The sequence below is a fragment of the Aristolochia californica genome, unplaced genomic scaffold (genome assembly GCF_029961685.1).
Source record: "Aristolochia californica isolate CCGP_79_NKW_82.1479 unplaced genomic scaffold, dmAriCali1.0.hap1 SCAF_2, whole genome shotgun sequence".
Lineage (NCBI taxonomy): Eukaryota > Viridiplantae > Streptophyta > Magnoliopsida > Piperales > Aristolochiaceae > Aristolochia > Aristolochia californica.
The window spans coordinates 8,758,841-8,819,898 of NW_027181881.1; the positions used below are offsets into that span (position 1 = coordinate 8,758,841).

A 61,058-nucleotide genomic window follows, 5' to 3' on the forward strand; every position below is an offset into this window, starting at 1 on the left:
AGCACTAAGGGGATTTTTAGGTTTAGCAGGCCACTATCCAAAATTCATTCAGAATTATGCACAATTAGCTGCTCCTTTATCAAAGCTTCTCAAACGCAATTCCTTTCAGTGGAATGATGTCATCGATCAATCATTCAATGCACTCAAGCAAGCATTAGCCTCTGCTCCAGTACTGCAATTACCAGATTTTGAGGTCGTACTTGTTGTAGAATGTGATGCTTCAGGAGGAGGGTATTGGGGCGGTGATGTAGAATTTTAGTTACATCGACTTTTATACCTCGCAAGCGTACGAATCGTTCATGTAATCTAGCAGTAAGCGAGGGTCATATCCACAGGGAGGATTTGAATTTCGTGTATTCCTCAATCAACTAGCCTAACCAGATATGATGAATTAATATGAAATAAACACTAATTATATCTTAAATTATCAAGTAATAATTTAATTAACTACTTGCACAACAGGAAACGTCAACTCTGGATTTTACCGTGATTCGTGCCTCTCTCGAGCGCCACGTAACCACGAATCCGGATTTCTCAATCCTTGCGTCTAGCCCCTCTCGGGCGCCTAGAGTTAAAGACAGAAATCGGATTAAAATACCAAAATCTAACCTCAATTATAATCTTACCCTAATTAACTAATTTAATCAAATATCAAGAAAACAAATCTTAAATAAACCTTAATTATCAAATCAGATTCAATTAACATTCAAAACCTAAGTTCAAACCATATAAAAAATCAAATTCAATAATGACGAATTACTCCCCTTCTTCTTCCTCTCGCTCGGGCAGCAACTCGTTCTCACGGGTGCTGCGATTTCCGGAAATTGGTGGTGTCGGGTAGCAATAGTCAGTGGCCGGAGGTAGAGACGACACCGGCGACGACGGTTAGAAGCCGACGGACGGAGGTAACGTCCGGCGAAGAGCGAAACAGAGCTGACGTTCTCTAACCGGCTCTCTCGAGTCTCGGTTAGAGTCGGAATGGCTCCGGGACTGGTCGGAATATGTAAACGACGCCGGAGGATGGTCTGAAAACGGAAGTGGCGCCGGAGAAGCCCTCTCGGATCCCCTCCCGGCCTGGCGAGCAAAGAATGGCAGCGTCGAACTCGCCGCGACGGAGACTCTCTCGAGCTCTCCTCGGGTCTGTTCTCGGTTGCCTGATGGTGGTGGACGACGGTGGCGAAAGGTCTTGGCCGGCGAACAGCGGTGGGGGAACTCCTCTCGGGTCCTCCCCTGTTTCCGGTCAAAGTCCTCCCTTTTGGTCTCTACTCCTCTTCTCTTTTCCCTCTCCTCGCTTCACGCCCTTCCTCTTCTTTAAATATGATTTTCTTATTTTAAAACGATTTGCCCTAGAAATTACCTCCATTTCACTAAGGGCATTTTGGTAAATATCTTCTTCTCCACCCAAATTCTCCTGAAATTCCATAATTGAATCTATAAAAAGCATTTCAGGAAGAAATAAGACTAAAAAATAATGAAATATAATTCAGGAGAGAGAAATATGCAATATCAACAGTGATTAATGCCAAATTCAATAAATGCTCATTTCATTTGAAAACCGATAAGTAACTACCTATAATACAATTATAAAGGTTATTCTATTATAATTAACCTAGTTCTCATGTCAAAATATGGCATCTATCACACCCCCAAACCTAAATCTTTGCTAGTCCCTAGCAAAACAACAATCGAACCAAAATTAAGCCTAGGAAAACAAAATGCCACTTTCGTAGGGAGCACGATTGCATTTAGCGTATGCAACAAGCCGTTAAACCCCTACTCTGTAGTAGTGGACGAGTTATGTCTCGTGAGGGTTTGCATGGAATTTACCCATAAAATTCATCTAAATCAATAATATAAAAAGAAAAAAAACTGAAGAAAATTTACTCCTCATTAGCATATGACTAACACTTAGTATCGTAAAATATCTGAAATTCATATGAGATCTTGCGAAATATTAAAACCTGTGTAAAAGATAGCCTATTATCAATCCAAATACACTCATTGTTAGTCCACCTGAACCAATGTGACCCATAAGCTATTACTTCAACAGAACAAAGAGGCAGCAAATAACAATAAAATCCTGGTCACATCACAATTAACAGAAAATAGTAAAGTAAGCCTGTTGTCTTACAATCTCACCAAAGAAATATACCAATTTCAATCTTGACTTGTAACTTCTTTCAAATTACAATTCATCATCAAAGTTAAGGAAACTCATTGCTTCCAGATTTAAAACCATTTTTCGCTATTACCAGCGTAATTTTTGTTTTTTTTTGTTTTCTTCACTGAATACTTTTGGTATTACCACCATTTTGTATTCGTCTTCACTGCACATGCACTTATTTTTAAGTAACCCACTGTTCCGGTGCAGGTCCCTGGGTTTGCCCAGGCTGTTTCTGAAGTTATCTGTCTTTTGCAAGCAAGAGCATTTCCATTTGCATTTATACATTACAACAAGGAATTTTACTGAGGTATGAGTTCAAACAGGCATACAAGACTATTCAGACTAACATAGATCAACACTAGATTTACATGTTCTCTTTTGCAACTAAGTTCCAAGTCTAATGCAATAGGAAGCTATCCCACTGAATTCTCATGAATCACAACAAATGATATCGGATTTCTAATAGGCATATTCTACACAAATTTACGAAAATTTTTGAAAAACATTTGAGCAACTTATTTTAACTCTACTAATGTTAACCACATACTAAGAGGAGTAATTTGAAAACCACGAACAAAAATCGAATGAAAATTATTGCTCAGACATAAAAGAGTCGTTCCCCCCCCCCCCCCAAACCTAAACCTGACATTGTCCTCAATGGGGAAAAGTTAAAACACTATAACGACTATAAAAAAAAGAATAATAAAGACCCCCAGGAATGATACATAGTCTCCCTCGAAGAAGGTTTACTCGTATCAGCCGTACCCGTAGGTAATCATCCGTAGATGAAACCGCTATCCCACATCACACTTTGAAGAAATCTCCGTGTGACTGGCCACTGAAGGCAGCAGGAATCACGCGCTGAACACAAGTCCTTAAGTTACTCACCATAAGGTTTTCATTCAATACTTCAAGATTGAACTGGTCAATCCCAGAACGGTTGTTTGAGTACAGACCTCTCAAACTAGGGACCAAAAGTCTGGTCATCGACTACCGGAACCATTTATGCTCTCCGCTGGTAAGAGAGTATGAATAAACCAAAAAATAAAATAAAAATAAAAATAAAAATAAAACTGTAATGTACAAAGGGATAGAAACGTGGGGATTGCCCACAATGTGCTAAGTTTATAGTCGTAAGCAAGACTCTGACGCATTCAAGATGAAATGACAGGTTCCTCCAAGAAAATCACCATCACCTCCTCTGGTGTGGGGACATTCTCAAGATACGGTTTGAGCCTCTGACCGTTAACTTTGAAGATCGACCCGTCTCCGTGATTGCGGATCTCAATAGCGCCATGAGGAAACACCTGTGTAACTTCAAATGGACCGGACCACCTGGATCTTAGCTTCCCTGGAAACAAATGCAATCGTGAGTTATAAAGTAAAACATTCTGCCCAACAGTAAAAGACTTGCGAAAAATAGATTTATCATGTAAAAGCTTTGTTCACTCCTTATACAGTTTGGCATTCTCATAAGCATCATGACGTATCTCTTCCAACTCATTCAATTGCAACTTTCTCTCCTCACCCGCTTGAATTAAATCAAAATTTAAAGCCTTAATGGCCCAATAAGCTCTATGCTCAAGCTCAACAGGTAGATGACATGCTTTGCCGAATACTAGGCGAAATGGAGACATCCCAATAGGAGTCTTATAAGCGGTTCGATAGGCCCATAAGGCATCGTCCAATCGAGTGGACCAATCTTTCCTATCAAAGCGAACCGTCTTCTCCAAAATCCGTTTGATCTCTCTATTAGAGATTTCCACTTGACCACAAGTTTGCGGGTGGTACGGAGTGGACACCCGAGAAGTGATGGAATATTTCTTCAATAAGGTCTCAAATGCTCTGTTACAAAAATGAGATCCCCCATCACTGATGATCGCTCTCGGGGTACCAAATCGATTAAAGATATTTTCTTTTAAAAACTTGACCACCACTTTGTGATCGTTTGTCTTACATGATATAGCTTCAATCCATTTAGAGACATATTCAACAGCAACAAGGATGTATTGATAGCCGAACGAGACATGAAAAGGACCCACGAAGTCAATACCCCACACATCAAACAATTCAACAATAAGAATGGGGTTAAGAGGCATCATGTTCTTCCTAGACAAACAACCGGTTCGTTGGCATTTATCACACACCTGACAAAACTCATGGGCATCTCTAAATAATGAAGGCCAATAGAAACCACATTGCAAGACTTTAGCCGCGGTCTTTCTAGCACCAAAATGTCCACCACATGCGTGGGAATGACAAAATTCAAGAATGTTGGCAAAGTCTTGCTCATGTACACAACGCCTAATGACTTGGTCAGAACACACCTTGAACAAATAAGGGTCATCCCAAAAAAAATGTTTGACTTGGGAAAAGAATTTCAATCTATCTTGTTTACTCCAATAATCAGGAGTCTTATGAGTTACAAGATAGTTGACTATATCAGCAAACCAAGGCAACTGGGATACTTGGAGAAGTTGTTCATCAGGGAAGGAATCATTTAAAGGAAGGAATCCTTCCTGAGGTACTACACATATCCTAGATAGATGATCAGCAACAACATTCTCACAACCCTTCTTATCTCGAATCTCAAGGTCAAATTCTTGCAATTGCAAGATCCATCTAATCAAGCGAAGTTTAGTGTCCTTGATGGATAATAAGTACTTCAAAGCAGAATGATCAGTGAACACTATAACCTTTGACCCTAACAGATATGATCTGAATTTGTTCAAGGCAAACACAACAGCTAGCAACTCCTTCTCAGTGGTAGTATAATTCAATTGAGCATCATGAAGAGTTCGGCTAGCATATTGAATGACACAGGGCATTCTATCTGTCTTTTGCCCCAAAACAGCCCCCAATGCATAGTCAGAGGCATCACACATCAACTCAAAAGGCAAAGACCTCAGGCTCGGATGAAAGAATATTATGACCAGGGGCACCGGGATGTTCAATACAATACAGGTGATGTTGTGTGGCTCCGTCTCCAACCTTACCATCAAAACTCAATTGTGGGCCGGCCCCACAAGCTCTCTCCTAAATATTTTGGGCCCTTGACTATTCTGTAGTGAGTTGGCCAGGTGGCCTATAGGCTACAGCTTCCTCCAGATTCCAAGTTTCACAATGTTTTTCATTTCTCCTTTCTCAAACCGTTCAAGGGGCCAACACCACTTCCAACACCGATTTTGCCTCCAGTTGAAGACGGACACGTTCTTCTCACTCTAGCCATTATTTTGAGTACTAGACAGAACATTTCGGAAGTCCTTGTTCAGTGAAACCACATCGATGCAACGAAGGCCACATGGGAGGACGTGGAAGTGTTTCAACAAGTTTATCATACCTTCGAGCTTGAGGACAAACTCTTTCTCCAAGGGGGGAGTGATGTTGTGGACTCAATAGCGGGACTAGTCATACAAATACAACGCGGATGAGTTGGTAACTCAGTGGGGAGAGGCACATCCAAGTACTTTAGAATTTATAATTTTTCCTTGTTTATTTAAGTTGTAAGAGGTTAAGCCAGCGATGGCATTTTTTTAAAACTTCCATTCGGATTTCCTTGGCGTGGTTGCCTCTAAAAGGAATCATGGGAAGTAATGAAGTAAGTCTCATTTCAATCAGAAAAGGATCGGCGTTCTCCTTCATTGAACCCTAGGATCGATGTTCTCCTTGACGAACCCAAGGGTACATGTCTCCCCTCGACGAGCCTGATCATCTCTTCTCGTTCATTCCCTTCTTCCATCTCCTTCTCGCCAACATAGGGCGCCCAGGTAAATTAGGTCGCCCTGGATTAACTCCTTCTCCTCTCAACGATCCCTCTCTTCGCCGAGTCAAGAGGTCCATGACCCGGGACCATAACATACTGTATTATATTAGTGATTTAATAGAGGTAATTAAAACGTTATTAAATCAAGCATTTGATCAATATTTTTGGATTAATTAACCTATTTTTATTTTAGTTTAATAAAACCTATTTTCCGGCCATTAACCCCCCTGAGTTGATATTTTAATATTAAAGGCATGAACTCATTGTTATATTCTAAGGCATAAATATTTGCTTTTATGCTGTGTATTGTGGACTATTATGAGTAACTCTGTTCATTTTCAAGAATATTTTTTAATTTTTAATTATATATATGTGTTATTAATAATCTATCCTAGGTTGTTAATAAAATAATATATTTATTTATTTATTATATTCATTAAATTTATTACTATATTAAATTAGAAATTTAAGAATGATAATTAAAATATTGTTAAAGAAGCATTTGATCAATTATTTTGGTTTAATAATTCCATTTTTATAATTAATTAAAATAATCATTTTTTATTTTTTTAAAATATACTATTAATTAATAGTACATGAAAAATCCATCTTCTGTTATTTTTTATAATTTATTATAGTCACACATAATTATTATATTATTTTATAATAAATTGTAATCATTAATTAATATAATATAGTAGTTACTATATTAATATATTTTAATACTACATTAAATCACTTATTAGTGTAGTAACCATGTTTATTTTGGTTAATTATCTGTTTAGGTATATGTTCTACTTAAGTATATTATAAAAAATTACTCATTCTCTTGTTTACATCATATTTTTTATTTTGGGGCACTAACATTGGAATCTGTTTTCCAGTGCAGTTGAACTTTGTTTTTATTTTGGGGCTCTAACACCCAATTTGAAGTTAAAGTTGAATTAAATCATTGCCTTGAATTTGAAGTCTAACTTCAACTTCAACTTCAATGTTGACTAAGCCTCCCTGAATCTTTACTTTGTAGGATCTTCCAACAATTTTACCAAATACCAAGCTGATTGCATCAGTGATTGATTAAGGATGTTTGTCAGTGAGATCATTTGGCCAACTCTCTTTGATGTACCATTTCAGCTCGTCCTTCGGTGTCTATAAGAACTCATTAAGCTCACTTGTGGTCAAGGAGATATAGACCATTTGCACATATAAGTTGGGCTACAAATCTCTATTCCCTACCTTTTCTACTTCAAGATTAGTGTAGAATACCTTCACCAAGTTTTGGTATATGCTCTGATTCCCTTCAACAATGGTGGCATGTGGCCAAAATACCACATTGAAAGAGGGAATCTCTCTCCTACTAAACCCAAGGTCTAGTCTTGTAGGTTCTACCATACTTCTATCCAAGGACTTCACATATCGGCTTCATGGTGCTTTGGTCCATAAGTGACTGTGACAATTTGGCATTTCGGTGTATTTCTCATTAGGTTGAGGAGCCCTTTCATTGTGGGAAGTTCTCTTAGTGAGAATTGTGGTGGAAGATGCAAAACTAAGCTTGAAAGAGATGGGAAAGTTTCTATCCAAGGTGAAGGTGGAGAGCAATGGGGCACACAAGGCAATGAGTGCACTTTTTCAATGGATATAGTTCTTGATCCAAGAAAAATGTGCACAATATGCATTGAAAATGAAAGATGAGGGTTTGGAAAGGTATTTCAGAGCTTCAGGTAGTTTTAGGAGTGAGAATGGTCTTTTTAAAATGAAGCTCATACCCTTTTTTAAGAAGGAGTTTTTCGTGGATGATCGATCATTTGAGGTACAATAATCAATCGGTTAAGTTGATCGATTGTGCACTTATGCATTGATCTATCATGCCATATAAAACATGTCTGAATTGATGTTTTCCTTCTAGATCTATGAATTTCTAGCTATTTCGACAAATGTGGGTTTCTCATGTCTACTTTACCTTTTAGCTCAGAGAATCAATCAATTCCTATGACTTTACGAAAATATCCACTAATTGATTCTCAGGACGAACAAGTTCAACTTTGACTACATTGGTTTAAACCAGCTCTAGTATGAAATGATGTTTAATCTCAATGTGTTTTGACCGAGAGTTTGACCAAGAGTGGTGAATCGGGTTCCTACTTAGGCCTATCACACTCATGTTGTGTAGGCTTTTCACTTTGCTCTAAACCATAGTCCTCTAATTGTTGTTTCATCCATTGCCTCTAAGCCACATGAGAATAAGTTTCTTCAATATCTATTCATTCTTCTTGTTTATATAACTTGGCGACTAACCTAGCTTTGTTTCTCATGATTTTATTTTCTTCATTAGATTTGTTCCTAAAAACCCATTGAGTTCCTATACCTTGTTGATTTCGGGGTCTATGTACTAGACTCCAGACTTGCTTCATTTCAAATTGATTAATGCATTGCTATAATCCAAAAATCATCTTTTTCAGCCTCAATAAAATATTTGGGCTCTAATTGAGAAACAAATGCACAATATGCCATGTATTCAGGAGTTTCTTTTCTAGTTATAATTTTTCCTTTGGGGGTCACTAATTATTTAATCCAAGGGTGATCAGCCAAGAAACTATAGTTCTTTGGTTCTAAAGGAGGTTCCTCTTGGTCATTCAGGTCTTGTGAGCTCTTATTGAGATTTTGGTATTGAGGATGAGAACTTGTTGATGATTCAAGAGGGTTTCCTCTTCATAATAAAAAAAAAATTGGAGTCAGTATTGTACGTAATGGATCTGACTAATGAAATTCAACATGTACAGACTCTAGGACTTATATGGATATTTTGTTATAGATTCTATATGTTTTGCTATGAGATGAATAACATAGAAATATTTTCATATCGGTCCTTGAGTCAAAGTTCCCTAATTTTTTCTTTGTTTTCCTTGAGTAAGAATACCTTACACCCAAAGGTTCTAAAGTAGGCTATGATGGAAAGGGTGCCCGTGTACAACTCATAAAGAGTTTTGTTGAGAAGGGGCTTAATAATTGCTCAATTACAATGTAACAGGTTGTATTTACTGTTTGGCCCAAAATTATGAGGCAAATCATATGCATGTAGCATAGGCCTTGTCATTTCAAATTAAGTTCTATTCTTTCTCTCAACAACACCATTTTGTTGAGTTCAAGGAGCTGAAAATGTGTCGCCTATACCTTGAGTACAATAGTCCTCAAAGTGAGAGTTTTCAAATTCTCCTCCATGGTCACTCCTAATCTAGATAGTGCTACAATCTTATTCCCTTTACATGTTTTTACATAATTTTGAACGATAGGAAATGCATCATCCTTATTTGTTAGAAAATTTACCCATATGAACCAAGAATAGTCATCTACAACCACTAGACGTTTTTTTGCTTAAACTTAAAGTACAGGTAGGTCCTACTAAGTGCATGTGGATTAGTTGAAGAGGTATAGGGTTTTTGAGAACTTATTTTCGGATTGGAAAGATGATTTGTGTTGTTTTCTAAGTTGGCAAGCATGATAAGGTTTTTCCTTTATAAATTTATGATTTGGTAGTCTTCTCACTAAATTTTTTCTTGTTAATTTGTTCAGATCAATTCTTGTATGTCCTAACCTTTTGTGTCATAACTAAAACTCATCTATGTTTGCACTCAAACAAACAACACTGGTAAAGGGTAAGTCAATGATGTTAACAACATAGAGATTTTTACACCTATGACCCTCTAGCAGAACTTCATCATTTTCATTCTTTACTATACATTTGTCCTTTTCAAATGAATTATATTACCTTTAGGGGCGGGCATCAAGTTGGCTATTACAGGCAACCCCACTTGACCCAACCCAAAAAAACTCACAAGTTGGGGAGAGGGTAGGGAAAACACCATTGGGGTAAATTTCAACAAAACCTTGAGAAGAGGGGGAGGGGTAAATAGGTTAATAAATTTCAATAACCACTATGAATTTATTATCATATCCAAGCCGTTGAAATATCAATCAAAATAATTATCAACAAAAACGTAATTATTTTTATTGTGGTTTACAACCCACTCAAGGGATTGCTACATCCACTTTCTAGGTATATGGTACCTCTGAGTTTCGTTCACTAAATAAAAAGGTCAAACGAGATCTAAGGTAGTCGATGCAATGAGTCTAAGGTACAACACCTGCCCAATATTTGAGACTTATTGGCAATAGCTACTAGGTACAAGCACCTAAACCCTAGAAGGGATTTCAACAACCAATCAAATTATCCAAGTCTTGATTGGTTTAAAAATATAAGGGTTCCTATTTTTGCATTAAATTCCATTTTTGTAACTAAACATGGTGGTAGCTCACTTATAGATCTACAACTTTGAAATCTGGACTTGACATTATGACATTATGTTAATTTGAATTTATGTAGAGAGGGATCGACTCTTTTTTGAATTTTTGACCTCCTTTAATGGGATGCATGTAGTTGACTCCTCTTATGTAGTCAACTCCTTTTTTTTTTGTTTATTAGCTCTTCAACTTCCACAAAAGGGGTTGACTTCTTTCTAATTCAAAACTCACTAATTTTTTTTGTCTTTGATTCTTACGTGAAATGCTTTCACAAAGGGTTGGACTCCTTTGATTTTCGAAACTTATTGCTTTGAGTGGTTGATTCCTTTTGTTACTGTCTCTACTACCAAGGTGTTGGCTCTTTTTCACAACTCGTTAACTGCATGTGCTCGACTCCTTTTAGTATTTATACTTCAAATCATTGTCTTCTAAAATGGTTGACACAGTTATCTCCTTTGTATAGATTATTTGTTGATAATGAAAAGAAAAGTTGTGGGAGTATGTAGAGAATAACTTATGTATTTTTTATTTTTTTGAAATTAATAATTTATTATTATTTTTTTGAAATTAATAATTTATTATTATTTTTTTTAAATATGGGTTCTTCTTTCATAGATGCTTATATTTAAAAACGTCTTTACTATATTTTATATTGATTAACTCAATGATTTGTTGTTATTAATGATATTTACTTGGAACTAATTAAATAGTTAAGGTTTTTATGTGTATATTAGATTATTATATTTACTCTTTTATATCAAATTTTTATATATGTTTATATCATATATATTATTCATCACTATCTCTTATTTTTTAGAATTAAAATTTAAGTACTTTTATCTATTACAGTCAATGTTATTAAAACCGAAATAACCATCAAACGGGTAGGATGACCGGTTTTGGTCCAATCGGGTTAGACCGGATTCAAACTTTGGTTGGATCGGATCCAATTGGGGCCACTATCTTATTTTCTGTGTAGATATTATTTTGTTGAAGTTGGAGATGATCAACCTTTGATTGGTTGATACTAGCTTTGAATCCTCTCTAGTAAAAAAATTCTTCATAAGAAGACGGTTAAACAAGATTGAATCAATCGATCCGGTTCAAGTTCAGACCAACTAGTTAGGTATTCATGTTTAGAAGAGATTGAATCAATCGCCTGTTACCTGAACCATAAAATCTATATGTAAAATAAAAATTATAAATTAATCCTTTCCCCATAAATTTTTTTAAATTTGACCGGAATGAATCACATATACATCGTACTGAACTGACCAATATGCACCGTCCAAGTGTCATCGTCACTGAGCGACGTGCCGGTATTAGTCCGTGGACGTCGGTGCTTTTTGGCTCCGAGTTGGCGAGGGACGTTGAAATCCACTTCACGCTGTCACTCGTCTTTGCCAACACCAAACGAGCCCGATGTGTTGAGATAGAAGAACCTGGGTCCTGGGCTATAGTTGGGTCCACATGAAAAGGTTGTGGGTCACATTTTCTCAAAGTGGTAATATGGGCCCGGTCGAGGAGAATTTTTCTTCTTTCGCGGAAATAAAAGCAAGATCTGATGATATGATGGCCGGCCCTTTGAATATTGTGATTATTTTCATTTAAAACCTCTTTCCATTTTATTTTTCGTCTGAAAAAAGGCACAGGAATCGTAGATTACAGCCTATATTTTGAACAGTGGGCCCGTCTCCCCTTTGGCTGTCCCTGCCATCCCTATGGCCGGTGTGTCGCTGACCGGATCTTTGCCTTACATTTCTCGAGCTTTGTCACTCGAACCAAATTATTTCTATTATTAAGAGGAAATCAACCATTTGAAAACAATTAATATGAGACGCACGCGAGAAGCTTCCTCGTAACCTGATAACCGGAGGGTTGATTAGGGACATTCAGGCAAAGAAATGCTTTTCAAATCATTAATATATTTCTTGTCCGAAGGGTTCTCTACTCCGTTTTTCATTAATTAGGCCAGAAGGGATCTGAAGTGATTCTCATCGTAAGTTCCTCTCAGGGTATATTTTCACATGAGCCTATCAATAGAAATATGGTTTTTCTTACCTCTTTATCTTTTTTCTCCTCTATCACCCAAAAAAAAAAAAAAAAAAAAAAGTAATCGAGAAAGTGTCCGGAGTGCCAGAGGGAGAAAGAGCGCAATCATCAGTTTCCTTTAAGTAATTGTATTCGATATACCCTTTCTCTCGTTCTTGCAGACTCTCAATTCCTTTCTCCGGTTCATCAGATCAATTGATTCGATCGATCGACTGCAGGTGCGTTCTCTACATTCTAACTTCTCATTTCGCACTTTTGATCTCCATGATCAAGCCTATGATCAGCAGCTCGCTATCTATCCTTCTGGACAATTGATCACAGCTCGAATTCTGCGGTTATTATAGATTTTCCCTTCCGATTGATTAGATGGTTTTGCAGACATGAAATTGTGTATTGATTGATCTGAATCGTGCACGAGTTTTAGTAGGCTGCGATTTCCTTCATTTATCCTCACTTGTTTCTGTTTTAAATCTTTCTTTAGGCATTCCAGTACGTTTATAAGAGAACGATCGCATCGACGGTAATACCCTCTGATCCTTAAACAGGAATATTGCTTTCTCGAGTCTCTGAGCAGATCAGCTTTTAAGTCTTCCTTGAGCTAGAAAAGACAAGTGCGTGTGGTGGACTGTTATTTTGTAGAAGCTGAGCAGAGGCTTATTTTATCACTTGCATTCTATGGCGGTCCACCATAAATTAGTTCTTACAAATTGATAGTAACCACAAAAAGAACTCTAGCAAATAGTGACCAAGAAAAAACCGCAGTCCTGTCAGAACTTTGTACTTTTTTCCAATATAAGATGGACAATCTTTAAAAGATTGGAAATAATGCAATTAAACTGATATATTCATTGTTGTGATTGTTTTGAAAAATTACAAATAATATGCTGTACAAACCATTAAAAACATGTGGCAATGAAGAGAAAATATCCTGAAAATGGTCGTCATTTTTCCTTATTGTTTATCATGGCTTCTAGGTCATAGTTCTAAAAACCTGGAAAATGCCTGCTACAAGACTGTGCTCTAGAAGCAATTGAGAGTTATTTTTCCTTTTTTAAATATAAATTTCAGGTATGTCTGTTTTGCTTGTTTGATTACCAGCATTCGCTAAACTTGCAGAAGAGATGGGGTTTCAAACTTAAATTGGAGTTTATGAAACCTCAAAAAAGTTCAAAATAGTGAACCACCATTCAGAAGCTTGCTAGAACATTCCTATTTGTTATTACGTCATCCAATTTTCTAAAAGTTCTTGCAGTTCAAAACAAACATACTATTAGAGTTGGCCATGTTTTCGCAAAATGGTCTTGTTAATATCAAATGGAAACAGGGACACTTTTGTTCTCCTTTAAGGGAGTGGAAAGTTGGGAAGGTTTTCTAAGTTTTGTGAATATAGTGTCACTTAACCTGTTAAAACTTAGGTAATCTGCATCAATTTTGTTGAGATTTCTTCAAGTGAATATTAGCATTCAGTTTATACTTCGCTCAGTGCTCAAGGTGTTGGGGTCCTAGGACGAGTGGCATAAAATATAGTTGGTTGTAGCTAGTGCTTATCTATTAAAATTGGAATAGAATGCTTTCAGATGCAAAACCCTAGTAATCATGTGAATTTTTTAATATATGACAATGGCTGCTAAATTGTCCAAATTTCTAGACTGACATTCATTTCACTTTACTAAGCACTTTTTCCTGTGTTGAATGAAACAATTTAACTTCCTTTTATCTCTCCATCATGTTTGAAGCAGGCTCATTTGAAGCGCTGAATGTGCTCCTTCCACTTATGGAAGTTTTCTGATTCACAGTGTTTCATTTTTTTTTTAATTAAAAGTGCAATTGTTTACTAAAAATCATGTTGTTCTTCACTCTTTCAAAGTTTAAGAGCGAGTGCAATCTCTAGTCAGGACAAATCTGGTGGAATGTGTACAAATTTTGCATGCTGATGTGAGAATTTTGTTGTGTGACTAGGATCTCTTGAACTAGTTTATAGGACCAATATCCCGAGTATGAAAGTGGCCTAATTGGCATCAGATTGTGGAAACCTTGCACGATAGCACAGACCAACACTTGTGATCAACTTTATGGTTAATTTGGTAGTCCATTGAAGTGATTTTGGTCTCATATGCTTTTCTTTATCTATCAAGTTTATACAAGCAAGATTGAGATTTGTGAATTGTGTGTACCAGAAACAAGAAAGATAAGGGCCTCATCTTCAGTTTGGATTTTAACCAAGGAGATCTCTAAGGAAGGTGTTAGTCAATGGCCAGTTCTGGCAAATCTGTGGATCCTGCTTTTCAAGGAGCAGGACAAAGAGTGTATCCTGTCATAGTGCTTCAAATGCATAAATATGGAACTTCAATGATTACTTAACTTGTATTTGTGTAATAGATATTTTTCTTCTCTTGCATACATGTCTTTTTCCTTTTTTACTTAACATGTCTTAGAGGCACTGAGATATGGCGTATAGAGAATTTCCAACCAGTTCCCTTGCCCAAGCCCGACTATGGTAAATTCTATTCAGGTGATTCTTACATCATTTTACAGGTGAGTCTTTTCTCTTTGTATATCTTACGGCAGTGTTTCAATCCTTTGTATCATTATCTCTGTTTCCATTGTGATTCAGAGTAGTTCAAGTTGTTGGTTGATCATTAATAAAATATTTGCAGACAATGTCTGGCAAAGGTGGCGCTTATCTATATGACATTCACTTCTGGATTGGGAAGGACACAAGTCAGGTGCTTCTATTATTTGCCAGTCTGGAAAAAAAAAGCTTATTGTGCAACAAGCTATGCTATCTTGTCAATTTGACTTTTGAATTTATAATAGGATGAAGCAGGAACTGCAGCAATCAAGACAGTTGAACTTGATGCAGCCCTTGGAGGCCGTGCAGTTCAGCACAGAGAACTTCAAGGCCATGAATCTGACAAGTTCTTGTCATATTTCAAACCTTGCATAATGCCATTGGAAGGGGGTGTTGCTTCTGGATTCAAGAAATATGAGGAGGAAAAGTTTGAAACACGACTCTATGTTTGTCGGGGAAAAAGGGTTGTTAAATTGAAGCAGGTAGAGAACTATCATTCTGAATTCTGTCATCTCATGACAAGTCAAATGAAGAGTTAATTGTTGGTTATTTCTGGTCATGCAGGTTCCATTTGCTCGTTCTTCCCTGAATCATGATGATGTGTTTATCCTTGATTCCGAGAACAAGATCTTTCAGTTTAATGGTGCAAACTCCAACATTCAAGAGAGGGCCAAAGCGTTGGAAGTCATTCAATATCTCAAGGACTCATACCATGAAGGAAAGTGCGATGTCGCAATTGTTGGTGAGGATAGATCTTTACAATTGTGGTGCATACTTTTCACCTTTCAAATTTTAATTGTCCGAAAATATAATGTAATGTAACTGTTCGTTTGTACCAGATGATGGAAAACTCCAGGCAGAGTCAGACTCTGGTGAATTTTGGGTTCTCTTAGGAGGTTTTGCCCCCATTGGGAAAAAGAACGCCAGTGAGGATGAAGCTTCTCTGGAATATACCTCTGGGAAACTCTATAGGTATTTTAGCCACATCATGAGTCATTGTTCTTGAAATTCAGTTGTGTGAGAGATTGAGTGCTTGTTTGAGCTTTCACTTAGTGAGGGCATCAATTTTTTATAATTTTTAAAAAGAACAAAAATATGGACAGGTTTCTACCATAGTGCAATTTCTAACAGAATGGGGGTAACTTTGTGATTTCAGGCTGTAAAGACAGTTTTAAAATAAACAAATATCTCTTCTGATGTTGAAAGGTCTTCTTCCCAATCATTTTCTCCAAATCTTCTAGGAGATTGATGCCACATGGTGGCCTGTAACTGATTCCTTTTCTAGGAATGAGGTCTCTCAGCAACACCTTGTTGATGGAATTTCCTCCCCTTAAGATATTTTTCTTTTCTTGAGATTTTTTATCCATTTCTAATCTCTTTTCATCCATGATATAAAAAAGAAAGTGATGACATTTTCATAATTTTCAAATTAACAGTCTAAGTTTAGGGTAATAATGTTGTCTTGTGTTCCTTATAATGACCTTTTGTAACTCTATTAGGGTGAAGTTGGAACAAAGCTTCTATTTGATAAAGAATGAATCTTAGTCCTCTTTTGGAATAATCCTGGCTATTTATTCTGTTTTTGAGCTCAAGGAAACCTTTTGTTTTTGAAGAAGAAGAAGATGATGAAATTTTATTCCAGCAAAAGCAGAGAACAAAATTTAAGATGGGGTCCCCTTCTATTGAAAGTTGTTTTTATTTGGAAAAAAAGGCCCTTTGATTTGCAGTGCACATTGAAGGCAGGAGCCAATTTTTTTCTAGGAAATATTATACCCATCATGGAGCTTTGTTTATTATGATTATTATGATTTTTTATTCAAATATAAGGGATCTAAGTTGGAGATGTTGCTCTACTGCAGTATCATTGATGGTCAGGTGAAGATGGTTGCTGAAGATTCACTCTCTAAACTCATGCTGGAAAACAACAAATGCTATTTGCTGGATTGTGGAGCTGAGGTTTTTGTTTGGGTTGGTCGTGTAACTCAGGTAGAAGACAGGAAAGCTGCTAGCCAAGCTGCAGAGGTAGAATTTAAATTTCTATTTTATTCATGTTCAAACAATTCAGTGTACACTAAACTTATATTCTCATAAACATTGTAGGAATTTATTGCCAACCAGAATAGACCGAAGTTCACAAGAATAACTCGATTGATACAAGGTTTTGAGACTCATACATTTAAGTCCAACTTTGAGTCTTGGCCTGTGGGCTCTGGTACTTCTGGTACAGAGGAAGGAAGAGGAAAAGTAGCAGGTAATCAACTATTTTCTTGTATATAGCAAATTAGAAATTATTTGAGAAGCCTTTTGATGACAAGCTGCATGGGTTCTATCAGCTCTGCTGAAGCAGCAAGGCGTTGATGTTAAAGGAATAGTAAAAGGTGGTCCTGTCATTGAGGATGTTCCTCCCTTGCTGGAAATGGGTGGAAAAGTTGAGGTGGGAAGCTATCTTCTTCTCTGGTTCTTGCATTTTATTTTTCATTTCTTATTATCATAGGTTGTGATTATAAAATGGTTGAAAAGATGTAATTCTTTTTCATTTATGTTTTTCTTTATATTTTATAGTTGATTCAACACTAAATAAATAAGCCTGAGAAACAAGAATAAAAAGTTTATGTTGAGGAATTTTGTCATTATTTTTCAGGTCTGGCGCATCAATGGCAGTGTGAAGACTCCAATTCCCAAGGAGGAGATTGGTAAATTTTATAGTGGAGATTGTTATATTGTTCTTTACACATACCATTCTGGTGAAAAGAAAGAAGAGTATTTCTTATGCTGCTGGATGGGAAAAGAATGTACTCAGGTTGGAATCTTTTGTCCTAAAGCTATATTTTTTTTCTGGCAAATTGCTACCTTTTGCTTCCTGCAAGCTCCCATTGTCACTTGTTTTCCCTTACAACCTGTGTCCAGGATGTGCTCTCTCTTTATTTGAGCATCTTACTCAATATTTTGGTCCTGCCTGGTTATGTACTAGTTTTTTTTTTTTTAATAAAGATGTATTTATATTAACAAGAGAAAAATTACAAAGGAGGAGGGAGCAAATCCCTAACAACAAGCGATTGTAGGGTTGTTCCCTACTAGGCAAACACATCTACTGCCGAATTTGTGGATCTCGGAATGTGAGACCAAATACAAGAAAATAGGGGGTTATGTACTAGTTATTTAGTTTGTATTATCTGAAGGCACTATTTACTCTTTTTTTTTCTCTTTTCCCCTTCTGGAGCATGAAATCCATGTATTGCAATCCAATCATGAGTGCTTCTAATCCATGGCCACACTACTTTTTAGGAAGACCAAATGATGGCTACTAATTTAGCTACCACAATGCACAATTCCTTGAAAGGGAGGCCAGTTCAGGTGTTTCCTCATGCCATCTTTAGACTTCTCATGGTTTTGATATTTTTCTTTCAAGTGTGTCATTTAATTTGAACTTTGGTGTAGGGTCAAATCATTCAAGGAAAGGAACCGCCGCAATTTATTGCAATCTTTAATCCCATGGTTGTCTTGAAGGTGACTTCTGTTGACCTTTGAATTTTGTGTTTTCTTTTGTAAGCATGGTCCTTTTCTTACTTTTTCTACTTTTATGCAGGGTGGACTCAGTTCTGGTTATAAAAAGTCTATAGAAGAGAGAGCTCTAACAGATGATACTTATACTACTGATAGTGTTGCTTTAATCAGAATATCTGGTGCATCTGTGCACAACAGTAAAGCAGTTCAAGTTGACGCTGTATGTTCACTGTTCTGCCCTTTCTTATAAGATCTCTAAAGAAAGAAATAGATAGAGCTTCTGGGTTGATTATATTGATACTGTTCCTTAAACAATTTTTTTTCTGTTTCAACAAGCACTTGTTTATCTTTTGGTTTCAACCAAGGGACTTGGCATTTTTATTGTTTTATTTTTCTCCTCGTTCTTTCTTTCCTTTCCTGTGGCCTCATGCAGTGGAAGTTGTTTATTACAAAAAGTAGGATAAAACTTTTACTTGAAACTTTATGTTGTGGAAGCATATAAGAGGACTACTAGGACCTCATCCTGGATTAATAGGGTGGATAACTTCAGTTTGAACAGTAAAACATGATTTCTACATTTTCTAATCGGCATGGGTGCAGATATAATTTAGGTTTAAGCAATGTAGTGTCTCCCATGTAACTGTTCTCTTGTTAGAGGATGCCTCATTGTATTTTCTGGATCTTTTAATAAATCAATGTCACAGCACAGCACATCACTTATCCAAAGACCAGCTGATGGGTTAGGTACTTGGCTTTTCGCGCTTAACAGACCGGTCTTTTGGGTTGTATTGGCTAGGCGTTTGACAATCAACACCCTTAAAAGAGATTGTTCTCTTGGAAAGAAAGAGATGAGATTAGTTGTGCTAGGTCTACCCTACCACTAGTGTTTGAAATAGTCAAAGTTACAATTTTACACAGAAGTTCTAGTTTTGAAGTTTGCTTGAGGTCCCTTTTTATACCTTGTAAATTTTATAACCAGTAGGTGCTTGTTATAAAAAAATAAAATAACAAACAAGAGCTAATGGTTGCTTATATGTATTTGGCCAGTTGAATCCTAATTGGGATTATACTTTATGTAGTACCATGTGCAGAGAAGTTTCTAGTTCTGTGGTACTATGTGTTATGCTCTAGTCTTGTAATTTTGATATCTTATGAGTTTTAATTACCTGGAGTGTAAAAATTTGCCTTATGAAAACATGAATTCTTGCTACAGTACATATATAACTATAACTCTATATATATATATATATATGTATAAACATATATTTGTAGCTTTTTAATCCTTAACCTGCTATTCTTGGTTCATCTTCATGACATTAGATCTTACTGAGTAATGCTTCTGTTGGAGACATTTTTCTTTTGTATTTTGTCTAAGTGTATTTTTTTGTTCACTTCCTTTGTGTTTCTTTTCTTTCTTAATCAAATTTTCGGAAAGAAATTTTGGTCTATTGAGTTCTGGAATAAGAGTTTTTGCTTGTATGTTTGTTTTGGGATACATTTCCCTGTAATTCTTAAGCTTCACTTAAAGATATTTGTTTTATTGGGATTCAATATCCATTCAGGTTGCGACATCTTTAAGTTCTACTGATTGCTTCCTCTTGCAATCGGGGTCTTCTATTTTCACGTGGCATGGAAATGCCAGTACATTTGAACAGCAACAGTTGGCTGCAAAGACTGCAGAGTTTCTTAAGGTAAGTTCCTGTTCAAAGTACTCTTCCAGTGTAGACTTTTTATTCAACTTGCTTTATGCATTTGTATAAGTATACATTGTACTGTAGCAAATTATCCTAAAAGCTAAACACATAGTTCTGGGTGACTCTGTTCCTACTATCCCAAGAAGTCCATTGTTAGAAAAGCTATTGAGGGGTATTTTTTTCATTTTGTATCAGCGGATGTTACAGATTTCTACATCATCTTATACTACATGTTTAATTATGTCTGTAGGCTTAATTTCATGTAATTTTGTTAAGTGCAAAGGGAGATACAAGGGTTTAAGTGGTTTAAGTACGTGAGGCGTATTTTTGTAACTTTCCGAATCCCACTTATTAAATAGAAGACAGGGTCCAGCACGACCCTCACCAGTCTCAATTTTGAGTTCCCTTTCTCCCCCCTCTCTTCTTATTTCAATTTCTCTCTTTTTCCTCTTCAACTTCCCCTTTTTCACATGGTCTCAGTGCAGTAGATCGTGTCTAAGAGGCATTCTGTTGTCAGTTGTGCATTATTTGTCATCAGTTGTCTTCCTTGAAGGTTGCAAACTCCAAGAAAAGGGATTCTTCGAAATTTGTGCCTAACTGGTTGGTAAAAATTTGATTTTTCTTATTCTTTCTTTGCCATAATCTTAGGGTTGATGGTTCATACTGTCTATTGAACAGTACTGAGTTTAATTATTACCCTATGAGGGTTTGCTAGGCTAAAATTGCCTTTCTCTGAGTTGTGCACAGTCATGTGTTCCTTTGCCTGCGTTACCCTGCAATTGGCTAACGTTAATTGGGTTATTTTTGGGACTAATTTCTCCTGAATTGCATCCCTTTGTATTGTTTGACCTTAATTGGATTGCACAAATCAGTTTGTCTCCCTAGCCTTAGTTTTTGGAGTGGGGCCCACATTCTTGACCCACAAACAGTGACTTGTGAAGTGTAGTTAGGGTTGAATTGGATATTATTCTGTTGTAATGGCTGATTCGGGTGAAGTTTATATACTCCATCAAGGGAAGTTAGTGGTGCTGATAGAAAAGATACTATTGCTATCACCCCTGAAAATTGAATGGGCATAATTATCATAGCTGGGTGAAGTCTATTTGAATGTATTTGAAAGCCCAAAGAAAGTAAAGATATGTAAAAATCCAGATTTAGGTGAAGAAAAAGGAGAAAGGAGAAGAAGAAATTTCTAAAGAGCCTGAAAGGCTTCATTGGGAACTGTGCATGAATTCCCAGACTTTTTAAATAGGTGTTTTGAGTTACAAATTACAAAAATGCCCCTATGCATTTAATAAACCTTAATCTCCTTATATCTCCCTAACTACACATCCTGTGTACTTTAACAACTGATATAATTTAACATGCAGAACAAGATTACATAAAGAAAATTAACCACTTAAGTGATAAAATGACCAAAATACCCTTGGATGTATTTTCTAACACTCCCCTCAAGCTGGAGCATATATATCCAGGAGTCTCAGCTTTTTGTAGAATGATATAAAATCTTGTTTGCCAAGGGCTTTTTATTTTTTTTATTTATTTTTTTTGAAACAGTGCTAAGTTATATTAAAAATCTGCAAAGAGCTAAATTACAAGGTGGGGGAACCATCCCATACAATGAAAGATTGCAGGGATGTTCCAAGTTTAGCTAATCTATCAGCCGAGAATTGAGTAGGCACCTTTTGGGGACCAGCCATATGAGCCAATAGACTCCAATTCCTGGGGGGCAAACTCCTTCCTAGTGTGCATCCAACTAGAAATCATTCCCACGGCGCAAGAGATAGTGTTTTCCAGGTTGCTGAATTTGATGTTAAATCACCGATTGTTTCGCTCAAGCCAAAGACACCATGGGATATAAGCTAGGCAAGCAGAGAGAAGCAGCTTGCCGATTCTAGGCAGTCGAGTCCCCAAAACCATCTGGATAGTTCCAAAAAGATCCTGATGAAGGCCCAACTAGATGTAAATTTTCTTAAAGATTGCCATCCAAACTCTTCAAGAGTAACAACAGTGAAGGTGAACACGCTGAACAGACTCCTCACAAACACCACAGAGAGGGCAGGTGCTATTGAGGGCTTGCTAAGGGCCTTGGTGAAGACATCTCCTAATTGATCTCTAAACCGAACAAACAGAGTTACTACCTCCTTTTTCATCACCGCATCTCTAATGAAGTGGCAATTCACTTCTATATGTTTAGTCCTCTCATGGAAAACTAGGTTACTTGCTATAAAGATCTCAACCTGATTATCACAAAACATGATCATCGGCTCATCTTGGTCGAAACCCAACTCTCGTGAGACTGACCTAATCCCCATCAACTCGATCATTGTATGAGTCATCACCCTGTATTCAACTTCTACACTAGACCAGGTTACAACATTCTGCTTTTTACTTCGCCAACAAACCAATTTTCCTCCTAGGAAGAAGACACAATATCTAGAGGTTGATTTTCAGTCCAGTTTAGATCCTGCATAGTCTGCATCAAAGAAAACTTCTATCTTCATATGATTGTTAGGTCTAAAGAAAAGACCTTTTTCTTGGTGCTCCTTTTAAATACCTCAAAATTCTTTGTGCAACTTCTAAGTGTACTTTTCGAGGACATTCCATAAACTGGCTCACTACACTTACTGGAAAAGAAATGTCAGGTCTAGTAACTATTGCATAAATTAACTTTCCCACTAACCTTCGATACTGTGTTATGTCATTTAATTCATCACTTTGCTCATCATGGAGATCATTTCCAACATCCATTGGGGTATCAGCTGGCCTGACTCCCAACAAAGCATACTCTTGAAGAATATCTGTGACATACTTACGTTGTGTCATCACAACGCCTTCTTTACTTTTCATGACTTCAATACCCAAAAAATATTTCAACGGTTCCTAGTCTTTAGTTTGAAAATATGCAAACAAATGAGACTTGTATCCTCTATTCCAGAAATATCACTCCCATATAATATAATGTCATTTACGTACACCAAAAGCATTCCAAAGGACCTCTTCATCACAAACAAGGAGTAATCACAATGACTCCTCAAGAACCCCATATATACCACAACCTGGCTGAATTTTTCAAACCAAGCTCATGGACTTTGCTTCAGCCCATAAATCACCTTCTTAAGTCTGCATACTTTATGTGTTTCCCCTTGAGCAACATATCCTGGAGGTTGCTCCATATATACTTCTTCTTCCAGATCAACAAACAACAAGCAAAAAAGGTTTCAAACACATCAATACCAAAGGTTTGAGTATACTCCTTTGCAACCAACAGAGCTTTATACCGCTCAATAGAACCGTCTGCATTATACTTGATAGTATAAACCCAACGATAGCCAACAACTTTGGCCCCAGATGGTTGATCACACAATTGCCAAGTGTCCCAATCTATCAAAACATCTAGTTCAACATCCATAGCTTGCTTCCAATGAGGGGACGAGAAGGCCTCCTGCACTGAAGAAGGGATAGTGCAGGTAGAAATAGACAAAGCAAAAATTTTATAGGCGTTAGATAAAGAACAAAAAGGCACTTAATGAGATAACGGATATCGCGTATCTTTACCTTTCTCCCTTCCTGAGTGCAATAGGAAGATGTAGATCATTACTTCCAGAATCTTGAGACGAAGTAGAGTCATGGTCCAGTGAGAGAGTCGGTGGTGATACTTCTTTTCGGTGTTTATATACCTGCAGTGATTTCTCGACAGTGACAACTTGTGACGGTCCAACGGGCTCATCAACTAGTATAGGGATAACTGGTGCCGGTTCAGATGAGACAACAGGATCAGAAGGTAAAGACACAGATGAAAAGAATGGTACATCCTCAAAGAAAGCAACATCAGCATATACAAATGTTTTTCTAGTGGGCATGAAAAAACATCTGTATTCCTTTTGTGTGCGAGAGTACTCCAAAAATGCATATTTGATTGCTCGGGGAGACAACTTATCCCTGGAAGGCCCAAATACATGAGCAAAGCAGACACTTTCAAATACGCAAGGAGAAATAGCAAATAATGGCGTGGACGGCAAAATAACCTGCATAGGAATTTTTCCTTCTAACACAGATGAATGCATTCTATTAACAAAGAAATAGGCTATAAAAACATTATCACCCCAATAAGGCTTGGGCACATGCATATGTATCATCTTTGTCCTAGCTATCTCCAGTAAATGGCGATTCTTATGTTCAGCTACGCCATTTTGTTTTTTTTTTTTGAGAAGAGTTGTAAATGTATTCAAAAGAGATAAAATACAAACTAAAAAACTAAAAAGACATTTCCTCCACAACAAGATGTTGGAGGGTAACGCCTTTTTTAGCTTGAACATCGGCTAAATGATTAGCAGATCTTGGTACATGTTTCCAAGTACATAATAAATCAGAAGTTAAATTACAGATTTCATCATAAATCTTCCAATGACGCCAAGGAGGTTTTGAAGGCTTGGAGCACCAATTTATATTAACTTGAGAATCCCCTTCAATCAAGAGAGCACCATCCTTTTTTTGTTTGAAGAGTTTCAGCCCGTTGAGCAAGCCATGTAATTCCGCACAAGTAGAGTCTGATACTCCAATTGGACCCGCATAAGTGTAGAGAAGATTTGCTTGATCATCGTGAATTACTCCACCAAATCCGGCTGGGCCCGGACAACCGAAAGCACTTCCATCAAAATTTAATTTAAAGTGTCCAGGAGGAGGTCTAGTCCATTCTATCATAATAGGAGCCTTCGAAATAAGAGACATTTTCGCAACATTTCTCCAATTTTCCCTCATATTTGTTGCTCTTAGATCACAGAATTCTTTGCGAAGGAGAACCCAAGAGCTAACTTGACCGACTATCTGATCACAGAGAATATTCCGAGGAATAGATTTCTGATTGAATTTGCGATTATTTCTTTCTTTCCATAAATTCCACACAATGTGTCCAACACAACAAGATATTAAGATTTTCCCTAACTTCGGAAGATGGGAGCTAACCAAAGTATAAATAGTGTTTAGCAAATCTTGCGAAGGGCAATATAATAAACCGATCTTGTCCATTAATTCGGTCCAAATCTTATGAGCATATTCGCAATGCAAAAGCGTATGATCTGCTGTTTCAGGAGATGTGTTGCAAAATGGGCATTCTGGATTGGGAATATTAATGCCTCGTCTTTGCAAAGCATCAGAAGTTAAAATTTTTTTAAGACATACCGTCCAGATGAAAAATTTGATGCGAGGAGGAATCGGGAGCGACCAAGCAAAAGTAACAGGATGTTCTGCGTGAAGAGGATGGTAGGAAATCAAATGATGGTACGTTGAGGCTGAAGAGAACATACCTTGTTTGTTGGGTGTCCAGATGAGGATATCGGAAGAATTTTTTAAGGCCACACCAGAAAGTAAATTGATCAGGCCAGTTGCTTCAACAGTTTCAGAGTCATTTAATGCCCGTCTGAGATGAAGATTCCACCCACCCGAGGACTGCCAATGGTCAGAAATCATTGAACTTCGAGATCTTGACAGCTGGAATAAAAGAGGATAACTTTCCTCTAAGGAACTAGTCCCGATCCACCAATCGGACCAGAAAAGAGTATTTTCACCACTTCCAATATAGCATTTGACGGCGGCTTTGAAGCAAGGTAAGAGTTTGGCAATTTTCTTCCAAACAGGGGATAACTTGTAAAATCTTCCCCCCTCCGTCCACCAACCTCTCTCTTTTCCTGATTTACTTGCAACCATTCGGCGCCACAGTAGATTGGGTTGCATGTTGTACTTCCAAACCCACTTTAGTAGCAGAGACTTGTTGGTGGTAGCAACGTCACGAATCCCGAGGCCCCCCATTACAATTGGTTTACAAACATCAACCCATTTTACAAGATTAACCTTTTTTTCCCCATTTGGCCCATCCCATAAAAATCTTCTTTTCAAAAATTCAATTCTATCCCGAATAGAAGCTGGACAATTGTACAAAGATAAGAAATAGGAAGGTATTCCATGAAGGCATGATTTAATTAGAACCAGTTTACCAGCTTTGGATAAAAATTTTCCTTTCCAAGAAGCCAGACGCTTCTCAAGCCTCTCAACAACCGGAAACCAGGAATTTTTCGAAGGCAGGAAAGGAGTCAAAGGTAAGCCCAGATATGTACTCGGAATTGATGCTACCTTACAACCCAGATAGTTCGCCATAGAGTTGAGAATAGATGCATCAATATTAAAACCAAAGATTGTGGTTTTCTCCCAGCTTATCTTTTGACCAGACGTCAATTCAAAGATATTCAAGATAGCTTTCATGCGTTTTATTTGTCTCATGGACCCTTCTCCAAAAAGAATAGAATCATCTGCAAACTGAAGAATGGGGACGTCTTGGATTGGATCAGAAAAAATAGGACTGAGCCAACCCGAACGTTTAGCAAACCGGATCATAGAGGTAAGGTATTCTCCAATGAGAGTAAAAATAAATGGAGAAAGGGGGTCTCCTTGTCTGATCCCTCTAGAGGATTTGAAGTATCCTCGGGGTTTCCCATTTACCAAAACAGAATAAGAAGGGGAGGAAATACAACTCCGCATCCAGAATTTCCATCTGGTACCAAAACCCATACGGTCAAAAAGATAATCCACCAGTTTCCAGTCAACCCGGTCAAAGGCTTTCTCAAAATCAATTTTCAGAACAAACCTAGGAAGGGAAGATTTTTTGAACGAATGAAGAAGTTCATGAGCAGTAAGAGAAGAGTCCAGGATGTTTCTGTCTCGGATAAAAGCACTTTGACAAGGATTAATTACCTTGTAAAGGACAGCTTTTAGCCGATTAGCCAACAGACGACCAATAATTTTATATGAACTGGAAATGAGACAGATGGGCCGGAAATCTTTAGGCTCCTCTGAATTTGTTTTTTTAGGAATAAGCGCAATAAAAGATGCACCAATTCCAGAGTGAGTAATTCCCACTTGGTGAAAATTGTGAACGAAGGCACATACATCATTTTTTAACAGATCCCAAAAACAGTGATAAAACTCACCATTAAAGCCATCTGGTCCGGGGGCTTTATCTTTAGGAAGGCCCAGCACAGCCCGTTCAATTTCTTCTGAGGAGAATGGTTTTTCAAGATCCATTGCGTCTTCAGTTGAGATGCGCTCGAAATTGAGCTGATGGATTTTTGGTCTTCTGAAACAGACTTCTGAATATAGCTCTGAGAAATACTTCACCAAAAGGTTAGAAATGGAGGCACTATCCGTTACCACTTGGTCTCCGTTACAGAGAGCAGTGATACGGTTAGTCCTCCTCCTGGCCGAGGCGATGGAATGAAAAAACTTTGTGTTTCCATCACCCTCAGCCATCCAACGAAATCTTGAACGTTGTTTCCAACGGACAGAATCAGAATGAAGAAATGTACGGTATTCAGCATTTAATTTATTTCTAAGCAAAAATTCAGTAGGAGAGATTAACCTTTGTTCCTCCAGTAGATCCAGCTCAGAAATGCGGCGGCGAATCGAATCTTTCTGGGAAGCAGCAGAAACACGATGATTTTTATCCCACATTCTGATCTTTGCTTTGAGGGCTTTCAGTTTCCGAGGGAGGGCCCAGCCCGGGTTCGGATGATTTTCCAATTCGAGCCACCAAGATTTCAAAGAAGGGATGAAAGCCGTGGTTAATAACCAGGCATTCTCAAACCGAAAGGGAGATTTTTCCCACGCAAGAGGCCGGGAATTGAGTTGGATAGGCCAATGGTCAGATCCAATTTTGTTTAGGACTTGGCCAGAGGTGTTGGGAAAAAGAAGGTTCCATTCTATATTTGAAAAAAATCTGTCCAATTTAGACAAAATGGGGGGGTTCTGACAATTTGTCCAGGTGAATTTTTTCCCCGAAAGAGGAATCTCGGAGAGAGCAACACTATTGATAAAGTCAGAAAAGGCTCTCATGGTTGATGAGGTTCGGGAAGCAGGAGGACATTTGTCAGAGCAAGATAATGTCACATTGAAGTCTCCTCCAATGAGCCAAGGGAGGTCCCACAATTGGACAAGCTGAAAGATTTCCTCCCAGAAAGATGCTCGGTCACGGTACCGAGTAGGCCCATATATGCCAGCAAGAGCCCAACAAGTACCGAGGTTGTGATCCCGGAGCTGGATACCTATTGAGTATCGCCCCGGAAGGACGGAAATAGCATCAAAAGCAATTGGATCCCAGATGACAATAATGCCCCCAGAATGGCCAATTGCAGCTACATGCGCCCACGCTGGGTTGGAGTCATACCATATATTACACACAATTGAATAATCAAAGGACTGTATCTTCGTTTCAAGAAGTATAGCTATTTTTGGTTTAACATCAAAAAGCGCTGCTCTGACGAGAGCACGCTTGGCCAGAGAGCCGAGACCTCTTACATTCCATGATAGAACGATCATGGGGAACGGTGGGAGTTGATGTTTCGCTCCACGGCTCCAGCTTCAGTGTATCCCGCACAAAATATGTTGGCAAGCTCCGTCATTTCTGAAAATTCTTCTCGAGGAAAGGATTGTTCCTGTTCCAGCAGGAATAGGAGGAGCTCATCGCGCGGATTGGGAGTGAAGGCCTTGGCTAGGGTAGATTCAGAGGTTATAGTTGGGGGGAGGTCGGACCAAATTGGAGGGATTCCATAGGGGAAAGCAGGGGGGAGATCGTACCAATCATGGGGAAATTCCATTGGAAGGACAGGAGGGGAATTTGGAGGGGGGGAAGGTGGGGGGGTAGTGTCTTTGATTTTATCTTTGTCCTTGTTTGTCTCGGAAGGTGTGGGGTTACCGAGTTTGGCTTTAGTTTTCCCTGCTTCTTTTTTCCTGGAGTAGGTATATCGGAAAGGGGTGGTGGCAATTTGTTTTTCAGTATTGGTGTGGAAGGGAGGGTTGAAGGGTTTGGGGTTTGAGTTTTCCATGGTGTCGGAGTGGGGGTAAATAATACGAAGGGGGGTGGGGCAGAGGATAGTGGGAGAGTGAATATATAAGGGGGAAGGGGAGTGAGAGGGGGGTTCGAAATCCCAAGTGGATTCATTAGAGAAGAGGGATGGCCTTAACGGGGCTCGAGGGGTGGCCGTATAAGGGGAGATTTGAGTCAGAGAGGGAGGGTTTGATGGGACGGCGAGAGGAGTTGGTTGCTGGGATGGATGGGATGGGTGATGAGGAAGGTTTGAGGTCGGGGGGGTCGCAGAGGGAGATCCTCGATAACGAGCCGAGAATGTGGGTGGAAGTGGGGGGGAAAGGGGATTTATCGAGTTAGAGAAGCTGCGGGACGGGGATGACAAGTGAGGGGTGCGGCTTCGGGAAAAGGAAGATTTAGGCGGCGGAGGGAAGGAGAGGGATTTAAAAGTGAAAGGACGGGAGGGTGGCGTGATTTGGACTGAGGAATTGGCGTACGGTAGGCTTCGGGAAGAGGAAGATTTGGGTGGCGGAGGGGATGGGAGGGATTTAAAGATGGAAAGATGGGTACTGCTTCGGGAAATGAAAAGCGGCGGAGGTGAAAAAGTTGATGTAGAAAGGGAAGGGCGGGGCGTGATGTCGACTGAAGGGTGTTGGAGGTTGATGTATGGCAGGCGAGTTCGGGACTCGAGGTGTGGCGTTGGGGAAAGGGTTGATGGTGGCGTGATTTGGACTGAGGGATTGGCGTACGGTAGGCTTCGGGAAGAGGAAGATTTGGGTGGCGGAGGGGATGGGAGGGATTTAAAGATGGAAAGATGGGTACTGCTTCGGGAAATGAAAAGCGGCAGAGGTGAAAAGGTTGATGTAGAAAGGGAAGGACGGGGCGTGATGTCGACTGAAGGGTGTTGGAGGTTGATGTATGGCAGGCGAGTTCGGGACTCGAGGTGCGGCGTTGGGGAAAGGGTTGATGTAGAAAGGACATGACGGGGCGACGGCGTGATGTGGGCTAAGGCGCTTTGGAAGTTGTAGAGGTCGACGGCTGTGGATTTGATGGTTGAAAAGGTGGTCTGTTTTTTTTTTTTTTTTTTTTTTTTGTGTAAGAGTATGGTGCGGGGCTCGAGGTTGAGAAGGTGATGATGGATTTTGGTAAATGGAGAGGTAGGTATGTGGGGGAAAGTGTTTTTTGTTTCGAGGCGGGTTAGAGTTTGACAGTGATGGATGTGAACAAAGGGAAGTAATAATCCCCTTGTCCGGATGTGTCTGCACATCGGTTTGAAAGATCCTATCAGCTTTTGGATTTGGGGAACGGTGTATTGCAGGTGTTTTGGAATTGGGGATTGGCACTGTTGCCAAGGGCGATTTCAGAGATGAGATTTTGTCTGCGGATGCACTTATGTGGATAGGATCTTTTTCGGCGGGGGCAGTGAAAGGGTTACTGTGAACTGGTGTTGATTGGATTGTTTCGGGATATGGGGATTGATGTTGTGTGGTTGGATTTTTTTTTTGTTTTTGTTTTTTCGGAACCCATGTCCGATTGAACTCCGAGTGCGGCTTCCGAGTCGGTAACTGACGGATCTGCTGAGTCTGGGTTGTGTTTCGTGAGGTTTCTTCCGAGTTGGCTGCCGGAAGGGTTTCCAGATCTCCGAATTCCATGGAGACCCAGATCATGGTTTTTCCGCAGGAGATATGAAAAAATTGTAAACCACTTACCGGTGATTTTGGCCGGATGAAAATTTTTTCTCTGTGAAGCTGCGTTGGCTGGCTTTCGGCCCAAATAACCTCTCCGAATTCTTTTGTGAGGCATTCCAGAGTATGCCGGCATCGGATTTCCACCGGAAGACCTTTGACGATCACCCATTGCCCCGAGATGGGGGTTGTGAGTTCTGGGCTCCAATTGGTCATGTGGAGGATCGTTGAAATAGTCTCTGCCTTTAGTGAATGAAGTCTCTTGCGGTCCTCCTCCGAATGGCAGTTGATGATCCAGCTCCTCTTATGAGCTTTGATGATGGCTGTGAACGTGATATTTCGTTTTTGCAGCCATTCTTGGAGTTGTCTTCTGGTGAAAAAATTTTCCGGGTCTTCCAAGAGGACTGCCAGGGACATTTTGCGCTTGCCCTCAGTTTCAATGTGGGCTGGCAGGGATATAAAGAATTGTTTTTTCTGGGGTGAAAATTGGGGGAGTGGTGTTGATGGTGGTATTGGATAATTGGTTTTGCAGGTCTGAGTCTTCTCTAGTGGAGGATCCGGTGGGAGCGACAGAGTTGTCTGGTGTGAAGCGCTAGGTTGTGAGTGGATTTTTGGTGGGGTGGCTAGCTGCTGAAGAATTTGATCAAATCGTTTCCAACCCATTCCAGAAGTGGAGGGCTGTGGGAGGAAAATCATACCCATTATCATTTGTCCACGTCTTTGGTGGATGACGCAATGAAGAAGGCCTCCATGATACTGGCTGTGAACTTGGAATTCCAGATCGCCAGTGAGGAGTGATCTGCTGTATTTTCTTCCCATGTTTCCTACTTGGACTTTCCTAAAAATGTCTAGGAAAAATCTGACTGCGGAGATCGGGAGGGAGATGTATGATTTCTTTTTCCCCTCTTGCGCATGAATCTGGATGGCCTCCCCACTCTTCTCCTTTCTCTTTTGAAAAGTCAGCTTTGCTTTTCCATTCCGGAATTCGTATATGGTCGGATCCTCCACAAGGATCCTTCGGCGTGAGGATTTCGAGATTACAGTTTGCCATCTCTCGCCTGAACTATCTTCAGATTCAATAACTTCCTTTTCCCTCTTTTCTTCTTCTTCCGGTTGTTTACCTCTTCGTTGCTGCTGCTGCCGGTGCTGCTTCCTCAGACTGGTTCGATCTTCGCCTCTTCCTGGATGCTGTCCTACTAGAGGTGCTGGATCAGAGAGAGTGGTCGTTGAATGGGAGTTACTTCGTTCCCCAGATGGTTGGTGGGAGGAAATTACTCCTTGACCGACCTCTCGTCCAGCCATCGATGAGTGGTAAAGATGCACGATGTCTGATGAATAATTTCCTGTTATTGACAAAAGACTTGGAATTTATGAATCATGAACTTGAGGCCATTATCAGTATACAAGATACGAAATGAAGCAGCAAATTGATTTTTTATTTCATTGAAGAAAAGTTTTGAGTACATCAAAAGCCTCAGATTTTGCCTTAAGAAGGTAAATCCAAGTACACCTACTAAAATCATCGATAAACGAAATAAAATACCTATGTCGAACTGGCTAGTCACAAGACTAGGACCCCAGATGTCTGAGTGTACAATCTCAAATAGATGGCTGGTTTTATGAGATGAGAATGGAAACAAATGTTTTGTAATCATTGCCCAATTGACATGACTCGCACTGAATAGAAGAACTAGACGGAAAGTCTGGAAAGATGAGTCAGTTTTGCTGCAGACGGATGACCTAGCCGCAAGTGTCACTATAGAGGAGAATTTGCGGTATGTAACTGAATATTATTCTGTCGATGGTTCTCCAGGTAGTACTGCCCATCTCTCTCACGAGTGGAATCAATCATCCTCCTTGTTGCGAGATCCTAAAAAACACAATGAGTAGGATAAAATGTGAGAGAACAACTCATTGACTTGGCTAGCTGATTAACCAATGACAAATTTAAAGGAAACTTGGGAACAAAAAACATTGACTAAGGAGACCAACAAAAAACATTGACTAAGGAGACAAAAACGAAGCAGAGGGTAACATTGCCTACTCCTTGAACAGGAGAGGTGGAACCATCTGCAAGTTTAGTTTGAAACACAGAGACTCTTTTAAATCGGAAAACAATGACAACATTTCTGACATGTGTTTGGAGGCTCCTGTGTCAAGAACCTAGGACGGTGACGAGTGAACATGATAAACTACCATACCTAAGTCAACGCTGGTTGAACTAGGAACTAGGATGGAAAAATGAGCTACTGATGCTGAGGTCGAAGCAACAGAGATATGGGTCATGTGCTGAGTATTCTATTGTTGCATCTCATCTGGAGCACCTAGTGTAACCAACATGGAAGAATCTAAACTCCCACTTCCACTATCAAGAGTTGCAGAATTAGCCCATGCAAGTTTCCCAAACTTAACCCAGCATATGTTAGAATAATGATTATTTTTGCCACAATGAACACATTTTCTTTCTAACTTACCATCACCACATCCTCTACCTCTGCCTTGGCCCTCTCTACCTCGACATCTACCTCTACCTCTAGAGGAATTTGTAGGGGCTGATGTAGTGTTGGAAGCATTAAGAACAGTAGCTTCCATTATCTTACCTCCTTTACCTATTTCAGGTACAATAGTTTTCTCAGGCCTCATAATCCGATTAAAAGTGGTAGAGAGTAGGGATTTCATCTGAAGCTAACAACTGGATATTAATAACATCAAATTCAGCACCTAAACCATCCAAAAAAAATTGAACAAACAACTGATTTTATTGTTTTATCAATTCATTTTCATCCGTAGTAAACGGATGATATACATTGATCTCTTGCCATATGCCAATGAATGCACTATAATATTTTGTCATAGTTCGATTTCCTCTTTTCAACCCAAAAAAGTCTGTATACAGCTCATAAACTCGAGAGAGATTACTCTCCTGTGCATATAAAGATTCTAGAGACAGCCTCATAGCCTTTGCTATATCACAATTTATCACCTGATTTCTAAGAGAAGAATCAATAAGAAGCACAAAATACTGAAAATTTATGGTTAAGATATTCCAAACCATTGTCAGTACGAAGTACATGAACACAGGCACCAAATTGATTTTTTATTTCATTGAAAAAATTGAGGAATACATCAAATACTTCGGACTTCTCCCGTAGGAGATACACCCAAGTGACTCTACTGAAATCATCAATGAACGTCACAAAATACTTAAAACCAAATGGGTTAGGAACCCGACATGGACCCCATACATCAGAGTAGACTAATTCAAACAACTTGATGCTTTGACTAGAACTAACTGGGAAACTAGAGCGATGATGCTTTCCCAGCTGACAGGATTCACAATCAAATGAAATATCGGCTGGCAGAGAAGGAAAAAACTGACGCAACTTAGCTGATGAGGGATGTCCCAAACGCATATGCCACAAGTAAGAAGAATTTGTAGTAGTGAGAGTTACAACTCGAGAAATGGATACATCATCCAGCATGCAGTGCCCTCCCTTCTCATGTCCTCAACTAATCGTCCTCTTTGTCTGCAAGTCCTGGAAAACACAAGAAGTAGGATAAAAGGTTACTGAACAGTTTAAGGATTTAGTTATATGACTCATTTAGGGGGAATGGGAGAGGTGGATCCATTAGCTAAAGTAACTCGATGATATGAATGAGATAGACTAATGGACTGAATAGAGAGGGCATACCTGACATATGTGTGGAGGCTTCTGAATCAATGATCCAAGAGGGGGAATGAGACACATTTAGTGCATTCATACCTGTAGCCATCGTGGCACTCGCTAAGGAAGAAGGAGGAGTCTCGGTAGTCTGAGAAGCAGTAGATGAAGCAGTCAGTTGACCCAGTCGCTGTAATAACTACTGAATTTTCTCATAGAATCCAATGTGTGAGGAGGCGTCCTTATTTGTGACTATAAAGTTGGCCCAGGTAGGTAGCGGAAAACCAAGTACTTAACCTCAGGACCATAACATCACACCCACCTTCACGAGCCGACGTCCACGGCGGCCCACTCACGCGACGACCCACTCTAGTTTCTGCTAGGTTGCCCCCTCCACGCTGGACTCTCGCAGCTCAAGACTCTCGCCGGGATTCGAACTCGTGATGTAGCGCCTGCTCTGATACCTAATGTTAAGCATCTAGCCAATACTACCCAAAAGACCGGCCTGGTAGGTAGCGGAAAACCAAGTACTTAACCCCAGGACCATAATAGTAGGTTTACCAAATTTGTCCCTACATTTCTTAGAAATATGATTAGTCCTACCACAATAAACACATTTTTTATCCCCCCAATCATTTCGAAGTAAGGGGAAAAACAAGATGAAGACTACAAATAAGATGTGAACAAGAACAAGATGAATCATTGAGCACACAAGTTTCTTAACCAAGATTATTTGCGAAGTGAAGTTACAAATACCAGCTTGAGGGGGAGTGTTAAAAGACACCCACATGTGTAGGGGTGGCATGACTAGTAAATAAGTAGAACTTCCATAGAGATTGCATAGAATTGTAATTATACAAGCTGGTGTATATCCTCTTATTTCTTTTTCCTTTTGAATCATGTAGCCCTAAGGGCATTGTAGTCATTGTAAAAACCTTCCCACAACTATAAATATAGTCTCAAGGCATGGGGTAGACCATTCAAGTCTCTTCCTCTTGGCTCAAATTCGTCCTTACACCTCTCTCTTTTCCTCTTCTTTCTCTCCCTTGGTTTCTCCTCTCCTCTCTCCCAAGAGTTATGAGTTCCTCTCTTCTCTGTTTCCCTTGAAATCTTTTGGGTTTATGTGTTGACCCTAGAAATCAACATCTAGATATTATTCGTCCTTCTCCTACAGGTACCGAGTTGGTTATTCCTACACTTGTGGAGGATAGTCCAGGACCTTCACCTAGTGTTATTATTGAGAAACTTCTGCAGGTATATCATCGACGATGAGTACCCTCTTCTTAGCCTACAATGCCCTCTCTCATGCCGATCCATGCACCTAATTCGTCTGTGGATCCTGAGGTAAGTAATTAACATCTTCTAATTGCTCTTCAGAAAGGTGTCAGGAAGGGTACTTTTTATCCGTTGTCCAACTTTGTTTCTTTTGATTTGTTGTCTAACCAATATAAAAATTTAACTTTATCCTTACTTGCAGTATTCCTTCTTCAGGCCAGGCTATTCTTTTTTCCCCTCAATGGAAGCAAGCCATGGATGTTGAAATAGAGGCACTGTCAGATAGGAGGATATGGCAATTATGTAATCTAACTCTAGGTGCTACTATTGTTAGATGTAGATGGGTGTACACTGTGAAATATAAGATCGATGGCTTTATTGAGAGGTTCAAGGCTAGATTAGTAGCCAAGGGCTACACATAAACTTATGGTTTTGATGTGTTTGAACTTTTTCTCCCCTAGCCAGGTTGTGCTTTGTCCTCTATCCTTTTGGTTTCTATTACTATGAATCAAGGGTGGTCTTTATGCCAACTTAACATAAAAAATGTTTCTTGTATAGTGATATGGAAGAGGAAGTTTATTTGGAGGAACCTCCTGGATATGTTGCTTAGAGGGAGACGAATAAAGCTTGCAGACTCAAGAAAGCTATATGGTTTAAAATAGAGTCCACGGGCGTGGTTTGAAAATTTTAGCCTTGTTGTGATGTCCATGGGTTTTTGCTTTTTGTCTTGAAGTGATCCTCCGTGTTGTGGTGTTTTTAGTATATATGGATGACATCATATTGTCTGGCAACGACGTGACTAGTATTGAGGAGGTAAAAACACATATGACAAAACATTTTTAGACTAAAGACCTTAGTTTACTAAAATATTTTCTAGGAATTGAAGTATCAAGAAGGAAGGTCTTGTTCTGAGATGGAGGAAGTATGTAACAAATATGTTACAAGAGTATGGGTTATTAGGTGCCAAATTGGTTGAAACTCCAGTGGAAGTTGGACATGATCTTCATGATGATCAGAGTGTTGAACTTAATGATAAGACAATATATCAACAGTTAGTTGGCAAACTCATACATGCTACTGTTACTTGCCCAAATATTTCCTTTGATGTCAATGTGGTTAGTCGGTTCATGGAATGCCCACGAAAAATCCATTAGGAAGCTGCACAGAGAATTTTGAGATATTTGAAAGGGTCACCTGGAAAGAGTCTTTTCTTTAAGCTTCATGAACACTAGAAGATTGAAGCATTTTCTAAAAATAAACTGGACAAGAAGTCTACCACTAGATATTGTGTTTTTCTAGGAAGAGACTTTTTTTGAAACTTAGGTCAGCTCGGCTGATAAGCTGGAAAAGCAAGAAAAAAAATGTTGTAACTTGATCCAGTGCTGAAGCAAAGTATAGAGCAATGACACACATTGTCAGTGAATTGATGTGGGTAAGGTCTGTAACACAATAGTTGGGGTTTCATCAAGATGAACCTGTGATAACGTATTGTGATAATCAAGTAGCAATATTTATTACCGGAAATTCAGTGTTTAATGAGAGAACAAGACACATTGAAGTGGATTGTCATTTTATTCGGGATTTTATAATGACGAAGGAAGTAATCACACCTTGTGTCGTTCTGGAGATCAGCTTGGAGATGTATTCACTAAGGCTTTGGGAAAACATGAGTTTGTGATGTTCTGCAACAAGCTGGGCTTTATGAATATATATACTCCAGCTTAAGGGGGAATGTTAGAAAAGCTATTGAGGGGTATTTTGATCATTTTACATCAGCAGATGTTACAGACTTCTACATCATCTTATCTTACATGTTTTATTATGTCTCTACACATAATTTCATGTAATTCAGTTTAAGTAGGAAGGGAGATATAAGGGTTTCAGTGGTTTTAGTATGTAAGGGGTATTTTTATAACTTTCCTAATCTCATTTATTAAATAGAAAGGGGGTCGAGCACGACCCTCCCTCTTCTCTTTCTCCCCTCTCTTCTTATCTCAATTTCTCTCTTTCTCCTTTTCAATTTCCCCTTTTCACATCCATATTTGATTGTCCTTACTTCTTTGATGATTTATATTTCTGGTGAATAAAATTGATGCTTCTCTCATTTTGTTTACAAGGATTTTTTTTTTTTTTTTAACTGCAAATGCTTATGAATGCAGCCTGGAGCTGTATTGAAACATGCAAAGGAAGGAACTGAGAGTTCTGCTTTCTGGTTTGCCCTTGGTGGAAAACAAAGTTACACAAGTAAAAAACCCCCGCAAGAGCCTGTTAGAGATCCGCACTTGTATACCTTTTCACTCTATAATGGTTAGTCCTACCTCCTTATACTTCTCAAATCACTTGCTGAATATATTGGGATTACTTTCTTGTGTTTTTCCATGAAGATGCATCCGCATTTAAGGTATCTTTACTGGTTGATGAAACTGATCTTACTTATTGTTGTTTCTGTTTTGAACTTTTAAATGGTTCCCAGGAAAGTTTAAGGTGAGCTCAACTCTTAATCTTTATCTTCCTGTTCTTTCTTGCCCTTCTGCTGTGTAGTTTCAGGGTTTTTCTTCTGTTCAAAGTGAAAAATTACAGGACATATATGGCAGGTCACTGAGGTTTTCAATTTCTCCCAAGATGATCTATTGACCGAGGATATACTGATACTTGACACACATGCTGAAGTTTTTGTGTGGGTTGGTCAGTCTGCAGAGTCCAAAGAAAAACAAAATGCTTTTGAGATTGGCCAGGTGTTATCAAGGAGTTCTGTTTCTTTTTGTTTGATATGGTTCCTTCAGTCCTTTTTATTTTTCAATTTTGTTTCCTAATTATGTATTCTATGTCTTTTCTCTAGAAATATGTAGCCCTGGCAGCATCTCTGGAAGGTCTATCTCCTGATGTGCCACTGTACAAGATCACAGAAGGAAATGAACCATGTTTCTTCACTTCATACTTTTCATGGGACTCTTCTAAAGGAGCTGTACGTTCTGTAACTCTTTTCCTCTATGCTCTGTTTCTCTCTCTTTCTTGTTGTTGATATTCTATGTACACTCACTACTGTTCTTATTTTCAGACGTGTGTTTTGTTTTATTTCAGATCTATCTCTGTGCATTTCTTCTTTGGTACTGATAATTGCATATGCTCCTTGAATATACAGGCCCAAGGAAATTCATTTCAAAAGAAGCTCTCATGGCTCTTTGGAGCATCTATTCATGGATCAGAGGTAGATGTTTCATTTCATTGCTATTAAGATCTCATGGACACATCACATCACTCTCTTATATTTGAGGAATGGAAGAAACCAAGTTCTTGTTTCGACTCTGCAAAATGGTCTTTACAGTGAGAAAATCTTTGTTGAGATTTGGAGTTAAATATTGCAATTAATTTTTGTCAATAGTGTGCTATCTTATGAAGTTCATCAAGATAATTCTCTTTCACACCTAGTTTTTTGCTTGGACTGCATATGAGTTTTGGATATAAAATGGTTTACTTCTTACATTTGGTATTAAATTTTTACTGCAGAACCATGACAAATCTAATGGTTCAGGTCAAAGTGGACCCACTCAAAGGGCATCCGCTCTGGCTGCTTTGAACAATGCATTTAATCCATCTTCTGGAACTAAAACGCCAGCATCTAAGGCTGTTAGTACAGGTCAAGGATCACAAAGAGCTGCTGCAGTAGCTGCCCTGTCGGGTGTTCTTACTGCAGAACAAAAGAAGGCATCTGGGGGCTCTCCTGTACGGTTCAGTAGGAGCAGTCCAACCTCTGCTGGTAGGGAAAATATGAACTCCTTCTTGTAAGGTGTTATTTGTTCTGTCAGATATTAGGGAGAAAAACAGTGGTTGTAGTACTGTTGCCTGGCATCTAGGTTTATCTAATTTAACCAAGTCTTTTTGAAGGACTAGACGCTGAGGGTAAGAAAAATGGAAGTCCTCACTCTGAGCCCCAGTCTCCCCGAGAAAAGGAAGATGGAGAAAGAGGTGAACTCACATCAGAAAACAATGGAGATGGCTCTCCAGTGAAGCTGGATCCACCAGTGGATGAAAATGGAGAGGCAACAACATTCAGTTATGAACAGTTGAGAGCCAAGTCAACTGACCCGGCTAGTGGAATTGATTTCAAGCGGAGAGAGGTTTGTTCTACATGCAGTGTATTTTCATGTTGTGTATTTGACGAAAATTCAGACCTTCATTTGGTACTAGGAGAAATTGATGTATCTACCTGTTTTCGTCTTAGGCATATCTCTCTGCAAGTGAATTTGAATCTGTACTGGGAATGTCAAAAGAAGCATTTTACCAGCAGCCCAAATGGAAGCAGGATTTGCAGAAAAAGAAAGTGGATCTCTTCTGAGAAAGTTGTTAAATGGTATAGTCTGATATTCCTTTCCAAAAGGTAATATTTTTTGGGGGGGAAATGAGGTGACTATTGGTTGCAGTTGCTCTAGTTTGCTCTTTTGCCGGCTCTGCCCTGCCCAATCTGGAGTATTCTTGTGAAGAGGCCGTAGGTCATTCATTTATTTGTATTTACAATTCTGTTTCATTTGTTTGACTAGAGTCGTGCTTGTGTGATTGGAGAAAGGGCTGGGGAACCGAGTCTTTGTCTACTTGTATTCGAGGGAGAAAGTCAGAATATGAAGAAATTTGAGGACTCTTTCCTTGTATTGTATTCCACCGAAAGGAACTAAAATGAGTGAGAATGCGCTTAATTAATTTGTATTGACTTAAAGATGAGGGCAACATTCCTCGGAGTTGCTGTACAGGCGTCTTCTGATTACCTTTATCCGATTATTACTTAACTTTTTTACCCTGTGGATTTCTTGATCACATACTTCTCTACAAGAAAACAAGAAAACAGAAGAGGCGCGGTGTACGTGCGGCACTGCGTGTGTAATATTGTTTGCCTCTTCGTATTGTGTATGAAGATTGTGCAATTTATGTATTTACTAGGGATAAAGCATCAGCATCAGATGAGTCTTAACTTACCTTGCTTCCCGTTGGGTCAAATGTTTTGCTCATTTAATTTTTTTCCTCCGTTTTCCATAACTTATTACTATTATTTTTGTTGAAGAGTAAAGTCAACGGTAATTTTGCTACAGAGTTATTTAATATAAAAATTTTATATGATACATGGAGAAATCAGAGTACCCAATAAATATATTAAGGTTAGTGAACTTAGAAAGTAGATCATCCCGTAAAAATAAATTTCAGCACAGTTTACTTGGATTATATATTTTTCGTGTTAGTGTGCTCATTAGAAAATATAGTTTAAAGTATTTTTTTTGCGTTAGTGAAACTTTATGGAAAGAGGAAGGAATTTATTAATAAAATAATCCAAACTATGATAAATTATGACTTTGTGAACTTCATAAACAATTAAAACACTCTAAATCATGATTATTTATTGAATTAAATATATAAATAAAAAATTACATTGCTTCAAAAAAAAAAAAAAAAAACTTATTCATGTAAAATATTCAAATATGGTTATGATATCTCAATGCTCTCTCCTAAGTTATTTATTGGATGTGATATTGAAAATCAAGAAATCATATAATTATAAAAGCAAACAATTTTTATTATTTAAATTACCAAAATACCCCTACATTGAAATTCTAAATTTAAGGATAATGTAGCATTATATGCTATCTCCCAAAAAATTTGTTAACCATAATATAAAAATGAAATCACTTGCAAAAGAACACAATTCTTTTGCATCATATTAAAAACATTGTCTATGTAGTATGTGTTCTAAATGGAAAGATAAAGATAATAAAAAGACACAAGTAGATTGCATTTGAATATCTACTTGAATAATAAAATCCTCGTTAAATGCAAACTTAAATATTCGATTTTAGTAAAATAAAATGACCGATAATTTTGCCACATTTGACATGCAAGTAAATTTAAAAAATAAGCAACTTCTGCAAATTGTATTCCCTTCATGGATCTTTTTGCTGATTCATCATTATTACCATTTTTATCTTAACTTGCATCATTACCGTAATTACCTTCTCCACTAGATTCATCATTTGAATCTTTATTTTATTTACAAATATGTTAAGGTAATCCTCCTTGTATTTATACTTATTCAAGACATAATAAATAATTATGATTTTTAATTGAATTTCACAAGGAAAATGAGGGATATCTTTTAATATTATAAAACATGATTTTGAGGCCCCCAAAAGTACGCTCTATAGTTGTCCTTACAAATGAGTACCTTCGTTTCAACAACTAAGAGAGTAATCTCCAAATCCTACATATGGTAGGAAATCCTTCGATACAAAGCCAAAAACTCGGAAGACTTGCATATACAACATCTACTAAATAATATTTACCTATAATATGAAATATATTTTACATGAACTATTTTAAAATAATAATAATAATAGACTAAATAATGGTTGCAATGATACATTATTGACCTCCAGGAACCCTAAAGTTTGTGTTATTTCGTTAATACTTGCTTCATTACATGTGAAACCTTTTTTCAACTAGGTAAGGTCTCCGGTGCTGAATTGCTTGGACAAATGCAAATGTCACTTTTTTCATATGTGGACCAAGAGACCCTTGATTGGTCAGTGGAAGTAGGCAATTGGCTTCCCTAATACTAGTTCTTGAGGCATCAAACTCAATAATAAAATGATTTAGAAAATTTAGTAAAGCTAGCACTGGATACTACAAGTTTTCTATTTGAGGTCCTCAAAAGCCTTGGAAGTATCCTCATTCCAAATATGTTAAAACTTAGGATTCCTTAATGTATAATAAAAGTAGAAGAGGATTAATGGGTGAGAAGAAGAAGAAGAATTATAGAGAGAAGATTTAGGAGGAGAAGAAGAGTGACGAATTTGGAGAAGGAGAAAGAGCGTGGAGAATTAGGGTTGTGGGTTTAGTCCAAGCCCTCTCCCCCTTAAGTTTTATTTATCGATATTAAAAGTACTAATATTATAATTATACCCTTCACTCTAGTAAGAGTGAAAAAGAGAAAAACATATACTAATTACATCAATGAATCTCCAACTTATTCGTATCTTCCAACACTCCCCTTCAAGCTGAGAGGTAATCGCAGTGATCTCAACTTGAAACAAATAACATAAATGTAGTAATAATCTCCTCCATCACAGTTTCCCATGGATAAATATGAAACCAAGCACAAACTCTCATAGGGTAGAAATGGGTGATAAAACATCAATCGAAACCAACCTCAAATGATTTCAAACTAATATAGTGATCATAATCACTAAAGTGGGTAATGTCTGTCATTCATAAGACGACAATAAAAAACATAAGGGTACCAATAAAAAGTCTCCATGGACTTAAAAACACAGATAACAACGCATAAAAAAGGGTTGGCCAAAGGGGGTAAACGAGAGTCAAATAAAGGATGGCAGGAGAAAGACAAAAACAAGAAAACAGAAGAGGCGCGATGTACGTGCGGCACTGCGTGTGTAATATTGTTTGCCTCTTCGTATTGTGTATGAAGATTGTGCAATTTATGTATTTACTAGGGATAAAGCATCAACATCAGATGAGTCTTAACTTACCTTGCTTCCCGCTGGGTCAAATGTTTTGCTCATTTAATTTTTTTCCTCCGTTTTCCATAACTTATTACTATTATTTTTGTTGAAGAGTAAAGTCAACGGTAATTTTGCTACAGAGTTATTTAATATAAAAATTTTATATGATACGTGGAGAAATCAGAGTACCCAATAAATATATTAAGGTTAGTGAACTTAGAAAGTAGATCATCTCGTAAAAATAAATTTCAGCATAGTTTACTTACATAATATATTTTTTCGTGTTAGTGTGCTCATTAGAAAATATAGTTGAAAGTATTTTTTTTGCGTTAGTGAAACTTTATGGAAAGAGGAAGGAATTTATTAATAAAATAATCTAAACTATGATAAATTATGACTTTGTGAACTTAATAAACAATTAAAACACTCTAAATCATGATTATTTATTGAATTAAAAATATAAATAAAAAATTACATTGCTTCAAAAAAAAAAAAAAAAACTTATTCATGTAAAATATTCAAATACGTTTATGATATCTCAATTCTCTCTCCTAAATTATTTATTGGATGTGATATTGAAAATCAAGAAATCATATAATTATAAAAGCAAACAATTTTTATTATTTAAATTACCAAAATACCCCTACATTGAAATTCTAAATTTAAGGATAATGTAGCATTATATGCTATCTCCCAAAAAATTTGTTAACCATAATATAAAAAAGAAATCACTTGCAAAAGAACACAATTCTTTTGCATCATATTAAAAACATTGTCTGTGTAGTATGTGTTCTAAATGGAAAGATAAAGATAATAAAAAGACACAAGTAGATTGCATTTGAATATCTACTTGAATAATAAAATCCTCGTTAAATGCAAACTTAAATATTCGATTTTAGTAAAATGAAATGACCGATAATTTTGCCACATTTGACATGCAAGTAAATTTCGAAAGTAAGCAACTTCTGCAAATTGTATTCCCTTCATGGATCTTTTTGCTGATTCATCATTATTACCATTTTTATCTTAACTTGCATCATTACTGTAATTACCTTCTCCACGAGATTCATCATTTGAATCATTATTTTATTTACAAATATGTTAAGGTAATCCTCCTTGTATTTATACTTATGCAAGACATAATAAATAATTATGATTTTTAATTGAATTTCACAAGGAAAATGAGGGATATCTTTTAATATTATAAAACATGCTTTTGATGCCCCCAAAAGTACGCTCTATAGTTGTCCTTACAAATGAGTACCTTCGTTTCAACAACTAAGAGACTCCAAATCCTACATATGGTAGGAAATCCTTCGATACAAAGCCAAAAACTTGGAAGACTTGCATATGCAATATCTACTAAATAATATTTACCTATAATAAGAAATATATTGTACATGAACTATTTTAAAATGATAATAATAATAGACTAAATAATGGTTGCAATGATACATTATTGACCTCCAAGAACCCTAAAGTTTGTGTTATTTAGTTAATACTTGCTTCATTACATGTGACACCTTTTTTCAATTAGGTAAGGTCTCCGGTGCTGAATTGCTTGGACAAACGCAAATGTCACTTTTTTCATATGTGGACCTTGAGACCCTTGATTGGTCAGTGGAAGTAGGCAATTGGCTTCCCTAATACTAGTTCTTGAGGCATCAAACTCAATAATAAAATGCTTTTGAAAATTTAGTAAAGCTAGCACTGGATACTACAAGTTTTCTATTTGAGGTCCTCAAAAGCCTTGGAAGTATCCTCATTCCAAATATGTTAAAACTTTGGATTTCTTAATGTATAATAAAAGTAGAAGAGGATTAAGGGGTGAGAAGAATAAGAAGAATTATAGAGAGAAGATTTAGGAGGAGAAGAAGAGTGACGAATTTGGAGAAGAAGAAAGAGCGTAGAGAATTAGGGTTGTGGGTTTAGTCCAAACCCTCTCCCCCTTAAGTTTTATTTATCGATGCTAAAAGTACTAATATTATAATTATACCCTTCACTCTAGTAAGAGTGAAAAAGAGAAAAACATATACTAATTACATCAATGACTCTCCAACTTATTCGTATCTTCTAACACTCCCCTTCAAGCTTAGAGGTAATCGCAATGATCTCAACTTGAAACAAATAACATAAATGTAGTAATAATCTCCTCCATCACGGTTTCCCATGGATAAATATGAAACCAAGCACAAACTCTCAAAAGGTAGAAATGGGTGATAAAACATCAATCGAAACCAACCTCAAATGATTTCAAACTAATATAGTGATCATAATCACTAAAGTGGGTAATGTCTGTCATTCATAAGACGACAATAAAAAACACAAGGGTACCAATAAAAAGTCTCCATGGACTTAAAAACACAAATAACAACGCATAAAAAAAGGTTGGCCAAAGGGGGTAAACGTGAGTCAAATAAAGGATGGTAGGAGAAAGACTACCAAATAATAAACGGGTAAGGAGAATCAATAGGAAATAAGATGAAAAAGTTGGGGTCGTCATGTGCTTTATTTTCCAAATTAATTCAAATTCTTCATCATATGAACCAATTCCAACAATAGTCAGTAAATAATGAACCCAAGGCAAGCAACTGAGGAGTTCTTCTTCAATAATAATGTCTCAATCAAAGAGACACAATACCAGCTACGGTAATGAGCCAATTCCCAAATAACACATACCAAATAAGTTTTTTTATAGCAATGGATAACCGATAAATAGTAAAAGTTCTTAAAAGTAATAAGGACACATGACATAATTTGTAGCAAGTCCATCCTTGAATAAGGCAAATGTGCACCAAATAATAAGTTGCAACTAAATAATAAGGCGCCACTAAGTTGAACCAAGTGTTGTTAATCTTCTAAAAAAGAATAATTCAAACTGAGTGTGGTTGGTTCTAAAAGCAGCTGCAAGGTCGTCTAAAAAAGAAAGAAGAGTGAATAAAACAGTAATGGATGTTGCTTCCACGCTTACTACATCAATGATTAATTCATACACCAAATTAAGAGCTAGCCATATTAAACCAAAAAATTTGCAACCAATGACATAAGTGTCATGTTTGTAAATATAGTCCACGCTTAGAGATATAATCACATAATGAAACAGATTTTGAAAGGCAAGATAAAAAATCGAAGGCAAAACTTGAGGCTCGACCAGTTATAGCTTGAAAGGATTTCATCGAGTGATAGGTTGAGCGAGGTTGCTCACTTCATAAAGGGATAAGTACACCGAATGCTGCTCCAACATGTTGTTAATAGGTTGCAAGGATTTCTCATAACCAGAGAAGAAAACATAAGTTTTGAATCTGATCCTAGATCAAAATCTCCTTACATAGATACTTTTATAATTTGCAGCATTAAATCAAGTAAGTACTTTTTTGGGAAGTTGACATAATTCAGAATAGGAACACTTTTTCTCTTTGACAAATAAATCATAGAAAGTTACTGAAAATAAGATGATCTTCTAAATATTCTTTCTAGATATTGTTAGTTAACAAACAGAAACTTTCCAAGGGCTGATCATGGGATACTTTCTTGATATTGTTAATTAAAGACATCAACTCAAAAAGTGACGTAACAAATTCTACTTAAATTCAGATTTTTGCATGCAAGAGGATACCATCATGACCTTTGATTCTTCTAATGCGAATATCTCTTTAACTATAGATCAGATTGACATGAAATTTTATCCTTCTAAAAGTAGACTTAAATAAATTTCATAAAATTATATATTCACTTCATAAAATATATTTATTTTTAGATAAATTATTTGATAGATTTTGGGCTCTGTAATCTAATCGAACTAAATACTCTTTCTTCTTTGGCCATCATGACCATTGACTCTTCCAAGATCGATATCTCCATCTAAAAAAACTCAAATTGAGAATTGGTTGAATATGTAAGAAAATAGACTTACAGATATATTTTTTGTTATATAATTCTCCATATAAACTCTCATTCTTAATGGCATAAAATGACTCAAAACATGAAGCTTTCGGCTACCACACAAAACTTTTTTGTTGTTTTACCTTTGCTGATTTAGATGTCGATGTCTCTTTAAAAAAAAAAACAGATTTCAACAATTCATTATGAGTTGGAAACTAAATTCAAATATCTTTCCAATGGTATATATATTTTTATATGAAACATATGTAAGAGAGTTAAAAATCCAATGAAAAACATAAATTAGAAAAGAAGACTAAAGGAAAAATGAGAAACTCCTTTTTTTGTTTTTGTTTTTCTTCTTCTTCCTTCCTTTGTTCTCCATATTCTTTTCCTTTTCTATATCAGATCATTGCTTGCTTTGATACCATGTTAAAACTGAGGATTTCATGATGTATAATCAAAGTAGAAGAGGATTAAGGGGTGGGAAGAAGAAGAATAGTTGCGGATAAAAGGTTTAGGAGGAGAAGAAGTAGAGTGGAGAATTGGAAAAGGAGAAAGTTTGTGGATAATTAGGGTTGTGGAATTAGTCCAAATCCTCCCTTTTAAATTTTTTTTATAGATGTTCAAAGTACCAATATTATACTTATACCCTTCACCCTAGTTAGAGTAAAGAAAAGACAAAAAATATAAATTAATTACATCAATGACCTCCAACTTATTCATATCTTCCAACAAAAGGAAACATCTTTTTTTGAGTAAGGATGTCAATGGGCATCCAATAGTAGCATACTCTTTGACAAACCTCTTATAATACCTAGTGAACCCTAAGAATCATCTTAGTTGTATGAGGGTGGTGGGTATGGGTCAATCTTCCATGACATTAATTTTTTTTGTTTTGGTTACCTCCCTTTCTGATCGAGGAGACTTGATGGGATATGGAGGGATTGAGGGAGTAAGCAAAGGCTTCTTGGGGGATAGGAGGAGCCACGTGATGAAGTTAGAAGATAAAAGCAAGAGAGCTTTTAGGGCAAGGGGAGGAAGAAACAAAGAGAGGGAGAGATAGAGATAAGGAGAGAGAGGGAGGGGACAATTTTGAGGAGAGGGAGAGGGAAGCAACACAAGAGGATTTTGGAATAGGTTTGATTGATTTTTCCTTCAGCTAATATCTTTATTTATTCTTTTTTCCTTGAATTTTTTTGTTAACTTCTCAACCAATCAGATTTCCTTAATTTTATTATTCCAAGATACATTCTAGGAAATTGAAAGTTTACATAAATTAAGAGAAAATTTCTTTCATTCTAGTAAGATCATATCTTTCAAGAAGAGGCAAATATGACTCCACCTTTGACAAGCCCCCTGAGGGCCATTTTTACTTTCTTGCCCTTCATCCCTATGTGTCCTTCTTTCTTGGAGGTGGCGCCACTTTCTATTTCTATTCCTTCCTCTTCTCTTCTACCTTGGGTGGGGGTAGGACGCAGGGCTTGGGCTTGTATTTATCATGTTTTCTTTTTCTACTCATTCACTCACACTTTTGACATCATCACAATTATACGAGGACTTCAAATTTGTATTCCTCTCCTATCGCCATGCCCTACTCTCTTTTTATTTCTCTTTTTCTCCCCCATATGTTCATTTCATCACACATAATAAAAAAAATCACAAGATATTACAGTAAAAGCACAAGAAGATTCCCACTTGACCTTTAATCATTATTGATATTCAAGGTAAATCCCTTCTTTGAGGAATATTGAGACCAATCATTGTGTTCGATTTTTCAAAGACATGTGAGAGATTTTATACTCATGTAAATCACAAGTGCACACATTCATAGGCCACAAATTCATGCCACATACTCACATATTTTATACATGAATTATCCATATATTTAATAATCAGCATTTCCTATATAGAAACATCCACCTAAGAGAAAACAAAATAGGCACCAAACACATTTGTCAAAAAATTCAAATCAAGTCTCATGTAGAGATTGTGCTAAGTTAGACAAAACAAGAAATTATAATGTCACAAGTGAGTGGTAAGTATTGCACTCTGCTGCATCTTTTGTACTTTATCTTCAAATCCTTCTTCTTTTCCTACACTGAGTTGGCACTGATCCCTCATTGCCTTGTGGTATTTCATCACTATTGTCGAAGTGCATTTGGCTATCAACCTTCTAAGACATATTGGAGCTCTCATCACTGATGTAGAAAGTATGCATGGTATCGATGTTTTCTTCATTTTTATCTTTGAGGAAGAAATGAGTCATGTTAACTTGCATTTAATCAACTTCCATGCTTGCATCCCACATTTTTTCTTCCCATTCTTCTATTCTACTAACAGTATAACTGTACATCTCTTTGAGTAGTGGATGACCCTCTTTTATGAATTTTTCTTCTTTTTTTTCTTATTTGCTAAAGGCATTGATGGTCTAGTCTCATGACACATCTCATTGTTCACGCTATTTTCTTCAACTTATTTTATCCCAAATGCATTAGATGTCATGGTGGTGGTGAAAAATCCATAAGACCTTCTTTCCATTATGATCGTTTTCACTCTACTATATTCCAAAAAATACTCATAAGCTACCCATGACTAAGTGGACTACCCTTATTGATCTTACTCCTGTTGATTGCATCAAGTAGGCATACCCCAATGTCCACAAGTTCCCTCTCTTTCAATTTTTTCATTAATATTTTGTTTACTAAGGTGAAGTCATCACCTTCTCTCCCATCTACAGTTTATAAGTTACTCGAGCCTAGAATCTTGAGCCATCTACTTAATTTTCTTAACTCAAACTTGAAACTTCTATAAAGTTCAGAGTTGATTTGCTTGTCAAATTTCGAAGTTAGATAGGGCTAACACCTAGAAACTATTCAATACCGAATAACTAAGTTCTACCTCTTGACAAAACACTAATGAGTGTATAATTCTTTTGGCTAGATGTGAAGCCTTTTCCAGCCACATATTTGCATATATATTACTGACTGATTTTTCATTGATTTTTCACTCAGGTAGATCACTTACAAACGTCCATAGTTGATCACAGATAATGTGTATCAAGTTCGGGGAACGGGTCTTATCAAACTCTTCTCAATCAACAACCTTGAGAAAACTGCTCATTTTTCCATCTCATTCTGATACACTTGAGCAAAATATTCATTTTGGTCGAGTGAGAAGGACGAGCACTTTTTGATCAAGTGTTTGTTTTGAGAGTTGAAGTTTGGAGTCAATTTTGGTCATTCCATCAATCTTTTTTGTGATATTTGACACCGTTTCTACCAAAAACCGTTTTTCTTTCTTCATTTTCTTCCTCTTTTTCTTCCTCTCTACTCTTCAACTTTTCATTTTAGAGAGTATTTAAATTTATATTAATGGAAACTTTCATTTCAAAGGCAAACTTGCCTATTTAATTGCCGCAACAAATGAATAATCATTTTCTTCTCATTTAAATATTTTCAATGTATGTGCCTCAACACTGATCATTTTGTCAAATTCCATCTGCCAAGACATTTTTCCTATTTCTCCTCTCAGGTTTTATTAGTTCAGCCAACTTTATCTAACATCATCTATTCATAACTCCCTTCTTCTTATAGTTTGGTTTGTTAGTCAAACTACCATTTGATCGTCTAGCGCTAAAGATTGAGTTTTGTATACAATGATTGGATGATTTCAGTTGTTCAAACAATATGTTCCAACAAAAAAATTTCTTATTTCTTATTTTGTCTAATTTTTTTTTTTTGGTTCATTTGTGTGCCTATGGGCAACTAAATGCTCATGCCAATGAAGTTCTTATGTTCTATGGGAGAGTTTTTTACCCTTCAAGGTGACAATCATCTTTATTTCAAAAGGGGAATTTTCTTTCTATTTTGGTCTCCCAAAGAGGTCTCATTTTGATATTTTACCATATTTTATATTTCATGTGCAATAGGGTAAATTTTCCAAAATGTATGATAAAGCTTTGATTCTCATCGTCAGAAATGGTTTACTTTCAATCCTTAAACTCTTGAGTTTACATGGATGTATCTGAATACTCAAGGATATGGTGTAACTTGAGACATCCAATGGTTTCACTGCTCTAGGTACTCAAACGACTCAACTTTACATAGTTAAACATTGTTGAATAGCTAATATGGAAGAGTCTTACATGACACTCATGGTAAAGAATCTCATAGTGGAAGAATCAATTTGGTGGAATTTTATAGGAGTCTCATAGGAGAAAATCTCACAGAAGCAGCGTTTCAGTTCAAAGCTCTTTCAATTTTATTAGTTCTTTGTATTAGTTGTTATTTTTATTTCTACTTAGGAGTTCTATTATAGGTGTAACTGAGACAAGGGTAATTTAATATACTTTAATCGTATGTACTCTCTATTATAGTACTCAATTTACACATGTTTTCTTATCCTAAAATTTCAACATGGGATTAGAACTGGTCTTCTAAGATTGGTCTATGAGTTGATAAAGAACTCACAAAGATTATGTGGTTCTTCATTATCTGTAAGATGATCTAAGCTATTATGTTAGTGTTTTGTTGGCATGTTCTATTTACTTGTTTCTTCTATTCATCCTTGTCATTGGTGTTATTCCATAATAAATCTATTTTTTGATAGTTGTTGAGCACTTGTTCAATTCATTGTTGGTAATTTTCCCATTGCTTATTTGTGACTTTCAGTTTCCCATTGACAAAGTTTGTTTTTGTTTGAGTAGAAGAAGTAAAAATCTTCTCCAATGCTCTAGCCCACCTAGGTGAGTATTTTCCACTATTCCATTGTTCCACTAGTATAGCAATTTTGCCCCCAGCGAAACATGAAACACAAAACTCTTCATTTGTAGAGAAGGGTTGTCGTCATCCTCTTTGAGTTTGTTGATATGCTCTGGCAATGACTTTGGAGCTTTCATCTTATTTTCTGGAAGAAACTGCTTGTGATAGCATTCATAGGTGGGATTAGAGGAAGTTGTTGCTTTTGTTATGTGTTGTTTGCAAAGAGTCTAAACACTAGATGTAGTTATCTTATGTTGGCATGGGTAGTGGTCTCGGTGTCGTTGCACCTCGTGTTCTCCTAACATGTTTTGAACCAGGAGATGGTGAAGTTCTATCACAGTATACTAAATTGATCCAACAATAGCATGTTATAGCCACATTCTGGTTATATGTGCTAATTTTCTGTGGGAGATAGATGCAGATGAAGAAGAATAGGATGAAGATAATCAAGTAACAACCGATTAAGAAGGAGAAGCAAGCAATTGAAGAAGCAAAATAAAGTCAAAATTCTATAGTAGTGTTAGGCTTTTGTTTTCTTTTATGGCAAGTTGCTCTCTTGCTATTTCTTGTCCTTAAAGTATAATTTTTTTAGGACTCTTGTTGTTGCTTGTCTCTTTCTATTTTGAGTTTTTTTGACTTGTTGTTAGTTCTATAAACTCTAATTTTGAAGTCCCAAATCATTATATGAATAAGTCCATTTGTGTTGTGTTTCCTATTTAGTCATTTGTGAAGTCATGAAGAAAAGAAGAGACGTGTGTTAATTCATGCGGTTTTTTAGGTGATGTAGACAAGACTAGCTCCCCTCAGCTTCGCTACCTGCCTCCACTCATCAACACCATCATAAATGATTTGGTGTCCTCCAACTTTCACATAAATCGTTGTTCCCTATCTCCTTGGCATCATCCAAATCACCTTCTTCAAATTCTTCATGCCCAAAGAGTGCATAACACATTGCCGATCTGTAAGAGGTGGTTATTGTAGTAATAATTAAACTAGGATTTGCGACCAATTGCAAACTACTTTTGAAGTCTATTAAATACAAAATTCCTGTTGTTGCTTGTTCCCTAGTGTTGTCATATTCCTCATAGATTGGATTCGGTTTGTTTTTGACTATTGCCTAAACTTCTTTGTGCTACCAATTCTATTCCAACATCGTTCAAACTTGTAGTGTCCCAATACAATTAGGATTGTTCTTGCTGCCATGAATTAGGATTGTTGCTATAAATTTTGTGGACTATTCTAAAGGCTTTTCTAATTTATAATGTGCTGTCAATCCTAATTCAAATCCTGGTTTCTTTTACCTCCAGCAAATAAAATTTGCATCTCATATTTTGCTCCAAGTAGTACTATCATTAAACCCCTACTAGTTGTCTTGTATTAGCTACCTTCCTTTCTACATCAACCGACTTGGGCATCCAAAAGAAGCCTCAAAACTTCATAGTTGTTGCTCTATCTCATACCATGCGTGATGGACAATAATGAGGATAACATTGGAAAATTTCCAGGAAAGATAATGGAACCAACCTTATTCATTGTTGAAAATGTCTTGTTCTTTGATGTTCTCCAAGCAATATCAACAACTACTTTATTGCACATGCCCTAGTAACCGCCAACAAATTAAAAGTTGGTTGTACAATGTTCATCAAAAGTTGTTGCTATTTGAAAAAGAAATATTGGAAAATGTTTTGAACCCGTCCATCTCGTGGTACAAGGAAAGAGGGTGGGAAGTGCAACAAAGTATTGCAGAATTCTATTTTGGAATATTGGTGCCTAGCAATTGTTACAAGGTGGGACTCACCATGAACACATGAGCTAGCATGATGAGTCACCATGTGAGGTGGCATGATGACTCATCACACGAGCTGGAATCCTTATCACATGAGTTAGAAGATTTGGCAATTTTCCTTGATAAATGTAATTGATTTATTTTCCCTTAATTTATGTACATTTGAATAATCATGATTGATGTAATTAGGGATATTAGGAATCCTAACTTATCTCTGAAGTTTCCCTAAATATGTAATGAAAATATTATAAGTCCAAATTCACCGAACACCCTGATAGAGCCCCATATAACTTCGCAGTCACTACGAACTGTACCTCGTCAGTGATGGGGGTCGGGTTTCGTTGGCTAATGGACGCCCGTGTAGATGACTCGGCCTTGTTTGAATTGGACTAAAAAACCCCTAATAAAACCTAAACCATAAACCATCAAACCCTATAATCTAAATCCGAGACGGTCCTCATGGAAAAAACTTTATCAGACAACCTTTACCCGTCATGGAAACACAAACTATAAAAAATAGAATACCATGTGGTGGATATGTATAACACCCGAATCTCTTCACCACATGGCAAAAACATTCCATAGCACTTCAAAAATTCTCAACAACATTCTCAAACATTTCAAAATTAATTAAACTATTTTCACTACTACATATGCACTAAAAAATGAGAAAATACACATATCAAGTTCAAATTTACCTAACACTCCTGGTAGAGCCCTATATAACTTCGCAGTCACTATGAACTGTACCTCGTCAGTGATGGGGGTCGGGTTTTGTTGGCTAATGGACGCCCGTGTAGGCGACTCAACCTGGTTTGAATTGGACTAAAAAACCCCTAATAAAACCTAAACCATAAACCATCAAACCCTAAAGTCAAACCCTATCACCTACTAAACTCTAAACCCTAAACACTAATTCCATAACATAATACCCTAAACCCTAGACCCCCTAAACCTTAGAAGCCCTAAACCCAAAAAACCCTAGAGCTTAAAAACACAAAACCCCCAAAACCTTAAAAACCCTAAACCATCAAACCCTAAACCCTATCACCTACTAAACTCTAAACCCTAAACACTAAACACTAATTCCAGAACTTAATACCTTAAAAGTCCTAAACCCTAAACCCTACACCCTAATTCCAAACCCTAAACCCAAAAAACCCTAGAGCTTAAAAACACAAAACCCCCAAAACCTTAAAAACCCTAATCCCTAAAATACCCTAAACCCTAAAGCCTAAACCCTAATTACAAGACCCTTAAATACCGAGCACAAAACCTAAAATTAATCCCTAACACGAATCAAGAATTTAGACCCTAAACCATAACCCTAAATCCCACAATTCTGCACAAATAACCCCCAATTAGCCATTGAAAATAAAATAAAATAAATAAAACACTAATTTAATGAAAAAAAATTAGGGTTTAGTCATACCTTCTGAAATTTGGGGAAAATCGAAGCCGAAGGGTGAAATCGATGCCGAATGGGGAAATCGATGCCTAATCGAAGTAGAAATTAAGATCTCGATGCCCAAATGTCAAAATTGAAGAAAATCAAAATCAAAATTGGGGAAATCGAACGAAATCGGAAGGTATTTTAGGGGAAAGGAGAATAGCAGAGAGAGAAGGGAGTGGGAGGTTGAAAGGGAGAAGAGAGGGAGAAGAGAGGGAGAAGAGAGAGAAGAAAGGGAGGTCGAGAGGGATAAGAGAGAGAGAGAGAAGTGAGAGAGAAAAATGGAGAGCGAGTCAGAGAGAAGAGAGAGGCACGGAGACGAGAAAGGGGGTGCGAGAGAGAGGGCGAGTCCGAGAGAAGACTGAGTGACGGAGGCCGGAGACGAGAATCCGAGAGAAGAGAGGCAGCAACGACGTCGGGGGGCGTAGGGAGAGCAGGAGAGAGGAAGAAAAAAAAGGAAAATGAGGACGCGCGAGATGGGGGGGTGCAAGGAGAGAGAGGGGAAAAAGAAGCTTTCACATGTCCTTCATCTCAAAGAAGATCAAAGATGGCCTTCTTTGAGATGAAGGATTTTAAACCGTGGAGATGAAGGACTGCTTCATCCCTTGCATCCAGATGAAATGTCATATGAGCTCCACTAACGACTTCAAGTGTTGAAGGGCATCATGCGGTTGAAGATCATCTCGAACTTCAAATTGACCAACCCCCCTAACGATTATGGGGGGGTTAGTCAACTTGAAGGACGAGATGATCTTCAACCACATAACGCCCTTCAACACTTGAAGTCGTTAGTGGAGCGCAGATGAAGCTTCATCTCGATGCAGGGGATGAAGGGGTCCTTCATCTCCACGGTTTAATTTCAATCATGTGGAAGAAGGCCCTTTTTTATCTTCTTTGAATTGAAGGACGGGCGACGCTCACATTTTTCCCTCTCTCTCCTCGCACCCCCCCATCGCGCGTCGTCATCTATCATTTTTTCTTCCTCTCTCCCGCACTTCCTTCCCTCTCTCGTCTCCCTGCGCCCCTGACGTCGATCTCATCCTTCATCTCCGGCCACCATCTCAGTTCCTTCTCGTCTCTGGCCTCAACTCTCGCTCTTCTCTTGGCCTTGCCCTCTCTCTCGCACCCCCTCTCTCGTCTCTGTGACTCCCTCTCTTCTCTCGGACTTGCTCTCTCTCGCTTCTCTCTCTCTATTCCCTCCCGATCTCCCTTTCTTCTCTGTCTTCTCCCTCTCTTCTCGCTCTCGCCCTCCCACTCCCTTCTCTCTTTGGCTAGTCTCCTTTCCCCCGAAAATACCTTCTGATTTCGTTTGATTTCCCCATTTCCATTTCGATTTTCTTCGATTTTGGACATTTGGGCATCGATTGCTTAATATCTACTTCGATTAGGCATCGATTTCACCCTTCGGCTTTGGATTTTCCCAAATTTCAGAAGGTATGCCTAAATCCTAATTTTTTTCATTAAATTAGTGTTTTATTTGATTTAAATTTATTTTCAGTACGTAATTGGGGGTTATTTGTGCATTATTTTGGGATTTAGGGTTACTGTTTATAGTCTAAATTCTTGATTCGTGTATGGATTATTTTTAGGGTTTGTTGCTCGGTATTTAAGGGTCCAGTAATTAGGGTTTAGGGGTTAGGGTTAAGGATTTAGGGTATTTTAGGGATTTGGGTTTTTAAGGTTTAGGGGGTTTAGGGTTTTTAAGCTATAAGGTTTTTTGGGTTTAGGGTTTGGAATTAGGGTGTAGGGTTTAGGGTTTAGGGTTTAGGGCTTTTAATGTATTAAGTCCTGGAATTAGTGTTTAGGGTTTAGAGTTTAGTAGGTGTTAGGGTTTAGGGTTTGATGGCTTAGGTTTTTTTTTTTATGGTTTGTGTTTCGGGTTTCGGGTATAGGGTTTAGGGTATCTTAGGGATTAGGATTTTTAAGGTTTAGGGGGTTTATGGTTTTTAAGGTTTTGGGGGTTTTGTGTTTTTAAGCTCTTGGGTTTTTTAGGTTTTGGGTTTTGGGTTTTTAAGGTATTAAGTTCTGGAATTAGTGTTTAGGGGTTTTTAGTCCAATTCAAACAAGGTTGAGTCGCCTACACGGGCGTCCATTAGCCAACGAAACCCGACCCCCATCACTGACGAGGTACAGTTCATAGTGACTGCGAAGTTATATGGGGCTCTACGAGGGGTCTTCGGTGAATTGGACTTGATGTGTTTGTGTTTTCATTGTTTAGTGCATATGCATTAGTGAAAATAATTTAATTAATTTTGAAATGTGTGAGAATGTTGTTGAGAATTTTTGAAGTGCTATGGAATATTTTTGCCATGTGGTGAGGAGATTCGGGTATTATACAAATCCACCACATGGTGTTTTTTTATGGTTTGTGTTGGTATTTTTTTTTTATGGTTTGTGTTTCCGTGACGATTAAAGGTTGTCTGATAAAGTTTTTTCCGTGAGGACCGTCTCGGATTTAGATTATACATGGCTGCAAGAAGACAACCAAGTGGTCGAACATATGATATTTGGACATTCGATGATGATAGCAAAATGCTCGATCTCTTGGTCGAGCAGGTCAATCTAGGGAACAAGTTGCCTAGCGGGGTGTGGAAGCATGAGGTATACATGGATTTTGTAAATAAGTTCAATGAAGACACAGTCATGAAAAAAACTGTTGAGCAGGTGAAGAATCGAACAAGAGCATGGAAGAAAACATACCAAACGGTAACGAGCTGTATCAACACTAGTGGGTTTGGTTGGGATGCATCCACACAACGAGTTACTGCATGTAATTTTGTATGGCTTGATTACATAAAGGTCAGTAAATCTGTATGGCTCAACTACATGATGTACTATAAAATATTTTTTATGTTTTCCGCATTAGTATAACTCTATTCCAAGACATCTAAATGATGTTTTATTCTTGTAGGAGCATAAAGATGTTGAGAAGTACAGACGTGAAGGCTGCCCCCTGTATGACAAATTAGCTGTGGTGGTGGGAAAGACAATAGCGGTAGGGTCAAGAGTTGCAACCTTTGTAGATCAGGGCGATGAGGTGATCCGTGAATCAGAACATGTCCCGATGGATGAGCCAAAGGATGTTGATATAGTTAGGGATACTCCATCACCATTATTAAGCATGGATGAGTCTCTAGGTAATCAATCTGAAAGAAGTAAACAGTCATCTTCAAGTCGTCGAAGAAAGAGAACCGAAATGCTCGATAATGACACTAGTAGCAGAATCTTTGATGCAATAGATCGAATTGCTAAGACATTTGAGAATTTCATAATGAAAGACGATATTGTAAGAGATTGTGTCAAAGCCCTCAGGGAAATCCCGGACTTGCCTACAGAATTGAAGTATCGCGCTCCTTCATGGTTGGATACACCAACTAAGAAGGTCATGTTTATGGAAATGACAGTGGAAGAGCGGGTCGAGTGGCTTAAATTTTGTTTTGAAAACTAATTGTAATATGTTATAAATACACTATTTTTTGGAATATTATTATGTAGTAGACATGATATTTGAATTATGACGTTGCAAGACTTATTAGTATGGTTTGTATTTAAATTTGATATGTTGTTGTGTTTATATATTGCATAGATGAATATGGTGTTTTGAGTATGGATGTGGAATGTGGATGAATGTAGGATGAGGAATGTGGATGAATGTAGGATGTGGAATGTGGATGAATCTAGGATGTGATTGAATGTAGGATGTGTGAATGTGGATGAATGTAGGATGTAATTGAATGTAGGATGTGGAATGTGGATGAATGTAGGATGTGATTGAATGTAGGATGTGAGAAAGTCGATGAATGTAGGATGTGATTGAATGTAGGATGTGAGAATGTGGATGAATGTAGGATGTGATTGAATGTAGGATGTGGGAATGTGGATGAATATGGTTGTTTATAGGTGTGATTGCAAATAGGTTATAATTGAAGATTGATGTTTACTTGTGTTTATGAATTTTCAGCGATTGAATTTGTGGATTTCCATGGATACTATGACAGACGATGAAAAGGTTGCAACTATGGTTGCATTCACAACTTTGTTGATCACCATGGAAAGATACTATCTGTAGACGTGTATCACGTTCTTGTGGGATGAATGGTCCATTGTATTTGCAAAAGGCACTAGACAAATCTCCAGTTAAATTTTGGAAAGTGTACAGGATGAACCAATTGGTATTTCACAAATTCGCAGATATACTTACTAGTAAAGGGTTTTTATCAGCCACAAAGACCATCTCAATTGAAGAACAACTTGCATATTTCCTCCTAACTGTTGGTCAAGGACAAGTGTATAGTGTCACAGCAGAGATGTTTGATAGATCAAACTGGACGATAAGTAAGTATTTCAACAAGGTGTTGGATGCAATCCTCAAACTTCACTCTGATTATGTCAAACAGCCTTCGAAACGCACACACTCGAAGATTTTAACAAATTCAATGTTTTATCCATACTTCAAGGTAACATCACTTCCTATAACTAAATAATTTTAGATTAATATACAAAGTTAGTAAATATTAATTGAAAATATATAATTAGGATTGTATTGGAGCTATTGATGGAACTCATATCAAAGACAACATTCCACTTGAAGATCAACCAAGGTTTTGGAATAGAAAAGGTTATCTCTCACAAAATGTGATGGCAGCATGTTCATTTGATATGCAATTCACTTATGTACTTGCTGGATGGGAGGGGTCAGTAGCCGATTCCCATGTACTGAAGGATGCATTGACTCGTCGAGATAAAATCTTTGTACCTGAAGGTAAGTAATATATTTTTATGCAGTAATTTTTTATTTATTTTATCTTCAATTATTTTATGTGGTATATAATTTTTATTATAGGAAAATATTATCTAGTTGATGCTGGTTATGCAAATCTTCCGGGATTTTTGGCTCCATATCGAGGAACCCGATATCATCTGCAAGAATTTGGAGATAATATTCCTAGAAATGAAAAAGAATTATTCAACCGAAGACATTCATTTTTACGGAATATTATTGAGCGAACTTTTGGTGCTTTAAAAGCTCGATTTCAAATGTTAAAAGGCTCTCCTCCATTTTCTTTTAAGATCCAGGTGAAAATTGTACATGCTTGTTGCATATTGCACAATTATATACGTGCAGAAGATTATGATGAAATATTTGAAGATGAAGATGATGATTCGGGTGGCGAGCTCGGTGGAGGAGGTGATGCGGTCCAATTAGGTGCAATGGATGATACAGATAGTGACGATTGCGATGATCTTGAGGATGTGGGTAGCCAAGTAACAAGCATTCGGAGGCAGAGTGCATTAGAATCCACAAGAGCCACACAATTTCGAGATGCCATATCAACATCCATGTGGAACGATAAATGATGGTTTACTCTTATTACTTTTGAACATGCGTAATTTATATGTACTAAACTTGTAACTCGTTGATTGTAATATTAATGGCACGAACTTGTTATTTGAATAATTTTTTTTAGGTTATTTTCAAAGTTGTATATGTATTTTTTATTATTTTTTTAATTTTTATTACTATATTAAACTTCATATTTAAGTCTCTGGTAAATAAAATATAATTAATGTATGCATTTGATTAATTAATTACTTTTAATTTTGTCAAAATATATTATTAATTAATACAATGCAAATCTATCTTATGTTATTAATATAATATTTTTTATCATTAATCATAATTTTTTTATTTACTCTATTGTATTAGTGATTTAATAGTGGTAATTAAAATATTATTAAATCAAACACTTGGTTTAATTAGTTTATTTTTATAATTAATAAAATCAATGATTTTAAATTTCTAAGATGAAGATGAAGATGAAAATCAAATTTTTATTTTGTTGACTAACCCCCCCATATGTGTAAGTGAAAGTGAATTCAAATTCATTTTCGCATTCCCACGATGCACACTAACATGCCTTTATTGTGTTTTGGCTCGGAATATAGTGAAACAACATAAGTGTGGAACATTGCGATAATGAATAAGTGACTGCAACATAAAAAAAATTATGCTAGAGAATCATAAAGATTGTCGGTGAAAAATGGAGTAGAGAAAATTAGCATTAGTACACTGAAATGCAATTCAACTATGCTAAAATGGGATTCAACAAAGCAAATCCTACTATTTATAACTCACTTTTGAATGCATCTACCC

The 61,058-nt window shown here is 37.3% G+C and overlaps 1 protein-coding gene across 5 annotated transcripts; it reads left to right on the forward strand.

Annotated features, from left to right (window-relative positions):
- Positions 1 to 12,310: 12,310 nt before the first annotated feature.
- Positions 12,311 to 40,333, forward strand: LOC137955685 (villin-2). 5 transcript variants are annotated; one of them, XM_068802749.1, is made up of 24 exons: positions 12,311 to 12,496; positions 12,760 to 12,798; positions 14,456 to 14,584; positions 14,714 to 14,813; positions 14,936 to 15,004; positions 15,096 to 15,332; positions 15,415 to 15,592; positions 15,690 to 15,822; positions 16,710 to 16,872; positions 16,951 to 17,101; positions 17,184 to 17,284; positions 17,492 to 17,650; positions 18,136 to 18,204; positions 18,289 to 18,357; positions 18,437 to 18,574; positions 19,917 to 20,045; positions 37,684 to 37,831; positions 37,998 to 38,008; positions 38,119 to 38,259; positions 38,364 to 38,489; positions 38,667 to 38,732; positions 39,032 to 39,281; positions 39,410 to 39,642; positions 39,747 to 40,333. In XM_068802749.1, exons 3-24 carry the CDS (start codon positions 14,529 to 14,531, stop codon positions 39,858 to 39,860), a joined length of 2,841 nt encoding a protein of 946 aa, XP_068658850.1. In that variant the 5' UTR covers positions 12,311 to 12,496; positions 12,760 to 12,798; positions 14,456 to 14,528; the 3' UTR covers positions 39,861 to 40,333. The 5 variants fall into 5 exon arrangements, with proteins under 5 accessions (XP_068658850.1, XP_068658851.1, XP_068658849.1 ...); XM_068802750.1 differs by lacking the exon at positions 12,760 to 12,798 and adding an exon at positions 14,238 to 14,362; XM_068802751.1 differs by lacking the exon at positions 12,311 to 12,496 and adding an exon at positions 12,509 to 12,612.
- Positions 40,334 to 61,058: the final 20,725 nt, after the last annotated feature.

Excerpts from the sequence above, each read along its gene's own strand:
- LOC137955685 (XM_068802749.1), top strand. The coding sequence starts at position 14,529 with ATGGCCAGTTCTGGCAAATCTGTGGATCCTGCTTTTCAAGGAGCAGGA. Across the intron at positions 15,593-15,689 it reads GTGCGATGTCGCAATTGTTG|ATGATGGAAAACTCCAGGCA; the intron begins GTGAGGATAGAT and ends CGTTTGTACCAG. Across the intron at positions 38,490-38,666 it reads GGGACTCTTCTAAAGGAGCT|GCCCAAGGAAATTCATTTCA; the intron begins GTACGTTCTGTA and ends TTGAATATACAG.